Source organism: Cupressus sempervirens, chromosome 3 (genome assembly GCF_028749045.1).
Source record: "Cupressus sempervirens isolate cs-2001-9-10 chromosome 3, ASM2874904v1, whole genome shotgun sequence".
NCBI lineage: Eukaryota > Viridiplantae > Streptophyta > Pinopsida > Cupressales > Cupressaceae > Cupressus > Cupressus sempervirens.
Genome location: NC_143120.1, coordinates 184,880,890 through 184,945,458, shown reverse-complemented (window position 1 = coordinate 184,945,458; position 64,569 = coordinate 184,880,890). Strand labels below are relative to the sequence as shown.

General features: G+C 32.5%; 1 protein-coding gene and 1 pseudogene across 1 annotated transcript; one reads left to right on the top strand and one right to left on the bottom strand.

The window, feature by feature from the left end:
• Window positions 1-4,344: 4,344 nt before the first annotated feature.
• On the bottom strand, window positions 4,345-31,824 carry LOC149565409 (TORTIFOLIA1-like protein 2; annotated as a pseudogene).
• Window positions 31,825-35,020: 3,196 nt separating this feature from the next.
• On the top strand, window positions 35,021-35,995 carry LOC149565408 (uncharacterized). Its single transcript, XM_089816310.1, has 2 exons — window positions 35,021-35,447; window positions 35,682-35,995. The coding sequence occupies exons 1-2, from the start codon at window positions 35,021-35,023 to the stop codon at window positions 35,993-35,995; spliced, it is 741 nt and encodes a 246-aa protein (XP_089672436.1).
• Window positions 35,996-64,569: the final 28,574 nt, after the last annotated feature.

The window sequence follows — 64,569 nt, the reverse complement described above, 5'->3', positions numbered from 1 at the left end:
CTAGTCAATGAATCAACTATTGGACCAAATTGTGATCTATATTTTCAAAGTGAGTTGTATTTATCAGATCAACCTACTGTTACTTTCTAACCATTGTATTAGTTAAAATCCTTCAATCAAAGTTGACCTAGCAATTATTTATAAATCCTTTAATCAATGTGACATTCTAATGGAATGTTCTAAAGTCCTCTAAAAAGGCCACTCCTAACATGGTGATTAAATCCTTTAACAAGGTCATACCTAATAGTGTCTATTATAACCTTTAATAGAGTTGGCTCCTAACATAGCTCACTTCAAAAAAGTAAAAAGATTGGTAGCATGTTACTAATGGTATTTCCGAAATAGGGTTTCCACATTAAATCATGGTGTCTTACTTGTGTGGATGTTATTTGAGATGCTTACTATTTAATATTTTACATTCTGTAAGTTAGTTACTATTGGTGAACCGCAAGTTTATGTTACTAGTAAGTTTCTATATAGATCAAATTGTTCAAAGACAAGATCTAAGTTTTTTGAATTGTTGAAAAGTTTAATTGGTACATTAGGACTTGAGGACAATTGATTCACCCCCGCTATTAGTTATTCTAAACCATTCTAATAGTTGGCATAAAAGCATGTGGTGATTTTAAGAGAAGTTTGAAGGGACTTAAAGATGAAGATCAAGATGCACATAAAGGAGATAGCCAAGTTGAACTAGCAGAACTTCCCTGCATGGAAAAGTTTGATGAAGCTACAAATTGTTGGAATTGGAGATTCAATAGTATTCTACATGGAGAATGAATATGTAGTAGTTCCTTTACCTATGAAATATCAATAGATAAAGGAGAAACAAGAGCATAATCATGCAATTTTGGAGATTTCATTTGCCCTAAGCCTACACAAAATTTGATGGCATAAAAGAATGCAACATTGCAAAGATGTGTGAAAAGTTAGAAAATATCCATGGAGGAGATAAGAATATACTAAGATCCAAATTAGAAATCTTAAGAGGAAATTTTAATGGCATGAAGATGGTATAAGGCAAGAATATTGCTCAATATATTGGAAGAATTAAATAAGTTATGAATACAATCAGATGATCAACCTAAACGATTAGTGATGAGACTATGATTGGTAAGGTATTAAGAACCTTACTTCCTATCTATGCTATTAGAGTTTCTAAAATATAAGAACTAAGATGTACTCCTAGTAATGACTTAACCTTGGATAGTCTATTTGGTAGACTTACTACTTTTGAATTGTCAACTTTTGATAATTTCACTACCCTTTCCATTGCATTTAGTTTCAGGTCGCAATTGGTTTTACATAAGTCTAAGAAGGAGAAAGAAAAGTATGAGGAAAGTGAGATTGAATCTTATAATAATGACCTTGAAGAATTAATGGCTAGGAGACTACCAAGAGGCAAGGCAAATTCAAAGGTAAACATCTTATAATTTATTTTTCATGCAATAAAGCTGGTCATATTGCTGCAAGGTGTCCAGACATGGATGACAAGGATGAGAGGAAAGACAAAAAGTTCAAAGGAAGGAGAGATGGAAAAGAAAAGAAAAGGATACAAAGACTACAAGGGAAAAGGTAAGAAGTCTTGTCACATTGTTGGAGAAGAGACTTATGATGATTTTGATAGTAATGATGAAGAAGTTGTTAATGTGGCTATCAAAGATGATTTCGACGAAGATAAGAAAATTGCACTTATTTCATATGTGAGTAAAGGTGATAGGTGATGATTGATAGTGGTTTCTCACATCACATGACTGGTGATAAAAGTAATTTTCAAACCTCAAAAAATTATAAAGGTGGTAGTGTTAAGTTTGGTAATGATGCACCATGTGAAAGGTAAATGATCAATAAAATTGATTAATAAGATCATATGTGATCATACTTATTATATTGAAGGACTTAACTAATTTTTTTTTGAGTGGCACAATTTAATAGTTCAGGATATAGAGTTGAATTTAAAAACAAGAAGGATAAGATATACAATGGTTTTGGATAATTGATTGGAAGTGGTGATCAAACTAGGGATAACATGTTCTACTTAGACCTATCTGATGATACATGCTTTTTTACACAATGTGATGGTATATAGTAATGACATAAGATGCTATGCCATGTCAAATTTGATAATTTGGTAAGCATTAGTAAGAAGAATAGAGTGAGAGGTTTACCAAGACTAAAGAAACATTTTAATGTGATGTGTAAACAATGTTAATTGGGAAAAATGACAAAAGTCTAGTTTCAAGAGCAAGACCTATACTTTTGATGTTATCTTAGAATTGGTTTATACTGACCTTTGGTTTATATTAATATTTGTGGACCTATTGGAGTTCAAAGCTATTGTGGTGACTAATATTTTATTCTATTTGTTTATGACTATCATAGGATGATGCCTATGATATTTCTTAAAGAAAAATCTGATGCATGTCAAATGTTTAAGTGGTATTTGGAAAGAGTTGAAAAGGAAATATGTAAAAGTTTGAAGTGTTTGAGATTTGATAGAGAAGGCGAATTTATATCTAGTGAATTCAATGCATTATACAATGATAGAGGAATCAAGAGATAGATGTCTACACCTAGGACCCCTCCACATAATGGTATAACTAAAAGGAAGAATAAATCAATCATGGATTGCACTAGGACATTGATGATGGAGAAGAATATTGCACCAAAGTACTAGAGATAAGTTGTAAGGACTACAACTTACACCTTGAACATGGTACAAGTTAGGAAAGCTACAAATATCACACCCTTTGTGTTATGGTATGGTTATGCACCTAATGCAAAATATTTCAAGGTCTTTCGAAGGAATGGTTACATATTGAAAGGTCATAGAAATGGAAAACTTGATGCAAAAAGTGATGAAGACATATTCCTAGGATATTCCACTAAGAATAAAACATACAATTGTTTGAATTCTAACACTAACAAAGTTGTAAAAAGTGCAAACATGAAAGTTGATGAATATGTAGAAAATAATGAAGTTGAATTCAAGAAGGAACTTGAAGATTACAATGACTTCATATACATTGATGAAGGAGAGCCCAACAATTTACCTAAACCTGAGAAGAAAGTTGCCAAACAACAACAACCAGTGCATACTAAGTTATAGAAGCATCATGAAATTGGTGCCGAGAGTCAAAAAATTGATGTTGAGCATCAAGAAATTGGTGCTAAGTGTCAAGTAGAATGTATCGAGCATTAGGAAGAGCATACTAAGCATCAACAAGTGATTGCTGAACAAACATAACAACAAGAAGAAATACATGAAGTGCTACTTGAAGTGAATATAGAAGATGAACTAATACAAGAAGAAAGAATAAAATAACCTATGCTAGAAAAATATGTGAGAAGACATCATGCACTAGATCAAATCATTGGAGATAAAGATTTAGGAGTTCTGAAAAAGAAAGTTAGTGAGAAGTGATGCATGCCTATTATGTAAATTTGATCCTAAGTCAGTCAAGGATGCACTTGAGAATGAAGATTGGATTGCTGCCGCAAATAAAGAGATAGAAAAAATAGAGAAAAACAAAACTTTGACATTGGTACCTAGACCAAAGGACAAGAATGTCATTGCTACAAAGTGGGTCTTCAAAAACAAGATGAATGAAAAAGGAGAAATCACAAGAAATAAAGAAAGACTAGATTATAAGGGATATATACAAGAAGAAAGAATTGACTATGGGGAGACACTTTCCCATATTGCAAGATTAGGAGTGAGAACTCTACTTGCATATGTTGCTTACAAAGGATTCAATGTATATCAGATGGATATCAAGTTTGCATCTCTGAATGGAATACTAGAAGAAGAAGTCTATATTAATCAACCTGAAGGATTTGTTGATCCAAGCTAGAGGAATATGGTATATGATAATTCTAAAAGGCGAGTTGCAACACTGTCATATCAATGAGATTCATTTTACTTATAACAATTAAAATCATAAATAGGTTTAAATGGTGAATATACAGTCATAAAGTCAGCTGGCTACTCTCAACACCGATCATTGTTTGATGTTGGTCTTATGTTCAATATTGACACTCTTCCTTGTAGATTCATTGTTCATAAATGTAACCTTTCTAATAAATTAGAGGGTTTGGAATGAAATATAACTTGTTTTAAATATCAAGTTCTATCAATAGAATACAATGTTGAGAGTCTGACAAGACCATGGGACTGGTGTTTATGACAAAGGAACAACATAGTCTTTGGTGGAAGTGACTTTTCAATTGGGACATTTGCATGCCTAAAGAAGATAACATAGAGAAGCTCTCAACTCATTTTTTCTCAATCTCCATTGGAAGAAAGAGCAGTGCTGACACAAACAATATTTTTTGCTCCACTGATTACCTACCTTTCAATGAGTCCACCATCCAAAGAACAAACAACTTGGATGCACTCTGAGTAATGAAGTTTCTATTTGAAGAATTAGAAAAATGCTTTGATGAACCCTCTTGTAAGGTTGATAACATGTCTTTCTTTACATCAAGAGAGAGGCCCAGATAATCTGAGCCATTGCTTGCGATCAAGTCAACAACCTAAGCACCAAGAAAAAATGTAATATAAATGAAATAATATAAGAAACTTATATTGGTTATTTCTTTCAAAATGGTGCTTAGGTTTAGATACTTGTGCAAAAATTTGGAGAAAAGAAAATTAAATGTTGGGCATAGAAGATATCCTAGATTCGAAACAAAAATTAGTGAACCCCACCATTGATTTGGACCAGTCTCCATGAAAATCATTCAAATGTTGAGTGATATAATATTTAAAAAGACCTCTTACAATTTCTTGATAACAGAGAGATGGGGGATGACATGTAAATGATGCAGTTGTAGTAATTGTTTTAAGGCACTACACTGATATAATCTTTGAAATTAACAAAAAATATAACCTTTAGCTAAAGAAATAAACTATAATTGTCATTATATGAAAAAAAAAATACACATCCTATTAGTGCAGTTTCATTAGATAAATCACTTGTTGAATCCAGGGGATTACTAAACCCAAGAATTTTTTCTTCAACAGGAAATGTTTAAGAGCTTGCATCATTTCCAAAATGGTTCCTTTAGATAAATGTTCCAACATAAGACCAGTTTGATTCATAAGCCTAATCAACTAAAGATCATCCCCAATGCAAAGGACCTTGCCAAATGCTGACTCCACATCCCATTTCCATAGGAATTCTACTAATCGTGTCCAAACACTCCAAAAACTATTACTACCCTAACCTATCTTGCTATTCAATAAATTGTCTGTGGCTATTGGCAATGAATTTTCTTTTAGAGAATCATGCACCTCTATTTTTTCATCCTTGCCTGCAACCTAGTTCCTTTAACACATGATGACTCATATTGCCTGTGAATATCTTCATCTCCTGATTTTCTGACATTCTTTTAAACTATAGATTTTTTAATTTGTGTGGTAATATATCCTAGTAATTGACATAGAACTTGGGCTAGAGATGGACCGAGTTACTAAGAAGATTTGAACATGTTAAAAAAGGCTAAGCCAAAACTGGGAAAAGACTCAAATTCTTAAAAAGAGTCCTATTCAAGCCATTTTTTGGTTGACTCCCTTGCTCGAGTTTACCCAAAGTTGGAAAGTTTAGCCAAAGTTGGAGGTATGACATCAGAACCTGGAGAGGCAATTCATTCCAAGTCATTTGGTTTCACTTTCCATTTAGTCTTTATGGTTTTCTTAGAGAGAGTCTAATTACTATAGTTCTAATGTAGTTGTCCTCATTAAAGGACAATGTTTGTTAATGCCATTCTCTGCTAATTTTTCTCTTTGATTTCAAGATTTTCATACTTAGAATGAAGTATTTTCACTAGTGGACAATGGACTAGCTACAATGAGGAGCCACATGACCCCCATGTCATGACCTTTTCAACCAAATTAGACTTCTGTCATCAAGAAAAATTAACTAGTTCAAAAGAAACATTAGAGGTAAATGTTAGTCCAATTTGAAAAGTATTTAGTTTGTTGCTATTACTGATTAAATGAGACATGCTTGTCATTTGAGGTAAATTTTCTATTGTGAAACATGCACATCCATTAGAAGGATGTTTATTACGTCGTTGCTCAAAATCATGGATGTTGTTAAGAAATAGATTGGAGGTTGTTTCTAATATCCAACAAATAGCTTCAATACATGTCAAGATATTGCTTTAGGAAGATATTAAATGTGTGATTTGATTCAACTTTTGGCTACCTAAGTCATGGATGTTGTATTTTCCTATAGAATGCCTTGTATGTTAGTTGGCATGTTTGTCATAAACCAAGTTAAATGTTTTTATTGTCTATAGGGAAAACATTACTTAAATCTATTAAATCATACCTTTTGCTAATGCAGGCAGAGAGTACCATACTTGCATTGAATTGTAGCGGTGCAATTTTGTGTATAATTAATGATGCTTTCGAATCCCCTGGACTGGGTATTCTTGATGGTTTTATACAAGTTTGTCTAATGTTTTTTCCACTACAAGATTGGAGATGAGACTTTCATTATTGCTGCAGTCATGGAAATGTGTCACCCAAAGTCCACTGTCTTGCCAGGATCACCATGAATCAATTTCTCCCTCTCAAGAGGCCTCAGAACTAATTTTCCATCAATAAACCATTCCCCTAAATGAGAAAAAAATGATTAATTAAGACCAAGCCATCATAAACACTCATAAATCCTATCTTATTTCAAGAACAAAAGAAATTAAACATGCATTACACCAACCTCCATTATCTTTATTAACTTTCTCAACATATGAATCTTGCCATACATACTAGACTCTAGGTGTATTTGCATAATATAAGCAATAAATAAATTCAATGTTAATGATGCTGACGAAAATAAGAATAACCTTTGTAAATAGGATTATTCATTCACAAATACATGCCATGAAATCATCAATAATAGTCAATTAGGAAATTTGTCAAAAGAAAACAGTAAATAGCGTGTCTTTAAGATTCACATTTAATAGCAAAAAGAGAATTGATTCATTAGTGCTACTTCTTCTAATTGAGAGTTTTAATATTCACATCATCCAGTTTTCATTGGTTTTAAATGGATATAGATTCTTCAGGAGCTCCAAAATCAAAATAAGGCCCATAAACATGACTGAAAAATGTTTCTTCTTGTTTGACTATAGTAGATCCATAAGTTATCACACCATTCCAAAAAGCATGGCCATTTTTTTAACTTTGGATATTTGTTGATAAAAAAACATGTTTCTTAGTAGTATATCATGCCCTGATAGAGTATAGCTGCTACAATATAGGTAGTAATAAGGTCACAACTACCTTCAACTTCTCCTAATAGAAAGCTATAGTCAAAAGCTCATATATTTTTCTTTAAAAATTAAACTAATATTAGAGATGAAGACAAAGAAGAAGAAGAATATGAAGGAGAATATGAAGATTGAAAAACTTGGAATATTAATATATTTTTATTCCATTAGTTGAACAATGAACGTCAAACAATGATACTTGAACTTGATGCTATGGTTTATTTTTAATGTTAAACTATATTATGGTATGATCACTATGATTACAAGTTTATAGTGTTTTTGTTGTTTAAATTTGTTTATGCTACTATGCTACATTCTAATCTTTACATTTTTTGCACTAATGAACCCAAACCCTTTTCCAAAATTTTGATGAACTTGCGAACTGGTTCTTGAACTTTGAACTTGGAACTGAACCTAAACTGATAACTTAGGTGATATTACCAATAATTTGATGTACACATTGCATCCTATGCAGGTACTAATTTATCTTCTGTTAAATAGTGTGGTTTACTATTTAACTTGAATATCCAAAATAATCACTATAGTGAGTTAAGGAAATGATAGATTAGTAGATGAAGACTTGTTTGTTTTAAAATTGAGAATGGAAAAGAGCTTAACCATGTTCATCCACTATTTTAAGTTTTTACTAATGACAGACATTGTCATCTACCTATTAGTTAGATCTACTAGGTTTCCATAGATCACTAGTGAGTCTATCACAACCTCTCTAAGGTTACTATAGTCTTTCAAACTCCTGCAGGCTTGTTCTTTTCTTGATGCCTTTCCATTTGAACAAGAGATAGATAGATAGTTTAGGAAGAGGCAAAAAGTTGTCTTCTAGGCTATCACTGGTGTATTATTTTCGTTCTTAAAACATTACAATACAATATGTTATTTTTGTGTCTAATAGTTTAATCTTCCATATGAAGGTGCATTTACATGCTGTAGAAATATCCAATAATATCATGTTGGGTGAACGTTTGGAGTTGAAGATTAGATAATTTCTTTGTGAGCTAAAAACAAAAAAATGATTTTCTTGACAATCCATGGATGTGGTCATAATTATAATTCTTGTTCCTTTGGCATTTATTTTAATGAAGTTTGTTTCATTGCAATGGTTTTGAAGGGTTTATTTTGTAAAAGAATGCTAATAATTTTCTTGTGTTGTTTTTACTTCATTTTGCAATTGAACATTGTCGAGGGTAAAATGCAATACTTATTTGATGAGGATAGGCATAGATATCTTGATGCTTTTGGGGGCATTGTCACAGTTTCCTATGGACACTATCATCCAGATGTTGTTGAGGCCATCATGAATCAAACTCAACTACTGCAACATACTACAACAATATACTTGCATCATGCTATAGTAGATTATGCAAAGGCACTAACATAAAAAATGTCTAGAAATCTCAAGGTTTGGGTCCTTAGTAGTAACTTTTGAGAAATTACCTGCATAAATAGCTTCTATTTTAAGAGTTAAGATATAAAAATAGTGCATTTCTTAGTTAGAAGGTTGAGGAATCATCAGATTACAAATCATTATGCTATGTTGTGGGGGTTTAAGGGATATTTGAATTTCTAAATTTGCTCAACATGTTTTAAATTGCAGGATGTATTGTGTGTAAAAAGTTACGTGAATTTATGCATAGTCCCAAGTATTAAAGAAAAAAAATAGAATACTCAATTTATAGTCACAAAATAAGGAAATCAATTTCAAATTTCAAAATAATTGAAAGCTTAAATTATGGATGTGTTGGTTGAACTTCGCTATGGGATGCCACCATGATTATATCCCCAAGTTTGATTTTGCATATGTGATGAACAAAGAAAAAAGTATAAAGAAATATCTCTGTTTTGCTATCTGGAATGCTATCCATGTGTCAAATTGCATATATCTCTGTTTTGCTATCTGGAATGCTATCCATGTGTCAAATTGCATTTTACCAAAGGTCCATTTTTATTGTATTCCAGAGTGCATGGTTATATGCACACACACACATATCCTATATACAAATTTTTTGGTATATTGATTGGATTGGGAATTATAACATTTCTCTCTTTGTCTATGTCTGAGCCTTTTTGTTCACTGACCATTGTATGCCAAGTTACTTTTGTGATCATTAACCATCAACAACTATCTGATGATCTCTTGCTAGGACATTTATCGAAGTCATTAGTATTGTTAATGTCAACAATGTGCTGAATAACCTGCTTTGGGATGTGTGTGTTCTATCTTAAAGCACCATTTATGGGAGCACATTGGTATTACTGAACTATTCTAGATCATTTTGCAGTCTTTCAAGTTAGAAGGGGATACTTAATCAAGGCAAGCCTAAGAAGAAATAGGCCCAAAATAATGCATAGAGAAACTATGCAGCTTTAATTGGAGTCTAGACAACGATTTGCATGGAACCAATAATTTAAATCAGTTCTTCTTAGTGGTATTTTTTGGAGTTTTATCAACATCTATAGAAATTTCAAGGTTTCTAGGAGGTGACAACGTGTGTCTGAGGTGCTTCTTGAAGGTAACAATTTAGCACAATCAAATAGATTTTTTACTTCATCATTTTTAAAGTTGCCTACATTGCCTACATTGTTAGTCTATGCCTAAAAGAAAATTAAGTGCTGAACTAGACTTAGATGGGGGTAACCACTATCTAATGAATGCCACAAGAGCCATGGTTAAATGCCACAATCGATTTCATGTTAACTGGTGGTAGAAGTATCAATTTCCTCTTCGTCAATTACTTCCAAGTTTGCCTTAAATACTTTCTTGGTTTCCTTGGTTGGCACTAATGGTAGGAAAGATTGCATTTGCTAATGTTCATCAGCCAAACACAAAAAAATGTAATAATATTTGCACAATATGGAGCTTTTGTTCTTATGTACGATGGTAGAGAGAGCAACACCAGTAAGTGTGGAAATAACCAAAATCAAGTTTTTTATTCTTGTCAACAACAATTATTGCCATTCATATCCAAATAGGTTAATGAAAGATGCTACAATGACTTAGATCCAAACCCAAGCTATGTTGTCCATGTAATAGACTCCCACCAATAGCATAGGTAAACTAGAAGCTGTTTACTAAAATTATTCAAAACTATAGATATATCTTTGTTTGAAACATCTTGCCCTTTTGTTATTGTAGATGGTAAAGTCCCCTCCATATAGATTTGCTTTTTACTGTGAGATTCTAGTTTTCAATTCAGATTTTGGTTTAAATTTTGGTTTGACATTTGCTCAAAAGTTTTTTGGTTTGAGTTTTCCATTCTCTCTCTCTCTCTCTCTCTCTCTCTCTCTCTCTCTATATATATATATATATATATATATATATATATATATAGAATTGAAGGTTTTGGTATGAATTACCTCAAAGGATGTGTTTTATAATCCTGAAACTTTTTGTTTGTCCATTGTTGTAGATCCTGAACCAATCTACAAATAGAACTGCTTTGTTACTGTTAAAAGCATTGTCTATGCTAGAGGTTAGTTATAATGCTTTATTCAATTATTTATTATTTGTTAGATTGCTATCTAATGCTTTATTCAGTTATTTATTATTTGATAGCTTGCTATCTAATGCTTTATTTAGTTATTTATTATTTGATAGCTTGCTATCTACTAATTACCCTTGATACACAATCTCTTGCGATCACAAACTTTCAGTAACAATAGCTTAGTAATCTTGAAAATTAGTCTTCCCATTATTGTAGATGGTAATGTACTTTTCATATAGATCTTCTTTTTACTATTTGTAGTATTATTTAATTGTTTCAAAATTTCAGTCTACAATGATGCCATTACTTTAGAATAGTTCTTGTTTTTAAACTATAAACAAAAACAAGCTTAGATGCAATCTGCAATTTTATCTATAGTGTTTTAAGAAATATGCTAGACATGAAATTATAGGTAGATTTTAATTAGAATTGTGTTGATTTCTATCAACTTTTCTCAATCATAGGAAATTTTAATGAGGCACAATATCCTAAAGCTATTGCAAACATCTAAAATTTGAATAGAGTATAAGCTATCTCAAGTTTATGGATTTTAGACGAATAGAAACCTTGAGATGTATAATTCACATCACAATGTTCAAATCCTATTTTTATGAATGCAAAACCATGTTTTCTTCATAAGATATATTCTCTCCCTTTTCTTGCGCAAGATTTATTTATTTTTTCTTCTCCAGGTGTCCACATTATGAAGTATTTGTTTGAGGATCTTGTCTAGAAGACTTTATCTACTCTTCCAAGGTGTGCAATATGGCATGATGATATTTATATTTACATCTCAATGTAGCCACCAATTAGTGGTATGCAAGCATAAAAAGTACTGCAGGTTGCATACTTGCTGAGCTACTTTTAGGAAAGCCAATAATGCTTGAATGTATAGAGCTAATTGTAGAAGTCAACTCATGGTTCTACTTCTCTAGTTGATATTCTTGATTACAACATGTATAGATAGTAATCTATGTTTAAATAATTTTGTGAACTAACTAATCCAGGTTTATATGTTTACTTCTACATGCCATCTTGTGTGGAAATAAGTAGGATTATATTTTGATTTACTTTTTTCCTCCTGTACATTGAGTCATGATTACTGAAGGTTGTCCAACACTATTTGGGTTCAATTTGTTGAACAAAATGGAAAATAATAGCAAGAGTTCTGATCTTATGACATCCTGGGAGGTTGTTTTTTATATTTTCATATGTTTATAGCTGTATTTATATTCGTGTATAAGGTGCTGACTCCAGTGGTACTTTTGATTTTCTCATTTCATTAAGTTTGAAGCATTTACATATGCTTTACTAGCAACATGTCTTGTATGGAAATATAAACTCCTTAAGTTTCTGTTTATGATGCCCCTAGTTGTCATAGCACAAAAACCAATTTAGGAGAGAATTTACAAATTGCAATTGGATTTTTACAATTACACGATGGATTTTTACAAAAAAAAATAGCAATTGTTCTTCATGATCTTCATCTCCATTTCTATAAAACCACAAAAAAATTGGTAAAAAAAAGCTTGTTTTGCATAGTTGAATTTGTTTACCTTAGTAAGAAGAATTTCAACATCATCAAATTTAATACACTTTCTTTCTTGCCAACTTGTTGTAGACATAACTATGTATCCTTGTAATTATTTTATACTTTAGGCAAATAGGCAGGTAGTTAAAACAATTGAAGAACTTTAGCAGTTGTTCTATATCCTCATTTGTCATAATATGACCAATTTTTTTTTTATAGGTAATGGGCTAAAGTCTAGTTTATTCATTATTTTATTATTTGTTGAAATTAATTATTATTATGTGTTAAGTTCAAGGAGACTTGGACCCAAGCCTCCCATATGAGAGGCTAACTATTTACCATTGGTCGATGTTATCTAGATCAAACAAATATAAGCTATATAAACCTTATATCTGGACTACTTTAGATAATGGAGATAAATTTATATAAACAATTATATCTATTACGTCAATTTTAGTAATATGAATAATGCTCTTAGAATAACATAATCAAATTTAGGATGACAAGAAGTTTGATATGTTTTTGATTCACCTCTTTATGCATAAATGTCAATTTGTTCCATGCTATATTAAGTAATTGTTTCTTATCTAAGCCATTTAATTTGAAACCTTTTAAATCTCTGCAAAGATAAAGTTGGAGCAAGAGAATTTTTCTTCTCAAAGGTGTTCTCTGATTGTAAAGCGTCCATTCCATTATGACACTTTTACAATCAGAGGACACCTTTGAGAATGGATGCTTTACAGTTAGAGGACACCTTTGAAAATTTTTTTTTCTCTTGCTCCAACTTTATCTTTGCAGAGATTTAAAAGGTTGCAAATTAAATGACTCAGATAAGAAACAATTGCTTGATACAACATAAAAAATAAATTTGACCATTGGTGGAAATTTCAACCAATTCTTGTAGTTTTCTACCAAGACTTGGTCAAAATTTCCACCAATATTAAAAAAATTTCAACCAAACATTGGTGGAAATTTCAACCAATTCTTGATAGTTTTCTACCAAGAATTGGTCAAAATTTCCACCAATTCTAAAAAAAATTCGACCAAAAATTGGTGGAAATTTTAACGAACAATGACAAATCAGAGCTAGCAAAAATTAAATTTTTTCGATGAATGTATTGGTTGAAATTACAACCAATTATAGGTTGGTCAAAATTTCGACGAGAAAAATTACCACGAATTGCTTGGTCAAAATTTCGACCAACCTGGGTCAAAATTTTGGCAAAAATTAATAAAAAATTGAGTTCAAATTTACTAGTGGGAGAGATCAATTTTTTTTATTAGTTTGCAAGTATATCAAATGAAGAAAGGTATCTACATTATGCAATAAAAGTATATCAAAGAGACATTGAAGACTTTTGGGATGGAAGACTCAAGACCAGGTGGAAAGCCTATGGCTATTGGACATAAATTCTCAAAGAATGATTAATTTGTTGATGTAAATTAAACCTTATATAGATCAAGGCTTGGTAAATTGTAATATGTTGTTCACAATAGACTAGGCATTGCACTAGCAATTGGGATTGTTACTAGATTTTTTTGCAAATCTTAAAGAGAATCATATGATGAGAGTGAAAAGGATACTAAGATATCTAAAGGAACAAAGGATTATGGATTGTATAAAAAAATGAAAGAAAATATTGAGCTAAGAGTGTATACTGATGCAGATTGAGTTGGAAATGTTGATGATAGAAAGAGTACAAGTGGTAAAGCTTTCTTTCTAGGAAAGAGACAAGAAACATAATTACATCTCCCAATCTATAGTAGAAGAAAAATATGTTGTTACAATATTTAATTATTCAAACATAGTGTGGATCAAGCAATTGTTTAAAGGAATGAAGCAAGAGATCACACTGTTGTTATATTATGTGACAACACAAGTGCTATAAACATATCTAAAAATCTAGTGATGTACACCAAGGCAAAGCACATTTCTATCAAGTATCATTACTTGAGAGAGTTAGTACAAGACAAAGAAGTAAGATTGGAGTATGTGAACATGAAAGAATAAATAGCTGATATATTCACAAAAGCTTTACCTAAGGATGCTCATGAATATCTAAGAGGAAAATTGGGGGTGTTTCCCCTAATTGAAGCTACTTAAGCTAAGATGGAGCTCTACATCAAATGTTGTGATAATAATATCTTACAAAATGATGCAGAAGGTCACACTTTAAGACCTTCCTAAAGGTGTGAGGAGGCAAGAAAAAAATGTTAAATTAGTCATAAGAAAAATGACAAAGGGAGAATCCATAATTGACAAGATACATCTACATGTATGAGATAGAATTTACAGTAGAGTTAATTGAAGATCTTTGACATTATTGTCAAAGAGAGAGTGTTGTGTAATTACCATATGAAGTATGGAAGAGGAATAATATGTCAAAAATGACAGAAAAGTTATACAATTACCATAAGAAGCACACATGAAGAAGGAGAGATTGTCTAATCATTTAAAGAGGGAGATATGTGACCTATACAATAATCATAGGTAGAGGTGTTTCCATTAAGAGATGGTGAATAAGTTCAGAAGATGTTTATCAAAGAGGGAGCTTATGTTATAATATGATAGAGGGAGTTGTTTCCATATTAGAGCTGCATCGATGAGAATCATAATGAAACTGAAAGATGAGATCGAGGAGATTATTGGACACTAAAAGATGAGAATCAAAATGAAAATAAGGATATTAATGAAGATCTGATACTTGACATAGAGGGAGCTGATTGAAGCAAGTCAAGTGTTTTGGATTGAATGATAACTATTGGTGTTTCTATCAATGCCAAAGAGGAGAATATTGTTGGAAACTATAATTGGAATAATTGTTATGTTATCATTGATGTCAAACCTTATTGGTGAAATAGTTGCTACATGAGTAGAGTGCCATATCAAGTTGATTTATGAAGAGGTTTTGAGAAGAAGGGATAACAATAGGACCTAGTGAAATATTGAGTTATGTGGAAATACAATGAGCACTAAGTTAGTAGAATCTTGACAAGATAATATGTTGTTTAATCATAACACTATGTGGAGAAGCTAGTTGTGTTAAAGCTTAAAAGAAATGATCACTGAAGGATCAAATGTGTAGGCTCAACTGAGATTCAAAGTAGAAGGCTAAGGAACTTATAGTTGAAGCCAAGTTTTGCTAGTGTTGATTGAGTAAATAGTAGAAGCCAAGAAAATAAAATTTTGACACAATACTAGTAAAGATACAATAATAGAAAAGCTGGACTGAGTGCCAATAAAAAGGATTGAGAGAAGATAGTGTAAGCTAAGCAAGACAACTTAGTATTAATGGAGTTATCTAGTGATGACTGAGGTTGAGGAACACATTTTTGGTTGAGTGTCATCATTTGTTATTTAGTGGAGGAATTGAGACTCCTAGGTAATGGGTGAAAGCACAGACCAGTGTCACCATTTATGATACCAAAACCTATTTTGGTCAAATCTCATTTCTCTAGCAAAACTCAATTTTTGTCAAAAACTAAAAATACCCTTTTATAGATCTCAGATTCAATATCATCAATATATAAAATTTTGAGTGTTTTGATTAGTTATAATATGTTATAATCTCAAAATATTATAAGTCAGTATTTCAACATTTCAAAAGATGCTCCCTCAAAAAAGGAAAAAAAAAGGAAGTAAATCATATCAAAAAAATTAAAAAATTATATTTATCTCTAGAGGAGAGAATCCTCTTCATGAATATGTAATTTTTTTTTCAAGAAGGTATAGGTTTGATAGGGAAGTTTCGACAGGAGGAAAAAATTGTTGGATTCTGATAAGGTCGAACTTGAGTACTTATAACAGAGAAAATATACATCAAAATAATTATTTTCTTTTTTGTCCACTAGCTATACATGTCATCTATAAGATATTTTCAAATCAAAACAAATAAAAAGATGATTTTCATATACTTGTTTGATGAGAACTACATCCTATATTTTTTACAGTTAAAAAAGGGACTTCAAAATAAAATAAAACAAATAAATTCTTACTCAAAAAAATTATAAAAATTATAGGCATAAAATTCATCCAATTCTACACATTTCATCAGTTTACATCATCTTTATATCTTAAACAAAAATACCATTTTTTTGTCATTAATGTTGAACTATCACATTCTAATATCACGTTTCTTTATAAAAGGTGACACAGGTTTGTGCTTTTACCCTAACATAGTTTGAATTCTTGAAATATGTAAAGCATGTTGAAGATAAGGATTGATGAGTTGGATCATTTAATGTAAGGAAATCATGTTTGAGCATTTCTACGGAAGGATTCAAGGAGAAGCTTTGAGAAGCATCTAGAAGGTGAAAGAGGAAACAAAATGATGGAAGGATTCATGAATTTGATCTAACCTAGAAGATCAACAATGGTATTTAAATGGTAAAAGATCAAGCTACCTATTTAAGGAGGCATAGGGTTAAATAGGTTGGTAGAGGTTAAGAAAACTTGAGAAAGGTTGGAGCAGTTGTTGATTCTTTTGATTGGCAAACTGGAGAAAAGGTTGAACAATAAAGATTTGAGGTGAAGAATGATTGCTTGAAGGGTTACCAAGTGAATCAATAATAGAGATGAGGATGGAGGCTAGTCAACGAATCAACCATTGGATCGAATTGTGATCTATATTTGTAAAGTGAGTTGTATTTATAAAATCATCCTATTGTTACATTCTAACTATTCTATCAGTTAAAATACTTCAATCAAGGTTGACCTAACAATCATTTGTAAATCCTTTGATCAAGGTGAGATTGTAATGGAATGTTCTAAATTCCTCTAACAAGGTCACTCCTAATATGTCAATTAAATTCTTTAATAGGTTCAAACCTAATAGTGTGTATTGTAACCTTTAATGGTATTGGCTCCTAATAGAGCTCACTTCAAAAGAGTGAAAAAATTGGTAGCATGTTACTGGTGTTTTTTTTTTCTTCCATAATTGGGTTTCTAGGTTAAATCTTGGTCTCTTACTTGTGTGGATGTTATTTGAGATGTTTACTATTTAATTTTTACAATCTACAATTTAGTTACTATTGGGATAATAAACTACAAGTTTATGCTTCCGATAAGTTGCTATAGAAACAGAGTATTTTAAAGAAAAGTTCTAAGTTGTTTGTGTTGGATATATAAGAGGAGTAACTGAGAGAGGAGGGGTGAATCAATTACTACAAAAAAAATCCCAGATCCCTTAAATGTTAGTACAAAATAATTCTATCAAAGCTTAATTTTGTTGAAGCTTGACAAACAAATAAATGCTATAACTTGGTAAATACTGAGAATGCTTGATAACTACTTAACATGCAAATCTTAAGATGTTATCTATGATTATTATTACTTTAACTTAATTTCAAGGACAAAAAAGAAATATCATGAACACATTTGACACCAGGATTTTAACATGGAAACTCAATTTGGGAAAAATCACCAATTGCAACTGGTTACTATTTTCACTCTTCTAAAGTGAGCCTTATTAGGAGCCAACCCTATTAAAGGTTAGAAAACACACTATTAGGTGTGATCTTATTAGAGGATTTAATCATCCTATTAGAAGTGACCTTGTCAGATGTCTTTAAACAATTCAATAAGCTATCACCTTGTTAGAGGATTTACAAATGGATATTAAGCCAACTCTATTAAGAGATTTAGATCACTGCTACAATAGTTAGAGAGTAACAATGAGATGACCTGATTTGGATGCAACTGAATTGCTAATTACAAATCTCAATTCTAGCTTGTACTTGATCCTTCCTGATCGAATATATCTTTTTAGCTCCACAAGGATATGATGCTTATCCTTCTGATTCACTTCCTCTTAGCATCAATCACATATACACTTCTCACACTTCCATGCCTTCAAATTCTCAAGTTGACCTTTTACTTATATCTTACACATTGTCAAGTTGGCTCGAGTATAACTTAGAATATTAATATTCATCTTCACAGGTGGCTAGAACCATCAGATTAATCAGTTAAACTCAATATGCCATTTAATAAGAAAATCCTTCGTTAGTCAACCCTGCTCGGTAGACACCAACTCAGAGATGATTTTTTTATGGTAACCGAGTGAGATTTGGTCAATACTGCATACTTACAAAGTTCCTTTGGTAACCAAGTGAGCTCAGTTGACACTGGTTCCATCCAACTTTTTCTTCATTAACTAAGTGAGCTTAGATAATACTCATCTTCTACAAACTTACCTTTGGCACTTGAGTGATCTCGGTTGACACTACTTTCTGAACTAGGCAAACTCTAGAATTTTTAATAGACACAAAAAAATATCTTCACTACCCAAGTGAGCTTGACATACACTAATTGGTGATGATATGCCATTTTTGTAACATCAAAGACAATACACAATTAATCAATTATATCCAACAATCTTCTTCTTTGGCATTGATGGCAACACAAAATGTCATAACACAATAACATTTTTGAAAAAAGAATAAAATAAGGAACATATCCTTAGTTTCATTATGATTCACATCTATGAGAACTCCCTCCATTAGTGTAAACTCAAACTGCCTTTAGTTTATCCCTTTGTCAGAAAACTTTTGATTGCAGCTTCTTCTAATAGAAAAATTCTCCCTCTTATAGTAAAATTTCTATGAGTTATGATAGTAAACTTCTCCCTTTTTGACAACACATGCCAAAGACAATGTTTAGTGAATGTCAATCTACCTCAAGTACAGATTCATTTGCAATATGCCCTTGTCAATACTGCACAATTGATTATCTGTAACATGATGTGGTTGATGCATCACTAAACTTCATTTAGTGAACTTCAGATTGGGAAATGACCCCTAGCTTACCTCTTAGATACAAAAATGCATCCTTAGGTAATGGCTTGGTGAATATATCTACAATTTGTTCTTTTGTGTTCACGTATTCCAATCTGACTTCTTTATCTTGCACCAATTCTCTTAAGAAGTTATATTTTATGGCAATATGCTTTGTTTTTGTATGTATCACTAGATTCTTTGATATATTGATTGCACTGGTGTTATCATAGTATATGACTATTGAATCCTTGATCTCTATCTTCATACCTATCATTAGTTGTTTGAACCAAAAACTGTTAGAACAATTAACTACTGCTACCGCATATTCTACCTCTATTGTGGATTAAGAGATGCAATTTTGTTTCTTGCTTGTCCAAGACACTAATCTTTTACCAAGAAAGAATTCCCCACCATTAGTGTTTTTTCTGTCATCAAGACTTCCTTCCCAATTAGCATCGGTGATACCTTTAAGTCCAAATTGCCTCCAAGTTTGTACCATAAGCCATATTCTTCATAACCTTTTAGATATCTCATGATTCTCTTGATTTCCATCATGTGATTTTCTTTGGGATTTGCTGATAATCTTTCCACCATACTAACTGCTAATGCAATATCAGGCCTTATATGCACTACATACTACAATTTTCCAATCATTAATTTGTATGGGGTCTGATCTACCTCTTCGAAATCATCATTTTTGGAAAGCTTATGTCTAGTAGACATAGAGGTTCCAACTAGTCTTGAATTTTCAATTCCAAATTTCTTTAGTATCTTCATGATATATTTAGACTGAGTAATGTAGATACCATCTTTCTTTTGTTGAATCTATAATCCAACAAAGAATTTTATCTCTCCAAACATAGACATCTCAAATTCTTTACTCATTTCTTCTGAAAATACTTTGCACAAGTCATAATTTGTTGTGAATAATGTGTCATCAACAAAAATTTCTGCTAACACAATCTTCTTGTCTGGTCCTTCCTTGATATATAGACTATTGTTATCATTTATTCTCTAAAAACCAATCTGTACCAAGTAATTATGAAGTCTTCATACCAAGCTCTAGGAGCTTGCTTGAGACCATATAATGCCTTATGTAATTTGTAGACCATGTCCCTTTTGCTAGGATCTACAAAACCTGTTTTCTATTCAATGTAGACTTCCTCATCAAGAATTTCATTCAAGAATGTAGATTTAACATCCATTTGATAAAATTTAAAACCTCTATGAGCTACATATGCAAGTAAAGTTCTAACACCTTCTAATCTTGCAACAAGAGCAATAGTTTCATCATAATCAATACCTTCTTCTTGAGAATAACCTTTACATACAAACCTTTCTTTTTTTTCTAGGTACTTTTCCATCTCCATTTAGCTTGTTTTTGAAAACCCACTTTGTGCCACTTACATTTTTATCCTTGGGTCTAGGAACAAGAGTCCAGGTTTTGTTCTTCTCTATTTGTTCTATTTCTTCATTCATTGCTTCAACCCAACTTTCATTTTTCAATGCATCTTTAACATTTCTAGGTTCAAATTTAGCAAGTAAACATGTACCTTTTAATTTTCTTCTTGTCATTGTTTCATCAAATTTGTCTCCAATGATTTGATCAGGTGCATGATGCTTTCTAATAGATCTTGCTAACATAGGTTCTTTGGATTTGGAATGAGTTTCACTAATTTCATCATGAACTTTAGTATCAAGCTTGGGTCCCACTATCTATGACTCGGGTCCATCAAACTTGGTTTGCTCTTGAAGTAGTTCGGTAGTCTCTAAATGTGACTTAGGTCCTACAGACTGTGACTTAGGTTGCACTATTTGCAACTTGATAACTATTGGAGATTTTGGAGAGTTAGGAGGTGAAGCCTCCTTTCTTTCATATAGATTTGGTAGGGTATCAGGTTCATAGTAAACAAATCTTCTGTAATCCTTTGGCTCTTTGTTGCTTTCTTCTTCACTCTTTTCTACAAACTCATCAATTTTCACATGTGCACTTTCTATAATTTTATGAATAGACAAATTCATACATTTGTATGCATTACTTCTATAGGAGTATCCTAGAAATATCCCTTCATCACCTTTGACATCAAATTTTCCTTTTCTCGATTCTTTCAAGATATAATGTTTACTACCAAATACTTTCAAGTAACTTACATTAGGCTTGTAGCCATACCATAGTTGATAAGGAGTTTTATTTGAATCTTTCCTTAGCTATACTCTATTCAAGGTATGAACTACAGTACTGATTCTTTCCTTCTAGTATAATTGCAACATTCTTTTCTATCATTAATGCTCTTGCACTATCCATGATGATCTGTTCCTTCTTTCAATTATACCAATTTACTAAGGTGTACTAAGGGCTGATAATTGTATTTTAATCCCTCTTTCAATGCATAAATTATTGAATTCATTGGAGATGAATTCACCACCTCTGTCGGATCTCAAACATTTTAATCTTTTTCCAGTTTCTTTTTCTACTCTTGCTAAGTACCACTTGAATTTTTGAAAAGCTTCAAACTTTTCTTTACAATACAGTACAGTCATCATTTTAGAATAATCATCAACAAAGAGAATAAAAAACTTTTCTCCACTATAACTCTCTATTTCAATGGGTCCACATAAGTCTGTAAGTACAAGTTATAAGACTTCTTCAAAATGATAGCTCTTGCTTTTGAAACTAGTCTTTCCCATTTTACTAATTTGACAATTCTTGCATAAACCCATATTAGGTTTGTTCAAACTAGGAATACCTCTTACTCTTCTATATTTTTTTGTCTTAACTAGATTATCAAAGTTTACATGACATAATTTTTGTGCCATAACCAACTTTCTTCTACTTGAGTAATAAAACATGAACTTTCACTGAGATCAAGATAAAATAGACTGCCTTTTGTTTGTTTGTTAGATCCAACTAGATTTCCTTTTCCATCTAGTAGTTTGGCCTTTTCATCCATGAATTCTACCTTGAATCCAATGTTATTCAACTGTGACACACTTTGTAGATTATGCTTTAGTCTTTCAACCCAATAAGCATTATCACATACAAGTTCATTGGTCAAAGAGATACAACCTTTTCCTTTTATGCAACAAGGTTCATTGTTTCCAAATCTTACACTACCTCTATCATAATGTTCTATGTGTTCAAATTTTGTTTTATCTTTAGTCATATGATGTAAATGACCAGTGTTAATAATCCATGTATCATTTTTGCTAATATGAGAGATAAGTGTCATCTTATCTCGTTCATCATCAGATTCATCTTTTATAGTGATACATATCATTTCATCTTCACTATTATTAGAATCTTTAGCCATAAAACAAGATTTCTTACCTTTGTCCTTGTAGTTCTTGTAATTTTTGAATTCTTTCTTGCCTTTGTACTTGTTACTTTTCTTCTCATCCTTGTTTTCTATGTTTGGACACTTAGCAGCAATATGACCAACTTCTTTATAAGAAAAGTAGATTAGAGGAATTTTTCCTTTGGAGTGTTTCTTTGCATGTAGGGCTTCAACAATTTCAAGATCGTTGTCAAAAATTTCTTCTATTTCTTCTTCACTTCCTGATTGATTTTCCTTTGATTTCTTGCTCTTTTCCTTGAGTGAGAGTTTGGCTTCAAATGTAGACTCAACATTTTTGAAACTAGGAACATAGTTATCATAGTTATCCAACTCAAAAGCTATTAATCTTCCAACTAGAGCATCTAGAGATATTTTATTATTTGGATCACATATCATGTCTTGAATAATAGACAGTCAATTGCATAAATAGGAAGAAGAGTTCTGAGTACCTTGCTTACAACAATTTTGTCATCAATGTCTCCTCTAGTTGCTTTGATTGCACTCACACATGCTTTGATTCTTTCCACATATTATGCAATGTTTTCATCTTCTCTCATTTTCATCTGATCAAAATAACCTCTGAGACTTTCAACTTTGGCTCTTCTCACATTGTCATATCCTCCATAAATTTCTTTTAGTTTGGTCCACATTTCATGTGTTGTTTTATAGTCTTTTACTTCATCAAATTCAACATAACTAAGAGTAGATGCAATGTCAATCATCATGATGTTATGATTTTTCTTTTCAGTAATATCTTCAACTGATAATGTTTCAGTGGCAGTCTTGTATTTAGCATCATAATATTTACAACCTGAATAATCGATGGTAGCCAAATGTAACCTCATAAGTCCTTGCTATGCTACAAAATTGTCTCTGTTTAACTTGGGAACCTCTCTTTTGTAAGACATCATGATCTTTAGCTTAGGTCCTTGAAACCTTCTTTGCAAGCACCAAGAGCTCTGATACCAATTGTTAGAAATATAAGAGGAGCAACTGAGAGGGGAGCGGTGAATCAATTACTACAAAAATAAATCTTAGATCCCTTAGATGTCATTACAAAATAATTCTGTCAAAACTTAATTCTGTTGAAGCTCAAAAAACAAAGAAATGTTGTAATTTGGTAAATACTGAGAATGCTCGGTAACTACTTAACATGCAAATTTTAAGATGTTATATGTGATTATTATTAATTTAACTTAGTTGCAAGCAAAGAAAAGAAATAGCATGAACACATTTGAAACCAAGATTTTAACGTGGAAATCCAATTTGGAAAAAACCACCATTTGCAACTAGTTACTATTTTCACTCTTCTGAAGTGAGTCTTGTTAGGAGCCAACCCTATTAAAGGTTACAAAATACGTTGTTAGGTGTGACCATGTTAGAGGATTTAATCACCTTGTTAGGAGTGGCCTTGTTAAATGTCTTTAAACAATTCAACAGAACTGTCACCTTGTTAGAGGATTTACAAATGGTTGTTAAACCAACTCTGCTAAGAAATTTAGATCACTGCTACAATGGTTAGAGAGTAACAATGAGATGACCTAATTTGGATGCAACTAAATTGTTGATTATAGGTCTCAAATCTGGCTTGTACTTGATCCTTCCTGATCAAATATATCTTTTCAACTCCACAAAGATATTCTGCTTATCTTTCTAATTCACTTCCTCTTAGCATCATCAAATCACATATACACTTCTCACACTTCCATGCCTTCAAATTCTCAACTTGACCTTTTACTTATATCTTACACATTGTCAAGTCAGCTAGAGTATAACTTAGAATAATTAATATACATCTTCTCAATCAGCTAGAACCATTAGATTAATCAATTAAACTCAATATGCCAAAATAAGAAAATCCTTCGTTAGTCGACCTTGCTTGTCCACTAACTTAGAGAAGATTCTTTTGTGGTAACCGAGTGAGACTTGGTCAACATTGCATACTTGCAAAGTTCCTTTAGTAATTGAGTAAGCTCGGTTAATACTAGTTCCATCCAACTTTTTCTTCATTAACTGAGTGAGCTCGGTTAATACTCATCTTCTGTAGATTTTCCTTTGGTGCCCAAGTGAGCTTGGTTGACACTGTTTTCTAAACTAGGCAAACTTTGGAACACTCAGTAGACACATAATACTATCTTCACCACTCGAGTGAGCTTGACATACACTAACTGGTGATGATATGACATTTGTGTAACATAAAAAACAATACACAATTAATCAATTATATCCAACAATTTGAAGTGTTGAAAAGTTTAATTGGTACATCTCTACCTAAGGATAATTGATTCACCCCCCAGTTATTCTAAATAATTCTAATAGATTTTCTCGGAATAGGAAGTGTAGTCCTTGTACTCATGTTACTCAAAGCCCAAAATTTACAGAATAAATAGAAATATAGCTAAAATGAAATGTAGGAGGAATCATAAATTTCTTCACAAAAAGGCACAATTTTACAGAAGGGGTGTTAGAACTCACCTCTAGTATTCACCAATCCTCTTAATATGTGCAGGAAAATCTATGATTACCCACCCCTAGTTACCTACTTCACAAAGGTTTGAGTTTTAAAATAACCTAAAGTTTACCTTTTTTCTCTTCTACATGCAAAGACAAGAAAATCTAAGGGATAGATATACATGGATGATAGCTTTCTCGCTCATGAGAATATTAATGGATGAAAATATCATAAGATGACAAAGTAATTATATACATATACTCCTTTGTGCTAAGCTAAACTTGTATTTATTGCTTATTTATGATTAATTTTAAATTTATAATCAGGCAACATGTTTTCCCATGTTTTACTTTTTGGCTTGATGTATCATGATTTCTCTTTTAATGTTCCACCATAAACAAACCTTGAACCATGAACCTCAAGAAAAATGAGTTCAAGGTTCAAGTTCAGTGATTAGCATTGATTGACTCAAGACTGAAGACCACAAAATGACTTGACATATATTACTGGAACACCCAAAACATTACAAGGAAATAAACATTGAACCTTGAACCATGGACCTCAAGCAAAATGAGTTCAAAATTCAACTTCAAAATTGACTACATCATGTTGGAATTCCATGTACTTGACAATTATAACAAGAGGGCTAGGAAGCATATTGAACATGAACCATGAACTTGGAAGGTTCAACCAAAAGGTTTAGTTCAACACTAGGACATGGGAAATACAAACCATAGAACGCTTAAAAACTTGAGTGAACTTACACCATAACAAATTTAACTAGTGATATCGACAAGTAGAAAATAAGACCCAAGTGAAAAATAGGGTTAACAAAACCTAAGCCTTAAATATATTTTCAAAAAAGTTTAATATATTGTAACTGAAAAATTAAATAGATTAAAATAATATAAATATCCTGAATTTACAATAAAACCAAATATACTTAATAAAATAATAATATTAACATAAGATTCATATACATAAAAGAAAAAAGAAAAAATATTTAGAATGTATATACACGAGTTTTTGTATAAGTTTTCAATGGCTCTAAAAGAAAACTCTCAAATTTTAAAAAGACTTATTTTTTAAATTTTCTATTTTTAGAACATAGTTATGTTTGATAATTGATATAATTTAATATATTATTAAGCTTTCTATGGGTTTTTTTGTTCTAGTAAACCACTTTAACATCTATTCTTTGATGTTATTTTGAAAAAAATATTATTTTTCATTCTTTTTTCCTATTTTTCCCCATGATTTTTTAAGTATCTTTTATCATCATTTTTGCTCAACCCAGCTCTACGTGTCTATGGAAAAAGACAATATAGCACAAACTATAACACTTGAAATTATAAATAATTTAGGAAAAATAAAATTTGGATAGAGAAAAGATCCATACTAGGTCTAACTAAAGGAAGTATGATAATTTGATCTCTACATGTTATTTTGTCAATAAAACTATATTTATGACCTAATAATTTCCTATGTTTTTCCACCTTACGTGCCTATGATCGGAGCCAAAAATGGGTTTCGTGAATCTATGTGGATGCAAACCATTTTTATCCTATGTTCCTCTTGTTACTAATTTATGAAAGTAAAATATATTTCTCCCCTATATTGCTACTCTAATGATTCATGAACATTGTTTTCCAATGTAGCTTCTCTTTGGAAGAAATCAATAGTTTTATGACATCTCCCTTGTAATTTTAATGTTCTTCATATGAATGAGAATTATGAGACTTGAACTAGAAACTTCAGTATTAATCTTTTGGTTTCCTTTGAAAATTCCTTTTTAAGTTAAGCCAATTTGTTCCATGTCTTTGTAGACCAAGTTATTCTCATTCTATTGCGATAATGAGGAGAAGCAATAAGATCATGATTCCATGAATGCAAACCATTCATCCCTTGAATCAACCTTTTGTTATAGACAAAGTTACAAATTTATTGTAATAAAAAGCATTTTGTTGATAAAGCAGCCAAGCTTGCTACTTTATGAAGGTTCAACGTATGTTAACTCTAATCTTTTTGCTCCTAACTGATAAATCTGCTGGTTTGGTTGCTTTAGAGAATTAAAGGTCTTTTCCCTAAATCTTCATGCTCTTTATGATCAATTAACAATACTTACTTATTTATGACTATTAAACACGTTTTCTTCCTATACTTACAAATGAGTAGATTCTACTGATTTAAAAAAATAATCAAACATTTATACATGTTTTTAAGCTGATAATTCCATGCTATCATCTGATCGATGAGATTATGAAACATTTTTCATATAATCCTACTTCTATTTTTGATGGATGAGAAGATATTTTTTCTTATCTCTAGTATCATCATATTTGAATCCATGTTTCCTAAGGTATTTGCAACTGACAATATAGTCAAGTATTTGAGCTTCTATGGTCCATGGCAATAGTATTAAGATTCTGGAAAGAGCCCTGTGTGTTATAACATTTTTTTCGTGATATTTCAAAAGCAGGGCCTAATGAGAGTAACTGCTTTTTAGCCATTAAAGACCAATCCCTTGATGAAATCTTACAATTTAAATTTCTATTTGATAGGTAATATTTTATATTGTATTAATTTAAAACAACAATTCTTACAATAGTGTGTCGTAGTATGAAGAGGATACTATAACATCCCTCAATTTAATCTCCATTAACAACAAAAAGTTTATGCATTCTAGTTGCAAAAAGCATTAACACCTTAAAACTATATCCAAACCATTACATTTGAACTAACAAAAACTGCTAAAGCCACCATACATGTCGTAAACTACACTATCAATTCAAGCCTTAAACTAGTTTGTAGCTTCCTCCTTGGTGAAGTTCAGGATGGAGCAATCATTGTCCACTGAGTGTAGTTGTCTGCCAAAGCTGCTCGTTTCCACCTCCCCTGTGAGAGACACATCGACCCACATCCCAGCTCTCGTCGACCCCCCAACAGCCTCTCATCTTTCTTTGCCCAACTGGTAATGCAGAAACTCACTTGGTAGCTTCACACTCTTGCGTGGAGTTGCCTTCATGAAACCTTTCTTCCCTTCCTCCAAAACCCAAATCTTCTTCTACAAAGAATTAACCAATTTCTACCATCCTTCAGTTGCTTTTAGCACATGCACCTCATAGGGATTTGCAGTCGACCACACAACCAAAGGCTGTGCAATGATGAGTCTCCTCCTCCAATCTATCTCCAAGGTTCCTACCCCATATTCAACCCTTTCCCTAGCTTGGCCCTGTCAATGATTTCGTCAACTCCTGAAAGCCACTATGGGCCGATACACATACTATGATGGTCTGTCGAATTTCCTCTTTTGTCTCACCAATGAGAAAACCCATAGTGACAAAGAGTGAGACTATGTCTAGATTGGTTCTCCTTCGCCAGTATGAATCCAAGTACTTTGGGCTAAAAATCTCCATAGTTCATAGCTTATGAAATCCTGGTCCCAATGACGAAGATGTTCTTTAGGCACTGCATTGGAATTTTGCCTTCACTCTATTTCATAAAACTTTTCTCAAATGCTTGGAAAAAATGAGGCCCTTCTACTGCTTAAAAGCACTCCCACAAAGGATCAGGAAGTACACATTCAAAAATCTTCTTACGTGTGGATCCTTTGTCACGCATATTGGAACGCTTGTTCATAAGTGTCCTTGATCGGGGGTTAATAATTATAATTCACTCATTCAAAAGGAGGCAGGTAGATATGATGCCACTAAAAAAACACTATCTTCAATCAAGTTTGAGAAGATGAAAGTCTTCAAAAATTTCATTCTTTTTCCCAAAGGGGGAATTTGCTCCTAGGTTGGTCAATTTATTGGCCACCACATTTGTCTCTCTGTAGACATGAGAAACTCTATAGTCCTCAAACTCCAACAAAAGGCACCTAATCTAGTTAATGTGCTTGTCAAGATGCCAAGACTCCAATTTACCTTTTTTGATCTCATTGATGATAATCTCCGAGTCTCCTTCCAAGTGTAGTTGCCTGATGCCCAACTTAACTCCTAACAAAATGACCTATTTTCCTGCTTCACATTCTATGATGTTATTAGTCCCATATCTTAGTCTTTTTTCAACAAAGGCCACAAAATTGCCTTCATGACACTATATGTTACATCTGCATCCAGATATGCCTAGGTTACCTCGGGCAACCCCATCAAAATTAATTTTAATCGAACCTTCCTCTGGTTATTGCCAAAAACATCTTTCCTTCCTTTTTGGAGGATTAACCCTTGAAGGCCCATTAACGGGCCATCTTACAATTTTAATTTGACTAACTTAAATTTAATTTAATTTTAATGTTAATTTTTTTCATCCTTGAGTTGTACATTAAAAAATAAAATTGAATCAATTTTCTCTTGCTAAAGTGCTTGCTATCAATTTCTCTAATAAGACTCTAGAATTTCAATATATGATGGAGAAATTTAATTAGTTTCAATCAATTTTCCTTTCTCAATTCTACAAATAAGAATAGGATTGTTATAACCTAGCGCTTTTTAAGAGTACTTCTTTACTTATTTATTTTCTGAGCCTTTTTTAATGAGGGTTTATAACTAAGTTTTTTTAATACATAATTAACTAATAATAATATAATAAAAGCTATAGCCTTGTCTTAGATTAAAGAACATTCTTTTTAGAGGCAAGTTAATAGGATGATTGATTTCAGGAGAGGCAGTACACATGTGAAATAAACAATTCTCCCCACTTTGATTTATAATTATGACATCTTAAACCATTCTTTTTATTGCAATGTTGAGCATTCTAGAGTGTTCTTTTACAAAGTTTGAGTATCTAGTGTAAGGGTAAAACCAAGATTTTCAATCTAGAGCTATTGGAGGATTTTAATCAGGGGTCTGAAATGGGTGTGATATGGTGAGGATTGAGCCATCCATAATTGAGGATTATGTGAGAAAGGCCTATACCTGAATGGATTTGAAAGAAGGGGTCTAGTTCTGTTCATGGAAGCTATGATGGGACATGATGAGAATTGTTCTGCTCAATTTGTTAACTCTTGGATGGAAAAGAGGGTTAGCATTAATGTTATCCCCTTCCAAGTGAATGGTGAAATTATTTCTATGGCTACACGGTTATCTATGGAGGGAAGGAAGTGGTAGAAAGTCACCAAATTTTTTGATGAGATAAGCCTCAAAAGATTTTTCAAGGTTGACATAGAGCTCATGAAGTTCAGAGGTGGGTTTAGATATGATGATCTTTTGGAGCCTTGGGATAAGATATGTCTTTCAAACCATTTTAGGCACCATGACGAGGTTTCTATTCCTTTTTTCCTACTCTATGATTTGGAAGAAATACTGGTGGAGGTTAGGAATAGAAGGAAGAAGGGTAAAAATTATACCATCCTACACTAAGGGCTCATCCTTCATCTCTATAATTTCCACCTTTCCCTTTGTCCATGATGACTCTACAAACGTGTCTTCTAGTTTCACCATGAATACCTTTGACTTCACCTCCACTACCCATCCTTCTACCATACTGCCAAAGACACCTCTTTGATGATTGCTACCTCCTAGTAAGGACTGCAAAGAAAGAAACATATATAGTTTCTTCTAACCCCAATGTACTACAGGTTTATGAAATGGTGATTCATAAAGATAAATGTGTTGCATGCTAGGAGTTGAGAAGGATGGTTGGAGATACTAAATGGGAGAATGAAGCTCTCAAAGTCCAATTCACTCCTCTGGACGATAGTTTTAGGATAGTGTCTAGGTTTGTGGTCAAGGTGACTTGTATGGTGGCTACTATAGTCCAACTACTTCACCAAGAGGAGGAGGATGAGGGTCTTAGCATGGAGTACTGTGATTTTCTTGCAGATGATTGGACCAAGGTCTTGCAGGAAAAAAAAGGAAAGGAGAAAGCCAAAGTTTAAGACTTTGTTTGTTTATGTTTTATTTTCTATTGTATACATCTGAATGTTCGAGGTGGTTACTCCTCGAGCCAATCATGATGGCCATTACGAACTTTAATAACATTTAAGTAGTTTTAATAGGTTCTCTATGAGTATGTTTACTTGGTATGTGTATGTTTCTGTTAATCCCCTTATTTTATATTGTTTTAATAACAAAAATTAATAATAATAAAACTTGATGTCAAACTTATATTATTTCAATTTTTTTTAGTTAAACATTAAATTTGTATCATGATGTAGATATGATAATTTGACACATCAATAATAAAAATGTGTGTGATATTTATATTCATTTATTGAAGTAAGTCTGTGTAACTATACATATTTATATCTTTTTACTCCCAAACTACAAATTTCTTGTTAGCATTATAGTTTTTTTGTTAAATCAATTATGATATTGATGCAATTTTATAGGAAAATAACTCAATGGGATAAGGATGTTTTAAAGCTTGTACTAACATCTTAAATTAAAGGTTGATCAAATTTACTTTCAATTTTTAAATGTAAAATTCAGAAGGATAAATTGTACAATATCTATACATAAAAAAAATGTTATTTTATATTTCAAGAATAATTGAAATCTAAAAAATTCAAACAAATGAAAATAAAAGATTACCTCGTACAAATTATAGAGTGTGTACTATTGAAAAAAGGTCACAAGTACAATTTTTGTCCATATATTATTGATCAAGAATGATAATGAAAAATATGTAAATATATGGACTATTAAATGATTGCATTTCTAATTTGATTTCAATTTGTTAAGAGTGATAAATTAGAACTATTAGAACTCATAATAGATTTAGTAACAAAAATCTAACAATGTACGAGGTTAAATCACTTCTATGTGTTCATTTTATTTTGATGTGTTGTCTACCTTTTGTTGAAATGGTCGATTGTAGCAGAATTACCATGAGGTTGTTTAGTGATCCACATTTTGTACCTCCACTCACTAAACTTACCATAGGGTCATTGCCTTCCTTAATGTAAAATATTGGATCAATAGGTGCAGGGTAGCCCCATATTACCATAAACCATTGGAACTTGAGAGGCTTGGAGAAATGTCTACCTACAAGTACACCACAATCTCTCCACTTCCATTGAGGGCATCTCAAGGTTGATTTCTATATAAAATTATTCATTACATACTAATTACAATCTTTAACTTTTTCAAAGACTAGCTTTTCTTTAATAAGATTCTTGTAGAAATGTTATATTGCAAATTTTATCTCAAAGATTTGAATTAACTTCAATTTGTATATCAGTACTACCTCTCCACGAACCCTTACTATCCCTTGTTCCCTAGATTTAATCCCTTGACCCCCACTACTAAAAAACCATCAAGAAACATTGTAAAACTATGATAAACTATTTGCAAATCTATATAAAATATTCAATATGATATATTACAAAAGAATATTTTTTAATTGTAAAAAGATTTCCACAATCAATCAAAGTTTGAAGTTATACAAATTTTTGAATTTAATTGTATAAATAATTTTTACATCTTACTACATTACTTATCATTCATCTCTGTAATTGCCTTTTATTTTTTGGAAGCCCAACTTAAATATTAGAGCAGGTTGTAGGTTAAAGGAACATCACGATCCTTTTCTGGATGGTACTTGTGGATTGATTCTTAGAAAGCACGATGATTCCTAAAAATGCTATTATCTAATCTAAGGTTCCATTCAGCAATGACAATATGAGTGAAATAGGCATATGCAAATTCTTAAAATTTCAAACTCTTTGTTTGGGTGCATCAAATATGAATTGTGAATAGGAATACATATTCCAATTTTGGTCCAAAAATGAGCATTTTTCAATTCCACCTTAATAGATGGAATTAGAATACGTATTCGTATTCCAATTTTATTTATTTTAGAAAACATAATTTTTTTGGTCCGTGAATTCCCCATCAAATTTCGATTGAACCAAATAAGAATAGGAATACATATTCATATTATCTATTCTAGAATAACAATTTTAGAATATATATTCCTATTCCTATATTCTTATTCCAACAACCAAACAAACCAAATAGACAACTTCATATTTTGTTCTCAGTTATTCCTTTTGTTAGATTTTTGTCTTTTTCTATTGATTTGCCTTCTTTTTACCATCAAGAGTCCTCTTTGTTTTCTGAACCATTGAAAGTATTACTTCAGGGATATATTTTCTATGTTAAACAACTAGAACCTTTCTTTTAAAATGCTCGTTGCGATAAATTTTCTAAACTACTATCTTAAAAACTAATGAAGATTAGGAAGGTTGAGTGTTATAGCACATAAAATGATCAAGTTTCTCCTTAAAATAGTATGGTTCTCCTCACTTTTGAGTTTCATTAATTAATTCTCAAATCCCTTACCTAAGATCTTGTATTAGTTTATTTTTTATTAAAATTATGTAAAAGAAACATTTTGAAAGCATCCCCACTCTTTTAATTTAAGCTAATTAAATATGGTAGCAAGAAAACATATAGAAAATAATTAAATTATAGAAAAAATAATTTTTATTTTTATTAATTTAAAAGGTTTTAAAAATCTTAAAACTAGGAGTGCCCTTTAGTGCTAAAAGTTCTCTATATCTATTCTGCACTTTTAAACATGTTTATACATTTCTCAAGTTTTTTGCTCGATGATAATACTTTTGAGAAAAAGTATTAATATTTATTTTAAAAAACACACTTAATCAGAATTCAAAATTTAAAATGAGTTGAAAATTTTAGCAACTTTATAATCCTATTCTAAACACTCAAAATGAAAAATAATAGACAACCCACTAGAATTTCGAAACCTCCTTCAACAAGGACGCATAGCGTCTAGTTCCTGCCAATGTATAATTTGTTATTGCATTAGTCATACAGTTAGTTCTTAAAATAATTTGAGTTAAAAAAAAAATTGTATTATACTTGTATATGCAAATACAACATTGACTAATAAGCTAATACAAAATTAAAAAAATGAAATGTCATTGATACATAATGTATATTGAATTTGTTGTGCTAAAAGAAAAATATAGAAATACATTTAAATCATATGTGACCAAGAGAATGTCTACTTTGTATTAAGCAATTAATGATGAGCAAGACAAATAATAGTTTTTGAAAAATAATGTAGAGGTAGGTTTATTTTGTTTGGATAATTACATTGATCTATCTTGTGGTACAATTTTTGTCACCATGTGCCAATTTTGTTTTAAATTGAAATAAAAATACTTCAACAATATTGTGTGTAGAAAAATAAATAAATTTGAAGATTGTTATTGTTCTCAAATGAGTACAAAATATTTATTATACTTTTAAAAATTCATTTATTATTGTCCTTAGAATAAGTACAATATGGTGCTTTTTCAACTTTATTTATTACTTATCTTTTTTTCCACATTGGAATGTATAAACTTCCTAAAGTGAGCCAAAAACACTACTGTAGCAAAAAGCAGCCAATCATATTCAAGATAAATGTTTTTTCTATAATTCTAAAAACTTCAATATATATTAAAACTTTAAAGATCTAAAAAGTTATCAAAAAATACTCAAATCTCATTAGACAATTAAATGGAACAGTTGCATTTCAATGAATGCTATAGTATCCTACCTTGGCAGGAACTAATAACTATAAACGAAGTGAGCTTAAAAAACACACCTCACGGAGGAGTAATTCTATATGATTCGTTCTAGCAATAGTATGTAGCATTTTTTGACCGTGTATATCTTCTAGAACGAGGAGGACCAAATGAATTGATTCTAGAATCTTTACACAGAATTATTGAATAATTCTTGTTGAACTATCCAAGAAAGCCTAATATTGTAGAATCCTCTAGATACGGGTTGTAGCAAGAACTTTTCATGAGGTTTCATTCATGTTAAACAAATTTTCATTCAAATGTTAACATTTCATTATATTGTGGATATGATATTTTGACAAATCATTAATAAAATAAATTTTATAAGTTGTTAGTTTTTTATTATTTAGTTCGAAAGGTGGAATGAAATTGATTTAAATCAACTTGAGTTAGATATTTAGCAACAAATTTGTTTTTATTCTTTAAAAGAATATTTCTAAGTTTGTAAGTTTGAGAAAAACAAGAAGTGATTTTATATATGAGAACATTATTGCTGTCTGGGAAGGGATGTAATGGGCTCGCAAGTCCAAACAGAAGGCTATCTTTTTGAAGATAGATTTTGCCAAAGCTTATGACCGCATTGAATGGCCCTTCATCCTAACTATGCTCAAGGCCCTGAGATTTGGTCCCAACTGTATTCAATCCGTGGAGATGCTTTTTGGTGATGCTAATGCTTGCATTACCATTAATAATTCACAGTCTGAGGCCTTTGGGCTCTTTCGCTCCATCAGACAAGGTTGCCCTTTGGCTCCCGCGCTTTACGTTCTTGCTGCTAAAGGGTTTGGGTACCTGCTTGCTCATTCTGTTTCCTCAAGATTGGTTCGTGGCATTACCTTGCCTGATTCTACTTCCCAGCTTGTCAATGGGCATTTTGCTGATGATTCCTTCCTTACTCTTCTTGAAGAGGAGGAATGCATCAACAATGCGCTATCTTGTCTGGAGACTTTTTGTCAAGCTTCTGGCTCTGCCATTCAATGGCATAAAATGCTCTACTATCGCCAATCTTTTTTGTCAGCTCCTCACTGGCTCAGTCAGTTTGAGTGGAAATGGGTCACTCACGGTGAAGTTTTTCATTTTCTTGGCATCCCTTTTGCCTTTCAGGCTTCCCCTCTAGAGCTTTGGAATGTTGTCCTTGCTAAGATTGTGAAAAAGCTGGATTATTGGATTACCAAGCCGCTCTCTCTTGCTAGTAAATTCCAGATTTGTTCCAAGATTCTGGCGGCCACCCATGTTTATTATTCTTCTTGTTGGGTTCCTTCCAAAGCTTCCTATCTTAAGCTGGAATGCCTGCTCAGAGATTTCCTCTGGGCTTCTACTTCTGATCATCATGGATTTCACAAAGTCACTTGGGAATTTTGTTGCCTCCCTAAAGAATTTGGTGGCCTCGGTCTACTTTCCACTCATAAACAAGGCCTTCCACTTTATGCCAAGTGGATCATTCAAGCTATTACTGGAGACGAAGCTTGGAAGATTTTGGTTTTCCATTGCATTTCTTCTGGCTTCCCTGTCAACAGACCTGCGTGGAAGGGGATTGGTTTTCAAACCCTTCTCATTATGCGTGATCCTGTTGTCATATAGGGCTCATTTGTTATCAAGAGCATTTGGAAATCTTGGGAGGCTATCAAGCCCTGGCTTCATTGGGCTGGGGATGACTTTCGTAATGGTCTCTCCTTGAATCAACATAATATTTGGTGGTCTCCCCTATTTTCCATTCAGGGTAGCCCTCTTGCTAAGACCCAAGGAGCCAGTGCTCTTCATTTTTTTCAAACGTGGCATCAGAACTGTTAAAGATCTCTTTTCCAGAGTCACTATGAGTTTCAAGACCTGGGAAGACATGCAGGTTCAGTACCATCTTGTCCGTGCAGATCAATAGACTTTTGACCTTTTACTTTCCTCCATTCCTGTGCATTTGGTGCACAAGGTTGGAATTCAGTCTGGCTATCCTTGGTGGCATGATTGGAAGTGGTTTCCTGACACTCCTTTTGCCAACTACAAGTCCAATAAGGGATATCGATGGCTTTCGCCCCATATTCCGATGGTAGACATGCTCAACAAGAGATGGCATTTGCAATCTTCACTTTCTCAATGGTGAAAACGCTTCGATACCATCTGGTGCACTATTACTGAACCCAAGATTGCCCACTTTGCTTGGTGCCTTGCCTTCCAAGGTCTTCCCCTAGGGCTCAGCTCAAGCACATAGGGGTTCTTGATCCCAGATGCCCCTTTTGTGGTCAGCCTGAGTCCTTTCTGCATATTTTTTGGTTTTGTAAACGTGCGCATAATTATTGGCACTGGATTCATGATTTTTTCAAGCCCTTTAGACCCGAACCATTTTCATGGCACATGATCTTGCTGGGTGATTCCCCTAGAATTCCCAAAAAGTACTCCCAGATCTGGCATAGATTCAGGATGGAAATTTTGTTTACTCTGTGGAAAGATAGAAATCCTATTTTATTCACACACAGCTTTTTGGATGTTAACATTGCAATGTACACTAAAGCTTGTATTTGTAACAATGTTATTATGCAGATATAGGTGCAAGCTAACAAAGTTGCCCTGGAAGTTGCTCACCTACAGGAGCTACTCAACCACTGGGGCAATTCCCCTTGCACTGTGGCTCGGGTACCTCTAGATGCCTCGACAGACACCTCGACGCCTCGTGGCCGTCGGTAGCGGCGCCACTCCTCAGGCTGCCACTCGCAAACTTTGTACTCGTAGGCCTCCCGCCACTACTCTCCCAGTGGTGGGGCTAGTAGCTAGAGGCGCCGCTCTGCCTTCCCACCCTGTGGTGGCTCTGGCTGGTCCCCGCCTCCTCCTCCTATCGCTCGTCGAGATAATGCTGGCAATTGGCCCTACCTCGCTTTGGTGATTTCTCCTCCGTGGCCTGAGGTCAAAGATGCGGAGGCTGCCACTGATCCCCCTGCTATTGTTGCTCCTGATGACGTCTAGTTTGTGCCCAGCCCGCCCCCCAATCCCAGAAATGATTGGGGTTTTAATGACAAAGATGATCCTTCCCCCTCGACTGCCATTGCTTTGGCAGCTTGAGGTTGCTATATATGTTTTTTTTTATGAATAGTTGCTTTTTCTGGTTGGTGTCGTGCGTTTAGTTCCGGCTTAGGCTGCTTGAACTCTCTCGTGGGGTGATCTTGTATCCCTCAGCCCCTTTTTTGTGAGTAGTCAAAGAAAGCAATTATTTTCTTGCAAGCTAGGTAAAGTAGTTGGGCTCTCTATATGTAAGATTGCAGTAGAAAAGTTGTAATTGGATTCTATTAGACTTTGACATAAAGTCTGCTATTAAGTTGAATAGAAGATCCAATAGTTGCAAGTTTTCCCTTAGATTGGGGTTTCCTAGGTATATCTATGTTATTGTCTTTATGTGTTTGACTTCAGTTATTTTGCTTCCACTTATTTAGTTTTAGTTAATTAACCCAGAGTATTGACTATAATAAATTAGATAGAGTTTCTTTCTGTGAGTTTATTATGCAATTGTTCTCTAGCTGGGTTATGGAAAATTAACATGGTATCAAAGCTATGAGAATTCAACATAGTATCAAAGCTATGGACTTTGAATAAAAAGTCAAGATCTATGATAGAGATTATAAAAAGAAGAAGATCTGTCTTCAATTTCTTTTATGGCTATGGAAACTAGAGATCGAGTAAAGATAGGTTGCAAGGTGGCTATGGTGATCATCCTTTGGCATGGGGTTTGCATGGTATGAATACAAGGAGCAAGGATGGGTTGCATAGAGACATTAAGGAAGAGATTTCCTCTCTATATTGAGAGGAATAGATTTCCTGGATATGTTGAGAAGAGATTTCCTAGATATATTGTGCGTAAGAGATTTCCAAGAGAAACTGGGGAAGAAGGGTAAAGAAAATTTTTAGTGAGGGGAGTGGAGGCAATTATTCTCATGGATAAAAAGTGCTATACTTTCAACTATGAATTTTTAGATTCTTCCAAAGACAGTTTTTAGCACAAGTTTTTGTATGCACATTCAGTGAGAGTTGTTTTCTTAGAGAGAGGATTGTGAAGTTGAAATTATTTCTATATAACTATTGTGGCAATCTTGTAGTTTCTTATTGCTCTTGAAGTTGAATAGAAGGTGCAGTTGTAGATTTTCTTCATTAGAGATGGAGCAAAGAATTGGATAGATGCTCTAGTACTTTCCTATTAGTGAACATATAGAAAATATACTGGCATGGCTTTGGTGAAGATTATGTTTGGATTGTTTAGGGATAAGCTAGGTGTTGTGTTGAACAACTTCCTCACTAAGAGGGAGCTAGTGTTAGTTTTTTGTTATTTAGCTTAGAAGGTGGAGTGAATTTTCCAAAAAACAACTTGAGTTGGATATTTAGCAACAACTTTGTTTTTATTCTTTAAAATAATATTTTTAAGTTTGTGAGTTTGACAAAAGCAAGAAGTGATTTTATATATGATTTAAAGCCAAAGAAAGAAACAAAACATTCTTTTCTTGCAAGCTAAGTAAAGCAGTTGGGCTCTATATGTGTAAGATTGTTGTTGAAAACTTGTAATTGGATTTTGTAATCTACTTTGAGAGAAAGTTTGTTGTTAAGCTAAATAGAAGATCAAACAATTATAAGGTTTTCCTCGAATTGAGGTTTCCTGGGTATATTTGTGTTACTCTATTGTTTGGCTTTGATTATTTTGATTCCACTTATTTAGTTTCAGTTAATTAACCCAAAATATTGACTATAATAAATTAGATAGAGTTTCTTTCTTTAAGTTGATTGTGCAATTGATCTATAGTTAGATAATGAGAGATTAATCTGATTTCATAACTATGAAAATTCAACATTTAATAGATAATTACTTCTTCTTCTTTCTTTTTTCCCATTTTAGATTATATTTATTTTTATTAATATCATAGTAGATGGTTATTTCTTTCCAGTTGATCTTAGATTACATTTCTTTTTATTAATATCATAGTGTCTTTGTTGAATCAATTATGATGATGCAAATGTATAGAAAATCTTTTGACAAAATAAAGAATGTTCAAAAGAAAATAGATCAAATTTACTATCAAATTATTTATATTTGTACAAATACAAAAGGATAAATTTTTATTTTTATATAACAAATTATATGTTATTTTAGATTTCAAAAATAATTTAAATCAAGAAAATTCTTATAAATTTAAAAAAAAATTACATAATAAGTTAATTATAGAGAACTTGTATTATTAAAAGAAAGATCACAAGTATAAATCTTATAATAGGTAAAATCTGTACATCTAGATTCTAGAGTCCAAATATATTTATTATAAGAGAATTCTAATTTCATTAAGATTTAAATATTTTAAGAATAATAAATTTGAAGTTTGAACTCTTCACATATTTATTAACAAAAATTTAACTTGTATCCAGAATGGTGATGTGTTTTATAGCGTTTGTTAAATGATTCTTTGTAGAAACATTGAATGACAGTTCAATAAAAACTGTAAAGAAAGAAAAAACAGCTTTACAGAACCAGAGAACAAAAATTTATGAAAATCAACTAACTAGCTTTTAAAATTATACAGCTACCAACACAATGCTTGCAAAGCTGCACATGACAAAAGTATACAATCGTTACATATATAAAAAACATTTATCAAGACTTAAGAACTGAAAACTACAATAGCACCCATTGAGATATACAATAATATAGTTTATATCCTTTATAACACAATTAGATTCCACTAAAAACAGAAGTAATACCATATCACTCTAACCTTTCTTTAAACTCATACAAATTGTTCGAAACCATGAACTATTAAAAAAACTCTCTGTAAATTCATACAGATTCCAAACAAAAAAACTCTTTCCTTCCTTTATTAGGCTACCTATTATTCCTTGAAAACAACATCACGATCATCTTCTCTGGATGGCAACATTATTATTATCTAAAGGAATAAATGGCTTAAGCTTTTTTCCCCAGCGGTTTCCTTTAACAGATTTGTGTCCTTTTCTATCGGTCCACCTTCTCTTTACTACCAAGAGTCCTCTTTCTTTTCTGGACCACTGCATCTGTTCCTGCACTTTCATGATTTGATCCTATCGCTGCCATTGATTTTATTAATAAGTTTGGATCACGTCCTTTGGCAAGTGAGAGATCAACTAGGATTCTCCATATTTACGTTCCTATAACAATGATTGAGCTAAGCACTTCTCCCCCTTTTTGACTCCTAGCTTTAGGGCTTAGGGCTTGGCTTGTAAGGTTCTTTTTCTCTTGAGAGAGTGTATTATCTTGATCCATTTTAATCATCCTACTGTTGATATGGTGAAGGCCAACAGTCACATTATCCTTCCCTCCAATAAGTGTGTCTTTTGGTTTCATGAGACCTTTCATATGTAATATTATTGGAGCCTATTTATATGCTGCTCTTGTTCATTTGTAATCATCTTTTATACATTAATCAAATACTCTACAGTCTGGACGTAGCCACTATTGTGATGAACCAGGATAAATCTGGTGTTGTGTATTTTGTATTGCATTTACTTTTATTTCTCTGATTTTTAAATCCTTTCAATTGGTATCAGAGCACGAGGTGTGCAGATTGGAAACCAGTGTTGAATTTTCAGAAAAATGGAGAGTATGAAAATAGAGAAATTCACAGGCAAAAATTACAGCCTATAGAAAGTGCAAATGCACTCTTTGCTAGTTAAGCAAGACTTATCAGTTGCAATCGAAAGAAAGTCTAAGAAACCAGCTACAATGTCGAATGAAGATTGGCAAAAAATGGATGAGAAGGCAGTGGCATCATTTTTTCTCTCGCTATCGCAAAACATCTTGTTCAATGTCTCAAATGAGAAGTCAATGAAAGAAACTTCAAAATATGTATCAAACGATGTCGGCTGCAAACAAAATCTTCATTATGAAGAAGTTCTACAAATTGAAAATGAAGGAAGGGACTGCAATGTCAAATCATATAAATGATTTAAACACTCTACTATGTCAAGCAACCTCGGTTGGTATGACTCAAGATAACAAAGCCAAAGCCATCATCTTGTTATGTTCTTTACTTGATAGTTGGGATTCCATAGTTACAGCTGTAAGCACTTCGAACTCCACAAAGTCAAAACTGGCCTACGATGAAGTTGTTTCCACCTTACTACGTGAAGACATGAGAAGAAGTAACAAAGACTCCTCATTCGGTGATGCTCTCACCATGGTTAGCACTAAGCGAAGGGGAAGAAGCCACCATAGAGGTAATAACCATTACAATCAAAGAAAATCCAGATCACCCAATCGTTCAAGGTCAAGAGGTAGGAATGGAGAATGTTGGTTTTGTGGTAAGCCTGACCACACAAAGAGAAATTTTTGGGATACCGGAATTCTGGAAGAGGAATGGCAAGACAGAAGAGTTTCATACTCTCATCTTAGAGTATTCAGTTGTCAGGCTTTCATAAATGTGCCCAAAGAGAAAAGAAGCAAGCTGGATCCTAAATTTGAGCCTTGCATATTCATTGGATACATAGAGGATCAGTTTAGCTTTAGACTTTGGAGTCTAGCTGATAAGAAAATTATTAGAAGCAGAGACATTGTCTTCAATTAGAAAACATTTCCAACATTGCATTATCAGGAAATGTCTGAAAAAGAATTTGTGCCAATCTCTGCACAAAGGAATGTTGGATCGAATCCACAAATAGTACCTAATCCTATCCCATAAAGTCCCATCTCTGCCCTAGCTCCAATTCCCTCCTTATCTCAATCAGTTGAATCAAGGAATAATGACAGTAACAATGATACTAATCTCAGCATAAGACATCAAGCCTTCCCTCACTATGAGGATGTCACACAAAGTAGCAATGTACAATCTAAGATACTACATCCATATGATTGGCATCATACAACACTAGAAGAAGATATTCATCCTACAACTGTAGGTAATGTAAACATTGTTTCCAAGCATGATTGACATCTCTTCAATGAAACTGAGCACTCCATCCATTGTAGCCCTAAAGACTCTGTTCATCTCCACGACATTGAGGAAAGTCACAACTTTGTTAAGGACACTCAACACATTGGTACTCATGATGATAGCTGATGCCAAACAGAGGGAATACGACATTTCATGTAACAACAGGTCAAAGGGAGGGCATAATTTGTCGTTGATCACACAACCTGTGGTGGGAGCATAGGACATAGTTTTGATGTCGATGGGCAGTGTTGTTTTTCATATGGAGAAACCAGACCAATTGGCAGTGTTATTTTTCATAGGGAGAAACTAGACCACAACATGGGCCATGTTGCAGAGAAAAATAGGCTTCCATTCAATGATTCCGCTCACCCTTATCATCGCAGGTCTGAAGGAAGTCACAGGAATTTTTTTTTTACTAGCCCACAAGATCAAAGGAATAATGGATTCAATAAATTGCCTACCCAAATCACTAGCGACCATGTTATTAATGACACTGCACGAGATACTCTTTCTCCATCTGTCGACTTTGGGCGTAATGAATCTCACAGGCATTTACACTCTGTCTCCCCAGCTAACAATCTTGGCCAAATATGTTTTGGGGATCAAGACAAGGTTTCTCCATTTGGTTAGTCTGAGGATTATACACATAAAATGCCCAGTCAAGAGTATAATAAAACAGAGAAGCAAAAGGTTACTTCGAATCATGAAAATACAAAAGATATTCAGCTTTTGAGTGGAAGAATTACAGTCACCAGTTCTCCTTTTGAATTAGTTCAAGCTCAAATAGAGAACTTAGAGCCACAATTGAGAAAGTCTACTGGAGAAAGGAGAATGCTAGCCAAATACTTTGATTATGAATTATTGTATGCTGAAGAAGCAGAACCTTCAATTCTAGTTTCAAAATTTTTAGAATTGTCTACATTCAAAGCAACTCACAAAGATGTCAATAGTGATAAATGGCAAACAACGATGCATAAGGAAATAGATTCTTTACTCAAGAATCAAACTTGGGACTTGGTCACTCTTCCCCCTAATCGAAGATCACTTAGGAACAAGTGGGTATACAAGTTAAAATAAGCAGATGAAGGCAAAAAATGCTTCAAGGCCAGATTGGTGGTAAAGTGATTTGATCAAGAAAAAGGGATAGATTTCAATGAAATCTTCTAACCGATTATCAAGATGACAACTATCTAAACTATTCTAGGATTAGCAACAGCTTGGGATTTTGAGTTAGAACAACTTGATGTGAAAACCACATTCCTACATGATGAAGTAGAAGAGGAACTGTACATGGAGTAGCCTCAAGGGTTTGTAAAGAAGGGACGTGAACATCTTTATTACAGATTAAATCGGAGCTTGTATGGCCTCAAACAAGCCCCAAGATAGTGGTATGCAAAATTTGATCGCTTCACGGCTGAACATAATTTCACAAGATGTGAATCGAACCCATGTGTCTACTTCAAGAAACTTCCGGGTGGTGAGTTTGTCATTCTTCTTCTTTATGTTGATGACATGTTAGTAGTTGGCACAAATAAAAGGATAGTTAATGAGTTGAAGGAGAAATTGGCAAACAAATTTGCAATGAAAGACTTAGGGGCAGCCAAAAAGATTCTTGGCATGACGATCACAAGGGATAGGAAAAAGAGAGAAATCACTTTGTCTCAAAAACAATACATTGACAAAGTTGTTGAAAGATTTGGCATGGCTGATGCAAAAGTAGCTCCTATTCCTCTTGCTGGTCATTTTTGATTAAGTTTTGAATTATGTCCAAAAATACAAGAAAAAAAGACCATGGAGAAAATTCCTTACAAATCAGCAATTGGTAGCATTATATATGATATGGTTTCCACTCGCCCTGACATTGCTCATGTGGTGGGAGTTGTGAGCAGGTTCATGAGCAATCCTGAAAAAGCTCATTGGGAAGCCATCAAATGGATACTAAGGTATCTAAAAGGCACTTCCAATTATGTCTTATGTTTTATTGGAAACAAAGTTTAGCTACAAGGTTACACTGACTCTGATCTTGCTAGAGACTTGGATAAATGAGATATACCACTGGTTATACCTTCACATTTTCCAGAGTTGTGATCAGTTGGGCTTTACGGTTGCAACATTGCATTGCTCTTTCTTTAGCTAAGGATGAATACTTAGCTCTTTTTGAAGGTACAAGGGAAATGATTTGGCTTCAACGGTTGCTTGGTGACTTAAAAGTTCATCAAAGTGAATATAATCTATTTTGTGATGGTCGTAGCACGATCTTCATGGCACATAATCACTCATCACAACGTCGCTCCAAGCACATTGACGCACATGCTCACTTTGTTTGTCATGCAATTGAAGAGGGCAAGCTGAAAGTTGTCAAGATTGACGCCAAGATCAATCCAACTGATATATTCATGAAGGTTATTGCCAAAGAGAAGTTTGAATGTGCTAGAACTTCTCTTGGGCTTGTGAAGAAAAGATAAATCATTCTTTGAGTAGGGTGTTGGGTGATCAGTTGCAGCATTGGTTGTTCTTCATGTGGGAGTTTGTTGATATGGTGAAGGCCAACAGTCACATTATCCTTCCCTCCAATAAGTGTGTCTCTTAGTTTCATGAGACCTTTCATATGTAATATTATTGGAGCCTATTTATATGTTGCTCATGTTCATTTGTAATCATCTTTTATACATTAATCCAATACTCTGCAGTTTGGACGTAGCCACTACTGTGGTGAACCAGGATAAATCTGGTGTTGTGTATTTTGTATTGTGTCTACTTTTATTTCTCTTTTTTAAAAATCCTTTCACCCAGGAGGTTCTCATACAATGATCATAGTCTCTTCTCAGGCTTCAAACCTCATAACTTGTTGGTGAGTTCTCTTTTTTGGAAACTAGGGACATTAAATCTTAAATAGGATAAGTTCTATTTTCTAAATTTAGGTTCAAGTTAACATTAGATACCATCTACATCAATGTATTTATGTAGGGTAGTATATTTTAGATACTTATTCCTCAATTTAGGATGGTTGCATCTTAACATTATCTACTAACATAAGATTGTGGCGAGTGAAAATATTTATGGATGTATTTTTGTTTTTTTAGCTGAGATGTATTTCTTATTTGCACTCTCTCTTTAACATATTACTTATTGTGCCTTGGATATATATCTAGATCAATTGCAATTGTAATAATTAGTATGTTGTCATGATAGTATACATATGATTTGGAAAAATTATAAGAGTTAGTGTTATGATAGCATATATATATAAGATGGTAGACTTCTCAAATAATGTTAGAACGTTCTAGCTAATTATCAATGAACATTAAACATGGAGTGAAATAAAGTAAGCCAGTGACCATCTAAAGATGGTTTCTAGCACAATTGTATTAAAATAAAGGATTAAAAGGGATACAAATAATTGTAAATTTTAAATAAATAAATGACTAATAAAAGATGTACATTTTTATTTTTTAATAAACTACTCTTATTTTAAAAAACTACAAAGGTTAAGAAGATCAAATATCATATAAAATAGTCATTTTTTTTCTCAAAATCAAACATAGCATTGAGTGTGGTTATCTTCATTTTTTAGTTACATTAATTCATTCCTAGATCCCTTAAAGCTGGGATCGTGTCTGAGTTTTATTTTTAATTGTGTAAACAAATCATATTTTGAATGAAGATAATGCAGATGGTTAGACACTCTAGGTTGGTTGGACACTCTCAAACCTAGAACCCTATGAGGTCATAGGGTAATGTATTTTCTCCCTAAAGTTAATAGATTTAGTGCTAAACTTTAATCAAATTTGTTTTACCAAGTTATCTAAATATGAATAATAGAAAAAACCATATAAAAATAATCAAACTACAAAAAAATAGATAACTTTAATTTTTACTAATTTTAAAGTTTTCAAAAATAATAAACTAAGAATACCATGCTAAATTTTTTCCATACCCATTGAAGATTCAAATTTTTTTTCCTCCATTTCTCAAAAAATTTATATGGTAGTAATATTTTTGGAAAATTTATAAAATTTTCTACAAAGAAAAAAATTCTCAACCAATTTTCAAAATGTAGAATGCATTGGAAGCAATTCTATAATCCTATTCCAAACATTCAAAATGAAATATAATGAAAAAACAAAATACTTTTTTACACCTACTTCAATTTTTGCCAAATTTTGAAATGAACTAAGCTTCAAATAAACTTCACAAATGATTAAATCCACACACAATCCCTCTCCATTCCTAATCCATTGCTTCAAACCCCACTAAAATTTTCAACATTGTTCTCACAATTTAAAAAATAAGAATTGTGAAGAGAGGACATCTTTCGCCTTGACAATTTCTTCCAAAAGCTAAAAGATTATAAAAATGATTTCAACTCATTAATGGGAGTAATCCTGTCTAGTTTAAAATTTAATAAATGATGTGGGATCTATTTAAAGAATGATGGTTCAAGATTAATTTTGATGGGTATAAAAGGGAAATTTAGACCCCTTCAGTGTGAGCTTTGTGATAAGGAATGCAAATAGTAATATCATTTCATTAGGGCCAAAAAAATTGCAAGATGGAATAAATAATCAGGTTAAAGAAAAAACTACTTGTGAAAGTGTATTAATGATGAAAATGCTTGATTTTAATAACATCCATTTGGAAGGAGATTAATTGATTATTGTTAATGCACTCAAACATAAGAAAGCATTGGTATGAAATATAAACAAATTTATTTTATGTACAAGTTAATTTTTTAATTCATTTCAACATTTTCAAATCACTCATATATACCCATATGGCAATAGGGTGGCATACATTTTTATCAAAAAGGGTAATATCCTTTAATAATGATAAAAATGTGTTCCCATATGCACAACTTTTCAATCATGATAAAATCTTGTAAATTACCCCCTAGATACAAGCATTACATGATTTCTCAAAAAAAAATCTGAAATCAAGGTGACATATGGGAGAGATTGTATTTATTTGGGAGTGTAAATTCCTCAAACTTCCCTTTACAGTCTACTTGGAAAGCCTGATGGTTAGTTTGTAAGTTTTCATATTGGAGAAATCCTTTCTTGCAATATGGTTTCAATTTTATGGATTCTTCTATTTGGAGGAACAAATTGATTCATATCACCGACAACCTTTTGTTGTAGCTTTTCCAAAAATGCATATTATCTTTTTTAGAAAGGAGTTTATAAGTTCAAAGACTTGTGAGACTTTAATTCTCTAAATTGGGCACCTTGGAAAATTATTAAACACACCTTTGATTTGCATAACAGATTCAAGGAATTTATTATTTTTGTTAGATCATTGGTACCTATTGAGCTTGCTATGAAAATATGCACTACATTGGAATGCAATTTTTCAAAGGATTGGTGGTGGTTGTGTACTCATTAGTTTTTCTATTTTCCCCTTAGAAAAGTTTACTTAAATCTCCTGCCTCCAATGCCATTAAATCCAAGACTAAACAAAAATTGGAATTGCAAATTCAACGAAAGAACTTGGAGAAATTTGAGTGCCCAAATCTAGTTTTCTAAAGTTCAGGCTAATACTCAACTTTTGGCTTGGAAATTTTTACACATCAAACTACCAGCCAACAATAGGTTGAGATGTTTGATGATCCAACCTGCTAAATGCCCATTTTTTCTTCGGGAGGAAAATTTGAAACATATATTTTGGGATTGTTTGCGGGCTAAGAAAAAGTAGACTGCAGTTTTCACTTTTCTTCCAGCTATCTTCGAGCATTCTTTAAGTTGGAAATAAGTTGTTTTAGGAGTGAACCTTTAAAATAATATTGTGATTGATTCTTTACAGAAAATCATATTATTTAACATTTGGAAATGTAGATGCATGGATGTGTTTCCTAATCATAAGACACATTTTTAAGGAGAAAATTTCCAGTTTTACTTTGACATCAATTTTCAGATGATCTTTTTGTGTAGCCAACTATAGGGAGGACCCAAAGCTTAGTTGAAGATCAATAACCAACTTGATAGAATCAAGTACCAACTACTGTAGCTATTCAAAAAATATGTGTTTTTCTCTAAGGAATTTTAAAAAATGTTAAAATTTAGTCTATAACAGTCTTGTAGATGTTATTATGGTTGCATCTCTTTTGTTTAGTGGCTTAAATTGCTGATTTTAGAGATAATTGTTTGAGCTTTTGTGTTTTAAAATGATTGGTTGTCTTTCTTTATGTAATTTATGTTAGAATGATTAGAATAATAGAGGGAGGGGGTGAATCAATTATCCTTAGATCTAGATGTATCAATTCAAACTTTAACAACTTCAAACAACTTAATTAAACTCATAAATCCACTTCGTCAATATTGAAAATCAACAATAATCCAACTACACATAGCTCTCTAGTTTAGTGTTAGCCGAATTACAAAAATATATAATAGTAAATAGCATAACATGAAAACAACATTCACACAAGTATGACACTAAGATTTACATGGAAATCTAATTTGGAAAAAACCACCAAGTAAAGGATTAAGAGACAACCTTATTAAAGGTTACAAAACACACTGTTAGGTGTGACCCTTTTGAATAATTTAATCACCCTATTAGGATTGGCCTTGTTAGAGGTCTTCAAAACATACCATCAGAATGTCACCTTGATTAAAGGATTTACAATATGACTGTTAGGTCAACCTTGATTAAAAGATTTTTATTGCCACAATGGTTAGAAAGTAACAACTAGGTTGATCTAATAAAATACAACTCACTTTGCATATTCAAATCTCCATTTAGCTCATTCTTGGTTCATTGACTAGTCTTCATCACATTCTCCATCTCTAATATGCTTGGTAAAACTTCAAGCAATCTCTCTTTCTCCTGTTAGGAATAAGGTGTCTCAACCTTGTATAATTCCTATTCTTATTATTTTTTTTGTAAAATGTATTTCTTGCAAATAATGTTGATGTGTCAACATCTTGAATTGTGTGCAAAGAGATCATGACTAAAATGGTTATGACAGATTCCTATGACACGTAAGAGCTATGTTAGGAAGATTCAATGACAAGTGAAGACATGTGGCAACTAGGATATTTGAGTAATGTACACTCTACCCCAATAGTGGGGTTCGATGCATCACCCCAATTTTTTTTTGTGGTTCCTATTTTCTCGAAGAATGGTAAAACCGTAATACGATTTACCTTTTGGGAGTAGCCCTAAAGTGAAGTGCATGTTATAAGTGTTTTTAGGGTTGCGAAGAGATGTGATCCGAAAAAGGTGTATTCTTGGTACTGTGAGTAGCTACTGGAGTCTTCTGTTGTTGATGTTGAACTTACATTGCAAGTGTATTGTAATCTCGTGTTGAAGATAATACATTGTGCAAGTTCTGAAGGGGTGGGGTTATTTTACTGAAAGGTTTTTCCCCACCGAAAAATCCTTGTGTTATGTATTCCTTTCTCTGTCTATTTTCTGTATGCATGTTTAGCTGCAATATTGTTGTTTACATGATATTGAATCTGTAAGTGTAGAAGATTTTAATAGGATTTGCATCATACTTTCCTTATGAGATTAGTGTAGGAAGCTGTTTTTGCACCTGAGTTTCCTTACATCTCCAACTTCTCACTTTTCCTTTGCAACTCTTGTTCTTTACTTATCTTCACAAATTTACTAGTTCAACCAACAAAAACTCATATACCTCCTTAAATAGATAGGTTTAATCTTTTTCTGCTTAAACATAACTATAGATCTTACATTTTGATTAGATTCATTGAATCTATTCATCATTTTTTATTTCTACTTCTTTCATTGAAACTTATGAAAGCTTCTCATTGAATCCCCACCTTAGATCGCTAAACAAACTCAACTCATGCAATAAATATTCCAGCTCATATTCCTCATCTTTCAAGCATTTTGACTATTTCATAAATTCAATTGTATCAACCTCAAATCTTGATTCTTTATCAAACTATTAATATGCTGACACTTAGTCATCACAATGTTCTTCAGCTCAATCATCATTGGGTGGCTTGGTCACTATTGATCTATCTCACTCAACTTACACTAGCTTTCTCGACCATCATTGTGCTCAGTTATTACTTTAGTTTACATTCATTTTTCTTGGTCGTTAAAATCACTAAGCTAATACTTAAGTCCCTTAATATTTTTCTCGGTAATGCTTAACTTCTTCATTGACCTAGTAACTTGTTACTTAGTCAAGCTTAGTGTTTTACTCAACTTATTGACTTGTATCAATCATCCGTTCTAAACTCCAACTCATCTTTCTTCTTCACTTAATATAATGATTAAAAACTATATTTTCTTGTCAAATATTAACTAATCAAGTGTCTTTTCTAGTTCCATCATACTTACTCCTCTTTATTCAACAACTTTACTAGTTCATCTTGTTATCTGTAATTTCAAACCCTCTTCATCAATCAAACAATATGGTACTCTACACTATTAGAAAATGTATTACCAGTAAGGTTTTGCAATAATGACAACATAACAATTGTTCCAATTGTAGTTTCCAACAATCTCCCTCTTTGGCATTGATGGAAACACCTCTAGTTACCATGCAATGAAAATAGTGCTCTATGGATTTTCACTGTCAACTCCATCTATGATTAGAATAAGATCTTCATTAATATCCTTAGTTTCATTATGATTCTCATCCATGCAAGCTCTAATATGTTTTGTATTTTCTTCTTTATAGTTCTCCCTCTATGATACCAATTGTATTGGCTCCCTCTTTGACATATCTCTCATGATGGTAACTTGACACACATCTCCTTTTTTGACAACAATGCCAAAGAAATTATGTACACATATCCTTCTTTATCTTTTGTACAAATTATACCACCATGTGCCTACTTGTAGCTTGATTGACTCATATTACTATCATTCTTTTCGCATGTTTAGACAACTCCTAAAGTGTGACCTCCTGCATCAATCTGTAAGTTTTTTTTATCATAGAAATTGATGCATCCCTTCTTAGTTTTCTTTAGATAGTAGAATGACCCCTAACTTACCTCTTATATACACAAATGAATCCTTGGGTAATACCTTAATGAATATATCAACTATATGTTCCTTTGTATTCACATATTCCAGTTTTACTTCTTTGTCTTGCACTAGTTCCCTTAAGTAATGATACTTGATTGCAATGTGCTTTGTCTTTGTATACATCATAGGATTCTTAGATATGTTTATAGCACTTGTGTTATCACATTATACCACCATAGGTTTAGTAATATCTTCCTTCATACCTTCCAACAATTGCTTGATCCACACCATGTTTGAGCAATTAATTGTTGCTGCAACATATTTAGCTTCTGTTATGCATTATGATATACAATTTTGTTTCTTACTTGTCCATGAAATCAATCTCTTACTTAGGAATAAAGATCCTCCACATATTCTTTCTATCATCAATATTTCCAGCTCAATCAACATATGTGTAAACTTTCAGCTGAAACTTGTCAATCTTCTTATACCATAAACCCTAGTCTTTTATTCCTTTTAGACATCTCAATATCCTTTTCACAAACATAAGATGATTCTCCTTAGGGTTAGTAGAAAATATTTTAGTGATTCCAATAGCTAATGCAATTCCAGGTCTTCTATGAACACTATATTACAATTTTCCAATCATTGACTTGTACCATGTTTGATTTACCTTAGCAAAATAATCATTCTTTGAAAGTTCATGTCCAGTAACCTCATAGGTGTTCCAAATAGTCTTGAATCTTCCATTCCATGGGTCTTCAATATCTCGTTGATATATTTTAATTGTGTAATGTATATTCATCCTTTCATTTGATAGACTTGCAAACCAACAAAGAATTTTATCTCTCCAAACATTGATATCTCAAATTCTTTCTTCATCTCCTTAGAAAATGATTTCTGCATTAAATATTGTCCACCAAATATGATATCATCAAAAAATATTTCAGTTAACAATATCCTATCCTCATATGCACATTTCAAGTATAGATTGCTATTATCATTAGTTTTTGCAAAACCAAGTTTCAACAAATATGCATGTAATCTTTCATAACATGCTCTAGGGGCTTGTTTTAAACCATATAATGCTTTGTGAAACTTACATACCATGTTCTTTTTCCAGGTTCAACAAATCCTTCAGTTTCTTCAATGTAGACTTCTTCTTCCAAGATTCTATTAAAAAATGTAGATTTGATATTTATTTGATATACCTTGAATCCTTTGTAAGAATCATATGCAAGTAATATTCTTACTCCTTCCAACCTTAAAACTAGAGGAAAAGTCTCTCCATATTCAATTCCTTCCTCTTGTGCATATCCCTTGCAAATCATTGTTGCTTTGTTCCTTATGACTTCACCTTTCTCATTCAACTTATTTCTGAATACCCACTTGGTTCCAATCACATTCTTATCCTTTGGCCTTGGTACCAATGTCCATTTTTGTTATTCTCTATTTGATCAAACTCCTCATTCATTATCCAATCCAATCTTCATTCTCCAATGCATCTTTAACTATTCTTGGCTCAAACTCACATAGTAGACATGTATCATTCTTCAACTTGTTTCTTGCCATGACTCCTGAATCTTTATCTCCAATGATTTGATCAAGTGTGTGGTGTCTGCTCACATATTTTTCTAAGATAGGTTCAAATATTATTTCTCCTTGATGTAGTTCACTTGGTCTAGCTTTCTCATCTTCTCTAGGTATTTCCTATTGTAACTAAGTTTCCTTTGTCTTGTGTTCGGTCTCCTCTCTCTATGACTTGGCTTCTACAACCTGATGCTCAACAGAGCTTCTCTGTTGTAATTTGTTCATGCCTATCCACTAGTGCTCAATAATCTCTTTCTCTTGTTCATGTAAGGTACTTGGTTCCTCTTCATAGGTGTAAACAAAGTTTCTATAATCTTCAAGTTCCTTCTTCATTCTTTCTTGCAAATTCACCAACTCTAACATTTACACTTTTCATAAGTTTGTTAGTGTTAGAATTCAAACACTCATGTGGCTTTCTTTTAGTTGGATATCCTAAGAATATACCTTCATCACTCCTTGCATCAAGTTTTCCATTCCTTGAATCTTTCAATATATAACACTTGCTTTTAAATACCCTGAAATATTTGACATTAGGTGCATAGCCATACCATTGTTCAAAAGGGGTTTTATTTGTACCTTTTTTTTAACTTGAACTTGGTTTAGTGTATAAATAGAAGTATTTACAACTTCTCTCTGATATTTTTGTAAAACATTCTTTTCCATCATCAGTGTTCTTGCATAGTCCATGATTGATCTATTTCTTCTTTTAGCTATCCCATTTAGTAGTAGAGTCTTTGGTGTAGACATTTTTCTTTTGATTCCTTTGTCATTACAGAATGTATTAAACTCCTTTGATATGAATTCACCTCCTATATCTAATCTCAATCATTTCAGATTTTTACCTATTTCACTTTCAACTCTAGCCAAATACCATTTAAACATTTGAAAAACTTCATATTTTTCTTTGAGAAACATCAAAGACATCATTCTAGAGAAATCGTCAACAAATAGGATAAAGTACTTGTCACCATAAAAAATTTGCACACTAATAGAATCACATAAATCCATATGAACCAACTCCAAAATATCATCAAAAGAATAGATCTTGCTCTTAAAACTAGACTTTGTCATTTTTCCCATTTGACATTGTTTGCACATCACTTTATCTAGTTTTCTCAATTTGGTAATCCTCTCACTCTTTTCATATTACTAATATTTACCAAATTATCAAATTTTACATGACACAACCTCTTATGCCATAACCAAACATCTTCAAATTGTACGAATAAACATGTAGTTTCAGATAAGTCTAGATGGAACAAGTTACCTCTTTTTTTCTCACTACTTCTAATTATTTCACCAGTAGCATCATAGATTTTTGTGTTCTTGTTTGAAATTCAGCTTGGTAGCTTGAACTATTAAGTTGTGCCACTTAATAGATAATATTTCAGCCCATCAAACCAATATGTATTGTCACATTTGATCTTGTGATATTGCTATCAGGTTTTAACTATGTAGTTTTTGAGTCAAACTCGTTCACCCATCTATCATGATTAGTGATTCACACATGAATCCATCTTTCATAAGAATAAATGGAACACTTAGCACTCATTGGATCTAAGTGATGCTCACTAAGGTGAAGCACTAGGACTTTGCGAGAAGTCACCCGTCCTAGTACTACTCTAGCTCGAGTGTGCTTAACTAAAAAGTTCCCTCTATGGTACCTCCGTAGTTAAGCACACTCAAGCTGGAGTAGTACTAGGATGGGTGACCTCCTAGGAAGTCCCAATGCTTCACCTTAGTGAGAATCACCTACATCCAATGAGTGCTAAGCGTTCCATTTATTCTCATGAAAGATGAATTCATGTGTGAATCACTAATCATGATGGATGGGTCAATGTGTTTGACTCAAAAACTACATAGTTAAATCTTGATAGCAATATCACAATTTGACTTGCTGTGGAAAATATCTCCTACTTATCAACATCTGATCTTCTTATTCAATATAATAGATCCTTCACCTTTCTTATAACATGGTGCATCATTTTCAAACTTAACACAACTTCCATTATAGTGTTCTAGCTTTTCAAACTTACTTGTATCACCTATCATATGATGTGAGAAACCACTATCAATTATCCATTTATCATTCTTACTACCATGTGAAATAAGAGTAGTTTTCTCAAACTTTTCATCTTCATCAGATTCATCTTTCATTGCAATATAAACAACTTCTTCATCATGTTTGTTAGAATCACTTTTAGAATCATCTTCTTCAACAATGTAACAAGATTTCTTACCTTTTCCTTTGTAGTCATTGTTAACTCAGTTATATGTGTTGTTTCTCTTTCCTCAGCATTAGTAGTATTTCCTTTCCTCCTTTTCATCTCCATCAGGACACTTTGTAGCAATATAAACAACTTTATTACACATAAGACATATTGTAGGAAGTTTATCTTTGTATTTGGCTTTTCCTGTTGGTAGCCTTCTTGCCAATAATGCTCCTAGATCCTCAAGGTCATCATTTGATTCATTGTTATTGCCCACATGCTTACTTTTTGAACTTTTTCTCATTTTAGATCCATCAAGGGTTAGTTGAGACTTGAAAGCATACTCAACACTAGAAGGTGTATATTTCTCAAAATTTGACAATTAAAATGTAGTGGTCTACCAAATAGACCATCCAAAGTTAGGTCATTAGTAGGTGTACATCTTAGTTCTTATATTGCAGAATATCTAATGATGTAAACATGAAGTAAAGTCCTTAATGTCTTTCTAATCATAGTCTCTTTAGTTATGTCTCCTCCAACACCTCTAATCATATTCACCACTTCTTTGATTTAACCACAATATTGGCTAATATTTTCTCCTCCTTTCATTCTCATGTCATCAAACTTGATTGCTTTTCGCTTTATGCTTTAACACAATTTTGTCTCCTCCATGAATTTTTGCCAACTTATATTACATTTTCTTTGTAGTAATGTAATCCTTCACATCATAAAACTCAGCATAGCTTATAGAAGATGCAGAATCTATCATCACTTGATTGAGCTCCTTTTCTTTTATTTGCTCAATTATTATGGGTCTAGGTACTTCTATGTATTCATTGTCCAAGTAGTATAGTATAGAATCTCCAACTCTAGATAGATTCAATCTCATCAAATGTTGTCATTCTGGGAAGTTCCCTTTGTTTAGCTTGGGTACCTCTTTCTTGTACATCTTGATCTTTAGCTTAAGTCCCTTCAAACTTTCCTTACAAGCACCAAACCTTTGATACCATTTGTTAAAATGATTAGAATAACTAAGAGGGGGTTAAATAATTTATCCTTGGGTCTAGATGTACCGGTTCAACATTTACCAACTACAAACAAATTAATCAAACTCATAAATCCATTTGGTCAATATAGAAAATCAACAATAATCAAACGTATTCATATCAACACATAGCTCTTTGACTTAGGGTTAGCCAAATTGCAAAAAAATATAATAGTAAATAGCATAACACACATGAAAATAACATTACACAAGTATGAGACCAAGATTTAATGTGGAAACTTGTTGGTGAATAGATTTGTCTTCACACAATAAAACATCAAAATAACTCTTATTTGCCCAAAAATGAAGACACAAAAAGCTATCAATAGTTGGCTCGTCTTGCCATTAAATTATGCAAGCACCCTCTGAATTTTTTAGGGTACAACTCTTCGATTAGATTCACAATGAATACAATTTAAGAAAGCTTTTAACCTGAAAGTGAAGGCTACCCACACTATTCTTGGATTGGAAGAAAATTATTACAACTAAAACAGAAATAAAGGACTAGACATACAACAATGGAAGCACACAATCTTCTCATCCATATATACCATTGGAAAGAAAAATAAAGATTAAACAAATAGTAAATAGCCCCTGCAATAAATGAATACAATAGTAGAAATCGATTCCATTATTTAGTCTCGATTCACACATAAACTAGGAGTGAGAACAATCTAAAGCACACAGTCTTCAAAATGATGAAATCCTCATTCAACTCAAAAACAATACTACTACTAATCAAATTATTTTTAGAAAACTAGAAAAGAAAACTAAAATAAAAGTAGGCATCTTTGATTACAAAAAAAAACTACCACTTTTATAAAATCAAAATTCCTCCTCTCACACAACACATAGTCTGCCCAAACAATGGAACCCTGGAACACAAAAAATTAGAAAAACCAAAAAAATGGCTCTCTCTTCTCTAGCACAGAGTCTTGGGAAAGAAAGGATATGAAAGTTGGAACTCCAATTCTATCTTCAGTTGGCATATTTATCTTTTCCCTTGTTAGTTTCAATTCAATTTAGGCAACTAATTCTTGGAAATTATCATAAATTAAATCTCCTTTCCTTTGATCAATGGTTCACGATCACTTTCCTTTAACCACTTCCTTCTATAACATAAAGTATTTATAAACATTATAATTAAGGCTCTATGTATATCATTTTATAATGTTTATAAGAAGATTTTCACATGTGGTAGTTATCGGTGACAAAATGTTGTTATCTTTTCATAATTGTCATGATAGTTCTGATAGTTCACGAAAATGATCATAACTTTTGATCTATAATATATCTGAAAAAACCCTTTTGATAGGAGTTAGATAATTAGGTCGGTCAAAAAATATCCAAAATTCAAACAAATCAAATGATTAGAATAAAATTTATGACCCCCGAAGTATGACTGATATTTGTGATTTGAATATTGTGACTATTAGTATTGATTCAATAGTGCCGCATTCAGAAACCCATAAATTTTGGTCCATAATGAATATGATAAAAGATTTGGAGGAGATTTATAGAATTAGGTTTCCAAGACATCTAAAATGCAGCCCATGTATTGAGAAATATGTTCCTTGAAATATGACTATTATTCTATGATTTGCAATTTGTGACCGTCGATGTTGATTTGATGGTGTTGTGAACAGTCATATGTATTTCACACATCAGGACACATTTTGAAATTTGGTCTTGTTTGGATTTAGAAAATTATGTTTACTCACACATATCCAAAGTTGAGCATGATCCAACAATGGGTTTGAAAGTTATGACCTCCATACTGAGACCCAATTTTCAGTTTTTAGAAAATCTGTTATAGTTGTTAAAACTAAATCTTTGAATTGCCAAACCTCTTGAATCACATGAACCTTCAAACTTGAACTTCAATTTTGAATCTAGAGTTTAAATCATAATATTCTTGAAATCTAAATTTTGAATATTGGACCCGAACCAAGGAACTTACAATATGAAATTGCATCATGGAACCATTGAACTTATTGAACCTATTGAAAGCCAACTAGTGAATTTGCATTTGAATTCACATTCCAAGTCTAAATATGGTGTACATCTGAAAATGAAGTTGGAATTTGGGCTTTGCAAACTCAAACTCTGAACCATTGAATCACTGAAACCTATTCAACAGGTACAAGAGCTTCAGAACTGCTTTGTACCATCTGAACCTGTTTTCTGAATCTCCAGTTTTGGCATATGTGTTAGTAGATTTGTTGTTATAAAAATCAATCTGAACATTGCCTTCTTGAAGCAAGAATCCATCAAGTATTTTTCAACATGGATTAGGGGGGACTAAGAGGCAAAATATGAAATAGTTATCAAGGGGGCCAAGTTATTAAGTTTTAAAATTGGGGTTAAAACACCAACTAACAAAACCCAAGTTGGGAAAAATCACCAAGTAATATGTTACCACTTTTTCACTCTTTTGAAGTGAGCTTAGTTAAGAGACAACTCTGTCAAATGTTAGAAAACACACTATTAGGTGTGGCATTGCTAAAAGATTTAATCACCTTGTTAGGAGTGCACTTGTTAGAGGTCTTCAAAACATCCCATTAGAATGTCACCTTGATTAAAGGATTTATAATATGATTGTTAGGTAAACCTTAATTAAAGGATTTTACTGCCACAATGGTTAGAAAGTAACCGCTAGGTTGATCTGATAAAATACAACTCACTTTGCATGTTCAAATCTCCATTCGACTCATTCTTGCTTAATTGACTGGTCTTCATCACATTCTCCATCTCTAATCTTCTTGGTAACACTTAAGAAATCTCTCTTTCTCCAACTTCTCAGTTTTCCTCTGCGATTCTTGTTCTTCAGTTATCTTCACAAATTTTCTAGTCCAACCAACAAAACATCTCATATGCCTCCTTAAATAGAAAGGTTTAATCTTTTTCTGCTTAAACATAACCTTAGATCTTAGGGTTTGATAAGATTCTTTGAATTTGTTCATCATTTTGTCTTTTCGGTTCTTTCTTTGAAACTTCTGAAAAGTTCTCATTGGGTCCTTATCTTAGATCACTTAACAAACTCAATTCATGCATTAAATATGCTGGCTCATCAATCCTCATTTTCATGTGTTTTGATTATTATGTAAATTCAAATGTTTTGGCATCAAATCTTGATTCTTTCTTAAACTATTAATATGTCGACACTTGATCATCACAATATTCTTCAACTCGGTTACCACTGGGTATATTGGTCACTATTGATCTATCTCACTCAGCTTACATTGGCTTGCTTGGCTATCACTATGGTCGGTTATTACTTCAATTTATGCTCATATTGCTTGGTCATTACCATCATGTAGCTAATACTTAAGTTCCTTAATATTCTAGTTGGTAATGCTTAACTTCTTCATTGACCTAGTAACCTATTACTTAGTCAAGCTTAATGTTTTACTCAACTTCTTGACTTCTATCAATCATCTTTCTTCTTTACTTAATACAATGATCAAACAACATATTATCTTTTCAAATACTAACTGATCAAGTTCCCTTCATAGTTCCATCATACTTACTCCTCTTTAATCAACAACTTTACTAGTTCATCTTGTTATCTCTCTTTTCAAATCCTCTTCATCAATCAAATAATATGGCACTCTACATTGTTAGCAAATGTCTTACCAGTGAGGTTTAACATCAATAGAAGAATAACAATTGTTCCAATTGTAGTTTTCAACATTTTATTCTTTATTCTTTATCCAATAAAAAAAATTGAGAGATGTCGATTCATTATTTCCAAAGTATCTTGCAAATTAAGAAGTATGAGTGTTTGAAGGTGATTGGATGAGATGGAGGAAAACTTTACTATCTTGACAACCAAGTAATGTCCAAAATTTTTAGGGGAAATCAAAGAAAACCACCTTAAGTTTGTGTTTAAAATCCATGACTCTATTTTAACAAATTGAGGATTTAATCATAGGAGAAGAATTTATAAAAACATATCATAGCTATCAAGTTAATGTAGACATTATGAATTTTTTATTGGCTTGGAAGTTTGAATTTGGCTCAAAGTAAAAGGTTAAATGGATGGAAGGTGAATGCATAGAGGATGAAAGAGTGGAAGGATTAAATGTGTAATGGAATTTTTAGTCAAGGGGAAATGAATTTGATACAATGGGGGTTTTCAAAGATAAATAGAGATCAGGGAGGATTTTTTGAAGCCCTTTTTTCTCTAGAGTGTGAACAAATTGAGAGAGACCACATATAAAAAGTTGAGCTAGGGTGGGAGCGTTTGTTGGAGTAACTATAGGAACAAGAAGTCATGACACAACTGGCTAAGGAGGAGGAGAAACATGAAAGAACATTGATGTCACATTTTGAGCTCTCAAGCTTTTGGATTAATGGACCAAAAGGAAAGGCTAAGACAGGTTTCAAAGTTGAATTTCCATCTTTTTATAAAAAAAAATTGTAGTTTATTCTTTAGTCACAATCATTTGTATATAGGTAAAGTATTTTAGCTGCCATATGTCATTGGAATTTAGTTTATACAGTGGTAAATTAATGAGTTGTTAACTAGCTAGTTTTTGATGAATTTGGGGATAGTAGTTTTGTAGGATAGGGTGGGATGAGCAATTTTGGTATGCTAGGGGAATGCATTTTTAATAAGATTGGTAATGAGGTGACAAGACCAAGGTAGTGTAGGAGGGACAATATTCATTTTAATTATTTTGTAAATAAATGTATCTTTAATAATTAATAAAATTAATAATTTTACTGATTTCAAAAAAATATTCTTTCTATTTCCAAAACAATATAAACACAATTTCTATTATATTAGGGAGATGTAGTCTATTCCGAATTTGATTGTGAGCCAATTTTTTGTATCAATGCTTTGAATCACACTCAGAATAGACGACATCTCTATAATACTATCACTAATTGTGGAAATCTCTTCATGTTAATATAATTTCTATTTCATAACTGAAATCCTAATTAGTTCCCCAAATTTCCATATTCTATCTAAAACATGCAAATATATCCATGATTAATAATGAACATCTACAATATGATTCAAATATGTGTATGCACACTATGTAATCATTTAAGAGATATGATTAAATTAATAAGATACAATAATTATTGATCTAAGGACCTTTTCACAAATAGAATAATGTCTTACATAATTTCATATAGATCTAATAATTTATACAAATTAATAAAGCATACTAAATTAAACATTCATTTGATGTTTAAATAGCATAGCTATTGGAATCATACTAATAATGTCATATGGCTCAACACAAGTAAATTACGATGGAATCATTATCAAATTGAGTTTGATGGGTAAGGTGACCATGCATGTATTGTGGTGATTTTCATGTTTTATTTTGGCAATTGTCCCCAATGATTTCATAGTACCGATGTTGGCATCGTAATTGCAATATAGGCATGATTATAAACAAAAGAAAGAAAACATGACATATCTCATTCCTCATTTATTTTGATTGTAGAGAGTTGTGTGCAAAAGAGGTGGAGAGCTCTGAACAAGGGTGAAGAGCTCTAAATGTTGTCGTGGCCTTGTGATTAGTGCATTTTGTTGTCATGCCCTTGATCTGCAATTTTGTTATTGCGATCTCTATATTTTGTTGCCGTGTCCTTGCTCTGTTATTCCATTGTTGTAATCTCTGCAGTTCATTGTCGTGCCCTTGCTCTACAATTTTGTTGCCATGTCATGCCCTTGTGATCTTTGTGCCCTTTCTTTTTGATTTTCTTTAGGGGAATAAGAGGTACCTATGTAAATATTATTTTCTTTTTCTTCTAAACATGTATGTCTTTATATTTCCTTTTAAGCATGTATGACTTTATATATATAGAGAGATCTTTTTTAAGGTTCTTATTAAATATTATCTCACAATAGAAAAATTGATCTAGCTACATATATATTCCAGAATCCAAATAATAAAGCAATAAAGCTTTCTCAACTTGTGCTAAGTGACTTACCTCAAGATCCTACATAAAAATAATGTAGACCAGGAAAAATGGGCAGAGTTCACAAGAAATTTTACAAAAACATATCATAGAAAATATTTTTAGAAAGAAACAAGCCATATCCCAGTTAAATTGGTCTAGTTGTTGATTACCTAGTTTGATTACAAATTCTTGCAGAACTATCATTAGATTAGGTACAATAAAATGAACAATTAGTTGTTCATAGCTAGCATGATCAAAAATAGTTTTTCAAGGTGATCAAATTGCATATGAAAATGCATCACTTGCATGCTAGGCATGAAATGCATTCCCCAACTTACAAAAAATGGTTGGATATAAAGGCTCCATACACTGGCCCAACAATGGAAGCCAAGGTTGTAACCATGCATGAATTGGCACAGTCTCCCTACGAGGATCCCAAGTATCTATTGTTGTTGTTAACATGGGAATCCCTATATGATCTAGAATGTTATGAAGTACTAAAGCCTATAGTAACTTCTTTTATGTCTCTGGAAAATGTAGCATAGGCTCAGGGTCTCTTGGCTCTTAGGAATTTGTAGTAGCTATTCTCACTGCTAGAATAATAACTTCAGTGAAGAGTTGAGAGTAAGGAGTTGAAGAAGAAAGTTCTTCTGTGTAAATGCCATAATCACAAGGCTCATTCCCTTGCAAAAGCATCTTCCACAATGATGTTACCTCTAAATCATGCAAAGGATGTTGAAGTGGTTTCCAACCTTGTTATAAGAAATGGCAAACCAAATCCAAATGCAATACATGACAAATTGCACAACTTGTAGTCTTTATATATAGAGAGAGATCTTTTTTAAGGTGCTTATTACATATTAGCACAAATTTTTTTTTGATCTGGTTGCTTACATATTCCAAAATTCAAATGATAAAATAATAAAACTCACTCAACCCATGCTAAGTGACTTACCTCAAGATCCTACACAAAAATAAGGCAGATCGGAAAAAATGTGTAGAATTCACAAGAAATTTTACAAAAACATATCATAAAAGATATTTTTAGAAAGAAACAAGCCATAACCAAGTTAAATTGGTCTAGTTTTTAATTATTTGGGTTGATTACAAATTCCTATAGAACTATCATTAGATTATGCACAATAAAATGAACAATCAACTATTCCTAGCTAGCAAGATCAAATATAGTTTTCCAAGGTGATAAAATTGCATATGCAGATGCATCACTTGCATGCCATGCATGAAGTGCATTCCCCAACTTATAATGAATGGTTGGATATAAAGGCTCCATATGATGGCCCAACAGTGGAAGCCAAGGATGTAACCATGCATGTAATGGCACAATCTCCCTACGAGGATCCCAAGTATCTATTGCTGCTATTAATTTGGGCATCACTATATGATCTAGAATGTTATGAAGTATTAAAGCCTGTAGTAACTTCTCCCATGCCTCCAAAAAACATAACATAGGTTCAGAGTCCCTTGGCTCCTAGGAATTTGTATTAGCTATTCTCACTGATGGAAGAATAACTTCAGTGAAGAGTTGATTCTAAAGAGTTGAAGAAGCAAGTTCTGCTTCTGTGTAAATACCATAATCATGAGGGTCATTCCCTTACAAAAGCCTCTTCCATAATGACATTACCTCGAAACCATGCAAAGGAAGTTGAAGTGGTTCCCAACCTTGTTATAAGCAATGGCAAAGCAAATGCAGATGCAATACATGATAACTTGCACAACTTATAGTCTTTATATATAGAGAGAGATCTTTTTTTAAGTGCTTATTACATATTAGCACAATAGAAAAATTGATCTAGCTTCATACATATTCTAGAATCCAAATAATAAAATAATAAAACTCACTCAACCCATCATAAGTGACTTACTGCAAGATCTTGCACAAAAATAATGTAAACCAAGAAAAATGGGTAGAGTTTGTAGGAAATTTTACAAAAACATATCATAGCAGATATTTTTAGTAAGAAACAAATCATAACCTAGTTAAATTGGTCTAGTTGCTAATTAGTTGAGTTGATTACAAATTCTTGTAGAACTATCATCAGATTAGGTACAATAAAATGAACAATCAATTGTTCCTAGCTAGCAGGATCAAATACAATTTTCCAAAGTGATAAAATTGCATATGTAGATGCATCATTTGCATGCTAGGCATGAACTAATGAAAGATGTAGAAGAACCAAATGAGGAATCATGTGAACAACTCCCTAGATGTTCAAGAAAAGAAGAAGGTTGAAACAAGAAGAAGAATGGAGGGAATGAAAAGGAGTTGCAAACAAGAGGAATGAAGAGGAAGGGGATAGAGGACAAGGGGCCACCTCAAAAGAAGCAAAGGTCAAACGGAAAGATGGCTTCACAAGTTGTGACTGAATTAGAGACAACAAGAAGTTGAAGTTCAGGGTACTCACCCTTAAGTCCAAGTAAGCAAGAGATAGATTCCCCCTCTAATTTGAGCACCCAAGCTCATGATTAAGGAATTCAAAGTCATGAGGACGAATT

What these genes read in the sequence shown, in the direction of transcription:
- LOC149565408 (XM_089816310.1), top strand. Translation starts at nt 35,021, where the DNA reads ATGCTCAAGGCCCTGAGATTTGGTCCCAACTGTATTCAATCCGTGGAG. An exon ending in GTCAGCTCCTCACTGGCTCA is followed by an intron (nt 35,448 to 35,681) that starts GTCAGTTTGAGT and finishes TTCCTTCCAAAG; the next exon opens with CTTCCTATCTTAAGCTGGAA.